The 72,089-nt window shown below is 37.7% G+C and overlaps 1 pseudogene; it reads left to right on the forward strand.

The window, feature by feature from the left end:
• Positions 1-18,002: 18,002 nt before the first annotated feature.
• LOC122754951 lies at positions 18,003-58,541 on the forward strand (annotated as a pseudogene).
• Positions 58,542-72,089: the final 13,548 nt, after the last annotated feature.

A 72,089-nucleotide genomic window follows, 5' to 3' on the forward strand; every position in this document is an offset into this window, starting at 1 on the left:
GGCTTTAATGACATTTTTATCTTTTTTCCTTTTGTATCCTTTCTTAATTCTTTAAAAATATTCTTTGTCATATGCAGTGTCTCTTTGGGTGAGGAAATGGGGAGCAGAAAAATTGAGGTAATATAACAACAAAATATAACATTTAAGGGTCATACAGTCCTACTTCCTCTGGAGAGTCACAAACTAGCTAGGTTTGACTCAAGAGAGGACAAGGATAGGAAACTTCTCTAAGGTATTGTAGAGATGATCAGGGATTCAGAATCAAAAGACCAAAGCCTGATAAAAGGGTGAAGATCCCCATAGAATGGAACACAAGTAAAAGTATAGATGTGGGAAAGATCTGTCATATTATAGAATGACACCTTTCCAGTATCATAATCTAGGAAAACACAAACCCTCCTGGGTTTTTGTCTTAAACTGAGTGAAGTTGGGGGGTTGGTGAGTGCCCAGTGTTCATCGTTATATAGCCTGATTCCCCAGAAACCATTCTCAGGGGACACTATCAGGTTTCCCTTCCTCCTCACATCATCATTACAGACCCCCAGGTCCCAGTCAGGCCTGTTCCCAACTTTTATCTCCCAATAGTATCTTCCTGAAGTGATATTTTCGAGGCCTAGCACACATTTCATGGAGTCAAATCTCTTCTCAGAGTCGGAGACATCCTGGGGTTCCTTTACCACGGTAACACATAGTCTGTCCTCAGATAAAATGAGGGCAGGATGAGCTGTGTCTGGATCCAAAGTTACCTTCACTGCAAACAGAGACATGGAGTCAACTTTGAGCTGGAATAAGGGAAGCCTTAGAAGAAGAGATGTGCAGAAGCTGTGTAAGAGATCACTGATAGATGCTGACATGAAGGGGACTGCAATGACAACTTAGTCTAAGGGTCTTGATCACCACATTGCTCCTAATTGAGCCTCTGGAAACACTCAGGGTTAATAGCCTACATTTGGCCAGCCCCTATATTCTAAGTTTTGTGTCAGGTGCATAAAACTTATGGTCATAGGATAGGGCGCAGATTTTAGGTGGTTTCCAGAGAGACCACTAGGCCTCTGGTTATTCCCTCTTCATTGTTATTCATTTGAAAGTTGGGAAAATTGTTTCAGTTCCTTCCCTTATGCCCAAATACTATACACACTCTTCTGTTGCAAAGCAAAGGATTTCTGGAAAATGATACAGAGCAATGTACTCCTCCCTCCCCTCATGTTCTCCCCTTTTATAGAGCAAAGGTCTCCTTTTGGTTAAAAATAAACAGAGCAATCCTTTTCAACAACCTCACTTGTGATAAATCTGCACATTTATAGGAAGAAAGTGTCATAAATAGGATATTAAGGGGCAGCTAGGTGGCGCAGTGGATAGAGCACCGGCCCTGGAGTCAGGAATACCTGAGTTCAGACACTTAACACTTACTAGCTGTGTGACCCTGGGCAAGTCACTTAACCCCAATGCCTAACTAAAAAAAAAAAAATAGGATATTAAATTGGGAAATTCCCAGAGAAATGACATTTTGTTCTATAAGGACAGGATAAAACAAAAGTATGTATATATGTATATGTATGTGTATGCATATATGTATTTGTGCATATATGTCCATATATACAGGTATACATATAGGTATGTATACAGAGATCATTCTTTTTTGTGTTTGCATATATTTGTACATATATATGCATAAATACATGTACTTACAAAACATATATACACGTAGGCTTATAGTTCATTCATATATGTGCATATATGTATGAGTGTGTGTATACACACACACACACACATATGAATGAGCTAACAGCCTAAGTACTGGGTTTGGGGATCAGGGGAAATACAGATATAGCATGAAAGGACCAGGAGTGTTACACTCATGCTGTGACAACTTTTGGAATTCAGTCAGGGGTTATATGTACAATAATAGATTCCCAGGGAGACTTTGAATCATCTAGTACAACTCCTAACCCTCTGAGAGGAATGTGTTTGGACTATACACTAACACATATCTATTCTTTTAAATCAAAAGGAACTCCAGGGATGGAAAATCCATAAGTCTCTGTCTATCACTCATTATAATATTTTCTTCCCCTTCTGTCAACTTGTTCCTGTCCAATATCAGTTTCTCTTAATTAACCTAAGCTTATTTACTCATGTACCTCTCTCTCTAAATATATATCTTTTTTTTTTTTTTTTTTTTTTTTTTGCTGGGCATTGAGGGTTAAGTGACCTGCCCGGGGTCACACACCTAGTAAGTGTCAAGTGTCTGAGGCCGGATGTGAACTCAGGTACTCCTGAATCCAGGGTCGGTGCTTTATCCACTGTGGCACCTAGCTGCCCCTCTTAATATATATCTTAATCTCCTACATGCCATTCTTTCAGGCTCTTCATATTTGAAGACAGTGTGTAGGGGGGCTGGCTAGAGTGAGAGCATGACCTATGACTCTGCAGAAAAAAAATGTAAACTGTCGAGTAATTGTAAACAGCAGAAGAAGCTCTAGCCATCCCATGGGAAAACTTGCATGTGACCCTGGGCCATGCTAGCACTATTCCTTCTTTGTTCTGTTTCTATATAATACCTAACCTGCCTGGAGTTGGTGTGGGGATCCAGAATGTTACTTTTTCTGGCTGTGGCCCAGGATAACTGGCCTCTTGTGAGTAAACTCCCTTAAACAACACAGTTAATCTAAATAATCCTTATAAAACCTATTAATGACAAAACTAGCATGAGCCCCTCTTTCTTTGGTATCTCAGTATTCTCTCAGAGGGTATTCTACCCTAAAGTTGGCATAATTAGGACAGGATAGTCTACCCCCTTACACAGTGGCATTCTTTAACCTTTACTTCTGTACATTCAAAAAATTCATTTCCGTCATCATATTCTCGTAGGAAGCTGGCAATAGGAAGAAAGGTAGGAGCTAGAGACTTTGGTCCATTTTCAGTGGGAGGAGATTATGTGGCAAAAAGAAAGAAAAAAATTTGAACTGATGAAGAAGAGGAGAAATGCCATATAACTGAAATGTTAGACAACAAGAACTACGAAGAAAAGTTCCAAAAGATGGGATTATACTGGCTAGCAAAGAGAATACAGGAGAGAGAGTTCATGGTCTTAAAATTTAGAGGCCTCAGACACAGAAGAAAATCATAACTAAGGTTTTCACATCCAAATTGAATATTAAACTGAAGGAAACTGACAGTTTACAACAGACTGGATTTCAGTAAAAATATCTTGAGAAGGATGGTGATAGGTTTTGAAATATAAGAACAGCAGAACATTTACTGTTCTCTAGAATAGGGATATTTATAAAGATCAGATGCAATCTTTTCTTTCTGGGTTGGTTGAATTGGGGCAGGAGGAATGTACATCCTGAAGATAAAATCAACATTACTCACATGCTTGAAAATGCTCCTTTCTCCAGTCTGAAAAGAAGAACATCAAGATACACATATGAGACAAGGATTAGAATATGCTGAAAAGGCAGGGAAATGTTCTCATCTTTACTGGGAAGGGGGGAAAGCACTAAAATGTATGATAAAAGATGCATGAGGACATCATGCTCCCATCATTCCATCCTTTACTTCCCCCAGGCTGTCTGTGGGGGAAGGGTCTACGTGTCATGTGTGGGTTCCTCTTGGGGGAGTAGGAAAGCCTGAAATCCCTGGGGGTAAGGCAGTCTAGGATCCCCAAGGAATAAGAGTGATACTTACCAGGATAGATATCGACTGTCATCCAGTCTGAAAGAGAACAGAGCTTTGAAGACATTATCTAGACATCTCTCTTACCTTTCTCAGTCTTACCCCCCACCCCAATCTTAATAGTATTTTTTTTGGTTACATGTAAAGATCGTTTTCAATATTTGTTTTTTATAAGATTTTGAGTTCCAAAATTTTCTCCCTTCCTCCCTTCTTTACCCCCTCCCCAAGACAGAAAGCAATCTGATATAGGTTATGTATGTACAATCACATTAAAGATATTTCTGTATTAGTCATGTTGTGAAAGAAGAATCAGAACAAAAACAGGGAAAAACCTCAAAAAAGAAAAAACAAGAATTAGAAATGGTATGGTTCAATCTGTATTCAGATTCATATTCCACAGTTCTTTTTTTTTGGATGTGGAGCCTTCCCCAGTCATACACTTCATACTGTAAAAAGCTTGTGCTGAAAGACCAAAGGCTACATTATGGGCAGAGGGGTCTACAGAAGAATTTTCTCACTATGACTTTTCTCTTTCACAACAGACATGATACCAAGACTCTAACATCAGGAAGAGAGGTCATTAAGTCCTTATGATATGCCAGTCACTGTGCTAAGTGCTGGAGAATACAAGGACAAAAGGGGAAAAAATGAAGTCCTTACTGTCAGGGAGCTTATGTTTTAATGAGTGAAAGGACCCGAGTGTAACTCACTTGCATTGTAGAGAGCCTTCCTTCTCTCTGAAAGGAAAGAGCAGTAGGTGAAATCCTCTGAAGATAGCTTCAGGAGGACCCAGTTTGCAGAAATAGAGAGGAAAATTGGAACTTACCCAGCTCTGCTTTGTATATATCTGAAAGAGAAAGAAATCAATTAAATCCTAGGCACACAGATCCTGAATTATCCAAATGAAGATGGGCCTTCCACTCCACCCACCTCTAACAAATTCTCCTTAATTTAGAATTGTTGAGACTATGTTCTTCTGGGCCTTGCAAATCTGTCTTCTTGGGAAACAGAGTACTCTGACTGTCTTACCTGAGTCCCCTTCCCTCACTCCTCAGATGCTAGTTTCATAGAATCAGTGCCTGTGAGTCTGCCAGCTCTGTCCTCTTCTCCACTTTACCTGGACTTTCATTTTCTTCTTGAATCCATTCCTCTATGTCATATTGCCTTCGGTACTGTCGTTTCTTTTTTGGACATCCGCAGAAGTAACATGAAATACAGATAACCAGGATGATGAGGATGATGAAGATAAAAAGAGGGATCCCCTTGGTGATAAGGATGCTGGTGACATGATCACATTCGGGAGAGGTGGAATTAAGACTCTGAACCATACCTGATTAGAGAAATGATCACAATGAATCCTTTCCCCCTTATCACATCTATCACATCTTTGACCCTAATCATTACCATCAGAGAGCTCTCAGATTGAACCATGGGATCAGAGGAGGAAATGGATAGATGACATTTTTGACTCGATACACTATCTCTCATTTGAAAAAAAAATTAGTTCTATCATCAGTTCCAAATTCTCAACTTTCCTCTAGCCCCTACTTCACCCATTGAAAGGATAAGAAATGTAATGCTCATTAAACATATGATGTCATACATATTTCCACATTATCCATGTTCCAAAAGAACAAAGGAAGGAAAAAAAGACAATGAAAGAAAAATAAAGATGGGAAAGAATATGCTTCAATCTGGATTGTCTGTCACAATGATAGCTCCTCTTTTGGGGATACAATTGAGAAGTTAACAGTGGCTTGGAATATGGATTTTACTGTCTCTTCTCCCTTTCCTCAGAAATCCAGGCACTTTCCCAAAGGCATTTTCTGCAGATTAAAATCTCTGGACTCAGTTTCTTACTTAAAAAGAGAGTCTTTTTGTCAAGCTAGTATGAAACTGAGAGGAGGAAGTGGACAGTGGACCATGTTGACATGGCGTCAGAACCTCTACCCTACCAAAATCTTTCTTGAACTTTTCCAAATGTATTCAGATTAGAGGGGAGCCATGTGAAATAAGACTTCATCTGCATTCTCAGCACATGTATCTCCATAACTGCCTGTTACTTCCCAACTCCTTTCTTTTCTTCCACTAGATTTCAGTGGCACCACATGTCACTCACCTCTATTCTCTGCCATCAGTGTGAAATAATCCTCGGTCTCCTCATGTAGATTTTTGGTGTGGGTAGGAAAGACTTGTAAAATGAGTGACTTTATTTTCAAATTTCCATAATCTGGGCAAGTTGTGGTTCACTCTTGTTTTTGGTTGTCTGGTATCTTTCTCTTGAAAGGTAGATACTAGATCCTCCAGGGATCCCGTAGATTTCCTACCCAAAGGGAAATGAGTGAGGATCCAAGTGTCTTCTCTGCAAGGTTGGCAGGAACTCAGCAAGGAAAGGCTCTCCACTAGGCAGAAGAATATCTCTCTGATTACTCAAGCTCATTAAGAATATGAAAGGACAAAGTCCAGGATAGGAACTTTGGATAGGATTGTAGATGGTATAAATATTATCTCTAAATAATTGTATCATTTGTTTTTTTAATTCATTTTTTACTCATAAATGTATTTCATTATTTTCTAGGTACATGTAAAGATAGTTTTCAACATTTGTATTTATAAGATTTTGAGCTCTGAATTTTTCTCCCTCCCTCCCTCCTCCCCAAGACAGAAAGCAATCTGATATAGGTTATATATGCACAATCACATTAAACATATTTCCTCATTAGTCATGTTCTGAAATAAGAATCAGAACAAAAGGGAAAACTTCAAAAAAGAAAAAAAAGTAGAAACAATTAGGTTCTATGTGCATTTAGAATCCAAAGTTCTTTTTTTCTGGAAATGGAGAGCATTTTCCTTTGGAATTATCTTGGATCATTGCATGCCTAAGAAGAGCAAAGTCTATCACAATTGATCATCACACAATGTTGCTGTTACCATGTATAGTGTTCTCCTGATTCTGCTCACTTCTCTTAGCATCAGTCCACTTAAGTGTTTCCAGATTTTTCTGAAATCTGCCTGCTCATCATTTCTTTCTTTCTTTCTTTCTTTCTTTCTTTCTTCCTTCCTTCCTTTCTTTCTTTCTTTCTTTCTTTCTTTCTTTCTTTCTTTCTTTCTTTCTTTCTTTCTTTCTTTCTTTCTTTCTTTCTTTCTTTCTTTCTTTCTTTCTTTCTTTCTTTCTTTCTTTCTTTCTTTCTTTCTTTCTTTTGGCAGGGCAATGAGGGTTAAGTGACTTGCCCAGGGTCACACAGCTAATAAATGTCAAGTGTCTAAGGCTGGATTTTAACTCAGGTCCTCCTAAATCCAGGGCAGGTGCTTTATCCACTGCTCCACCTAGCTGTCCCCCTGCTCATCATTTCTTACAGCACAATATGCCACAACTTATTTAGCCATTCCCCAATTGATGGGCATTCTCTTGATATCCAATTCTTTACCACAAAAAAGAGAGCTGCTATAAATATTTTTGTACATGTAGGTCCTTTCCCATTTTTTATGTTCTCCATGGGATACAGACATAGTAGTGGTATTACTGGGTCAAAGGGTATACACTGTCCCATATCCCTTTGGACATAGTTCCAAATTGCTCTTCAGAAATGTTGGATCAGTTTACAACTCCACCAACAATGCATTAGTGTTACAATTTTTTCCCACAGTTTCTCCAACATTTATTATTTTCCATTTTTGTCATATTAGTCAATCTGATAGATTGTGGTGGTACCTTAGAGTTGTTTTAACTTTCTTTTCTCTAATCAATAGTGATTTAGAGCATTTTTTTCATGTGGCAATAGATAGCTTTGATTTCTTCATCTGAAAACTGACTGTTCATATCCTTTGACCATTTTTCTTTTTTTTCCCCTTTTTTCCCCATTTTTTGCATGGGTCAATGAGGGTTAAGTAACTTGCCCAAGGTCACACAGCTGACAAGTGTCAAGTGTCTGAGACCAGATTTGAACTCAGTTCTTCCTGAATCCAGAGCCAGTGCTTTATCCACTGTACGAACTAGCTACCCTCACACCCTTTGATCATTTCTAAATTGGTAAATGACTTACATTCTTATAATTTTGATTTAGTTCCCTATATATTTTAGAAATGAGGACTTTATCAGAAGTACTGGTCATAAAAATTGTTTCCCAGCTTTCTTCCTCCCTTCTAATGTTGACTGCATTGCTAGTGATTGTAGAAAACCTTTTTAATTTAATGTAATACAAATGATTGATTTTGCATTTCATAATATTCTCTTTCTATTGATTGGTCATAAATTCTTCTTCTCTCCATAGATCTGAGAGGTATACTATACTTTCCTAATTTATCTATGATATCGTCCTTTATGTGTGAATCATGTACCTATTTTGACCTTCTTTTTGCATGTGGTATAGGATGTTGGTCTATGCCTAGTTTTTACCATAGTATCTTTCATTTTTCCCAGCAGTTTTTGTCTAATACTGAGTTCATATCCCAAAATCTGTAGTCTTGGGGCAGCTAGATGGCACAGTGGTTAAAGCACCGGCCCTGAATTCAGGAGTACTTGAGTTCAAATCTGACCTCAGACACTTGACACTTAACTAGCTGTGTGACCCTGGGCAAGTCACTTAACGCCCATTGCCTGCAAAAAAAAAAATCTGTAGTCTTTGGGTTTATCAAACAGTAGATTACTATAGTAATTTACTTTATCTGTCTTTTGTGCCTAACCTATTCTACTGACCCATTATTCTCTTTCTCAACCAGTAAGAAATAATTTTGATGAAAGCTGCTTTATAGTATAGCTTCAGATTTTATATGGCTAGCCTATATTCCTTTGCATTTTTTTCATTAGTTAACATGATATTCTTGACCCTTTGTTCTTCCAGATGAATTTTGTTATTATTTTTTCTAGCTTTATAAAATAATTTTTAGGAAGTCTGATTAGTATGGCACAGGATAAGTAAATTAATTTAGGTAGAATTATCATTTTTATTATATTAACTCAGCCAATCCATGATCAATTAACATCTTTCCAATTATTTATATTTGATTTTCTTTATATGAAAAGTGTTTTGTCATTGTATTCGTAGAGTTCCTGGGTTTATCTTGGCAGGTAGATTCTGAAATATTTTACGTTGTCTAAAGTTACTATAAATGAAATTTATCTTTCCGTCTATTGCTGCTGATCTTTGTTGGTCATGTACAAAAATGCTGATGATTTATGTTTATTTATTTTATGTACTGCAACTTTGATAAAGCTGTTAATTTTTTCAAGTAGTTTTTTAGTTGATTCTATGGGATACTTTATAAGTATACAATCGTATCATCTGCAAAGAGTGATAGTTTGATTTACTCCTTGCCTATTCTAATTCCTTTGATTCCTTTTTCTTCTCTGATTGCTAAAATAAAATATTAAATAATAGAGTTGATAATGGACATCCCTGTCTCACCCCTGATCTTTTTGGGAATGCCTCTAACTTATCAACATTGCATATAATGCTTGCTGATGCTTTTAGATGGATACTGGTTATATTTTTAAGCAAAAGCTCCATTTATTCTTCTGCTCTATAGTGTTTATAACAGGAATGAATGCTGAATTTTGTCAAAAGCTTTCTCTGCATCTACTGAGATAATCATATGATTTTTGTTAGTTTTGTTGTTGTTGGCTTCAAGCCAACTTGCTAGTTAACCAGCCAGCAGAGTGGTAAGGTGGTTCTTAACCTTGATAAGCCTAAGCCCCTCCGCCACCTGGGCCTCCAGCCACTCAGGATTTCTTCTGGTTCCCCGCTGGGGTGGGATAGCTGAATTCCTCTCTAGGTCCTGCTGACACCCCTGCACTTTCCCCCCCAGCCAGCCGTTCAGCCCTCTCACCCAACCACAAGCTCAGTTCCATAAGACACTGGTGCTGCAGCTGATTCATAGGCTTGGGGGTTAAGTTCCTCTGGTATGGCATGCCTGGGGTCTCTTTTGGCATGATTGTGGGGTTGGACTTTACTTGCAGTCCAACACGGCCCCCTTTAATCTGTCTATGGCTAGAAAATTATCTCTTCCCACATTTTTGTGTGTTTTTCTGCTAATGGTGTTCTTTTATTGCAATTTTTAAGGTAAGTGTATCAGGAGCACTGTGTGTTTAATGTCTTTCCTCCACCATCTTGGCTCCGCCCCCTTCACAAAACACTTTTCACACGAATAAAGTCAGATCTAAACAACTGGAAAAATATTACTTGCTCGATAATTTCTAATATACTAAAAATTACAATATTACCAAAGTCAATTTATTTAGTGCTATACCAATCAAACTATCAAAAATATTTTATAGAGCTAGAAAAAATAATAAGAACATTTATCTGGAAAAACAGAAGTTCAAGAATATGATGGGAATAAATGAAAAAATACAAAAGAAAGTTGTCTAGCTGTACCAGATCTCAAATGTATTACAAAGTGGTAATTATCAAAACAATCTGGTACTGGCTAAGAAATAGAGAGGTGGATCAGTGGAATAGAAAAGGTACAAATTACACTATAGTAAATGACTATGGTAATCTAGTATATGAGAAACCCAAAGATCCAAGCTTTTGGAACAAAGACACATTATTTCACAAAAACCTCTGGGAAAACTGGAAATTAGTATAGCAGAACCTAGGTATAGACCAACATCTCACACCATATGCTAAAATAAGGTCAAATTGGGTATATGATTTACACATAAAGGATGATACCATAAGCAAATTAAGAAAGTATGTAATCATTTATCTGTCAGATTTATGGGCAGAGTAAGAATTTAGGAAAAAGATGATATAGAGAGTAAAACAAAATGTAAAATATGTCATTTTGATTATATAAAATTAATAAGTTTTTGTACAAACAATACTAATGTAACCAAGATTACAAGGGAAGCAGAAAAGTGGGAAAGAATTTTTGAAACAAATATCTCTGATAAAGACCTCATTTCTCAAATATATGGAGAACTGAGTCAAATTTATAAAACTACAAGTCATTCCCCAAATGATATATGAACAGGCATGTTTGATTGATTCCTAGTATCTCATGGAGTCATTAACTTCCAACTTTCCAATTCTATTTTTTAAGGCATTGGTTTCTTCAGTCAAATTTTGTACCTCCTTTTCCATTTGGCCAAATGAAGTTTTTAAGGAATTGTTTTCTTCAATCAATCTTTGTGCTTCCTTTTCCAAGCTACTGATTCTTTGTGCTTCCTTTTCCAAGCTACTGATTCTTTGTGCTTCCTTTTCCAAGCTACCGATTCTTTGTGCTTCCTTTTCCAAGCTGCTGCTTATTTGTGCTTCCTTTTCCAAGCTGCTGATTCTTTTTTCATAATATTCTTGCATTGTATCATTTTTTTTCTACTTCTCAAAATTGATTTTTAAAATCCTTTTTGAGCTCTTCCAAGAAGGCTTTTTGTTCTTGAGACCAATTCATCTTTCCTCTTGAGGCTTCACATATAGGCAATTTGAGAGTATTGTCCTAATCTGAGTTTGTGTTTGTCTCTTCCCTGTTGATACAGAAGTTTTCAATGGACAGGGATCTTTTTTGTTTCTTGCTCATATTGCAGCTTATTATTATTATTATTTTAAGATTGAGGTCCACTCCTCAGGCACCAGGGTCACTGTTTCAAGCTTCTTGTGCTGGGATATAGGGGCTGTGTTGCTGGCTTTCTGCTCTGAGGCCTCTATGGCTTGTGGATTTTTCACTGCCCTGGGCTTGCTTCTGGTGTGCATGCTGGGATAGACAGGCCTGGTCACACCCGCCCTGTGTGTGGCCCCTTAGCTGGCAGCCTGCCCTCTCAGCTGGTGCTGGTGGACTTCACCACTGGCCCACTGTGCCACTAGCCCACTGAGCCAGGATCTAGGAGCCTCAGTTGCTTCTTGCTGACTTGCCCCAACCCCCTCCATGATGCGCTGCACTGAGGTGTGCTGTGCTCCTTCCCTGCCTGAGTGAGACTGACTTTTCCTGAAGTCTTTTAAATTATATCCATTTGGAAGATTGTGATCCTATTTCTTTGTGTAGGTTCTGTAGTTTCAGAATCTGTTTAGAGGCTTGAATTAATGTTGTTTTTAAGGGAAATTTGGGAGAGCTCAGGCAACTTACTGGCTTCTCTCAGCCATCTTGGCTCCGCCCCTCCATATTTAAATTTTCTAATATTCTATTCACCTCTTTAACATCTTTCTTATTTATTTTGTTGTTAGATTTATCTAATTCTGAGAGGAGAAGATTCAGATCCCCCACTAGTATAGTTTGTCTGTCTATTTCCTCTCATAACTCATTTAACTTCTCCCAAAAAAATTTGGATGCTATAAGACTTGGTGCACACAGTTTAGTATTGATATTACTTCATTATCTATCATACCTTTTAGGAAGATGTAGTGTCTTTCTTTATCTCTTTTAATTATATCTCTTTTTGCTTTTGCTTTGTCTGAGATAAGAATTGCTACCCCTGCTTTTTTGACTTTAGCTGAAGCATAATATATTTTGCTCCAACCTTTTACCTTTACTCTGTGTTTATCTCTATGCTTCAAATGTGTTTCTTGTTAACTACATATTGTAGGATTCTGATTTTTAATCAACTCTGCTATTCCCTTCCATTTTATTGGAGAGTTCATCCCATTCACATTCACAGTTAAAATTATTCACTGTTTATTTCCCTCCATGCTCTTTTCCACTTTGTTTGTACTCTTTTTTCCCTTCTTTCACCCTTGACCAGTGTTTTGCTTCTGACCACTGGCTCCCTCAATAAACCCTCCGTTTTATCAGTTGCCATTCTTTTTCTTGCCCTCTTTTTTCCCCACTTCTGCCCTCCCTTCTATCAATACCACCCCTTTTCCCTTCCCCTTTTGTTTCCTTAAAGAGTAATATAAGTTCCTTTATACAAATGGGAGTGTATTTTCTTCCTTACCTGAAACAAATTTGATGAGAGTAAGGTTGCAATAATGCTCACCCCTTCCTTCTTTCACTCTATTCTAATGGATTCTTTCTGTGCCGCTTCATATGATGTAATTAGCCTCGTTCCACCTCCCCCTTCCCCTCCTCCCCTAGGTCTTCTTTTATTCTGTCCCTTAAGTTTTTTTATATCATCACATCAAAGTTGATTTAATAACAATGCCTTAACAGAGATACAGATACAAAGAGTTAAAAGTATTATCCTCACTCATAGGGATGCAAGCAGTTTAACATAATTGAACAATCTTTTCCCCCAACCTTGTTTGCCTCTTTATATTTCTCTAGATTCTTGTATTTGGAGATCAAATTTTCTGTTCAGTTCTGGTCTTTTTCTCACTAAGCCTCGGAAGTCCCCTATTTCATTGAATGTCCATCTTTTCCTCTGAAAGAGAAGGATCAGTTTTGCTGGGTAGTTGATTATGGCTTGTAATCCAAGCTCCTTTGCCTTCCCGAATATCATATTCCAAGCACTGCAATCCTTTAATGTTGAAGGTGACAGGTCATATGTAATCCTGACTGAGGCTCCATGATATTTAAATGATTTCTTTCTGGCTGCTTGGAGTATTTTCTCCTTCACCTGATAATTCTGGAGTTTGGCTACTATATTCTTTGAAGTTTTCCTTTTGGGATCTCTTTCGGGAGGTGATCGGTGGATTCTTTCATTGATGATTTTATCCTTTGATTCTACAATTTCAGAGCAGTTCTCCTTGATAATTTCCTGGAATATGGTGTCTAGACTCTTTTCCTGATCATGGCTTGCAGGTAGTCCAGTAATTCTCAGATTATCTCTCCTGAATATATTTTCCAAGTCAGTCGTTTTTCCAATGAGGTATTTCACATTTTCTTGTGAATAAAGAGCAGATGCAAAGAGGAATATATGTAAAGACTTTTAGGTAATGCCCCCCCAAACCAAAAAAACAAACAAACAAGCCCTTTGGCAGAAAAGGTGATTATGAATCTTTCCCAAGGTCTAAAGAAGGTGTAAAGGATTGAGAAGACACAGTGTCTCCCTGGGACATCCAGCAGAGGTCTCTACTTTAGATTAAAGGAGACTATAAGCTAAGGTATGTTTCTGGGGTTACAGTTAAGTTGGGTCAGAGTATGGTATTTAAGAGAAAAATACTCTGAAATAGACATTTTGTAGGTGCCCCTGAGCTTCTGAATATATTCTTATTTTTATTTTCTAGTTATAAGGACGAGAATATCAGCAGCTGGACTTCAGCTATGTGTGGTACTTTTCATATGCTTCATCATGAATAAATTGATTTTCAGAAAACAGAGAGAGAAGACACTGGAAATTAGCATGTATGCCAAGGGGCATGTTGTCAAAGAGAGAAATTAACCTGGGAGCAAAACCAAGTGATTAGAGAGTCTTGCCTAAACAGAGAGAATCCTTGCCTTATGAAAGGGAATCTGTGCCTAAAGAGAGGGAATCCTTGAATACAGACAGAGAATCATTGGCTAAAGAAAGGGAATCCTTGAATACAGAGAGAAGGCCATTGAAGAAAGAGACAAAGTCCCTTGGTAAAGAGAGACAATTTTTTACTCCGAAGGTAAAAAACAAAACAAAACCAAAACCTTGTTTGAGTCCATTTAATTTGCAGGGGAAAAAGAAAATCTAAGCGAGAAGGAAAAAGGTAACATGGTGAGGAAGGTTGTTCCACAAGGTTATTTTTGAGACTTATGAATGAAGGACAATAAGTAACATAGGCACCTCAAGGAGAAAAGGATAGTTAGCCCTTCGAAAATCAATGGAATCACTGACCTCCAGGGTAGAGAATCTTCACCAGCTTTCATTCATTTAGCTTACTCCAGGGAGATCTCCCAGAGGCTGGGGGCTATGCTTTGCTTCTCTGCTTTCCAGGCCTGTCTCAAGGTAGGAAAGAAATTCTAGTTACAGGTAGCCACAAACTTAGAACTATCTTCATTTATTGATTTCTTTTTTTCCTCCTCTTCTTTCCCAACACAGGCCAGGCCCTTCAAATTGAGAATAAGTGACCATGAATGAGTGAGAAAGGAAGGGAAGTAAGGAAAGGGTCATGGCTCATTGAATCAATGGATGGCCTACCTTCTCCTTTTTTGGTCCCCTACCCTCATCCCAGGAAACAGAGCTGCATCCTGGGGCCTATTCTCCTGCTTGGGACATGTGGCCTATGAGTAGCAAAGGGAGTCAAGAGTTGAAATACACCCAGTCTTTCTAAGGATCCTGCCTAGAATCTGGGCCACCGTGCATCAAACTGCAGCAGACCCTTGCCCGGGAACACCCAGGTAGTCAGTTGCTCTGTCCCTCTGCAGGTCCCTCCATGAGTATTATAAGCAGGATGGCTCTTATTAGCACTTTGACTGGGACTGTGATGATCATAGATATTGCCTTTTTATAGACCAATTCTAAAATGAGATCCTCACTATTGTAACGATTGGAATGATGCCACCTGCTGGAGCCTTACTGTATCAAAGCAACGCCATGAAGTAAAGGCCCCTGAGGCTCACTGTCTATCAAGGCTACCAGCCAATCAACTTGAGGAGCCTCCCATTTCTGGAAGGAGGACATGAAGTGGGAAGCCGACGCTGATGGAGGGGTTCTTTCTCTTTTTGGTTCCTGACTTCGCCATGGTGGGTCAGACGATGGGGGTCTCTTAGAAATAGTTAGATTTTTACCATTCTCTCTTATCCTAATGCTCTTTAATAAATGCTTAAACATTTAAATACTCTTGCTAAAGCTCATAATTTATTGGCAATCACTCATTAGATTTTAGATAGTTTAGCTAGAATTTTAGCCCTTACACTATTAAAATACAGAATTGTTTCCCTTTTTAATATTTTTTTTTGAAGAATGGTTTGGAGGCATATCAAGGGTCTGGGATACTTCAAGTGGAGATGGAACCCAGTGGACAGATTAAAATCCCATTACTAGGTTAGATTTTTTTTCAAATGTTTGGAAAAAAATTCTTCTACCAATCCCTTTCCTCTATTTTAGATTTCATGTTAGACTTCTTCTTTACCTTGACCCTGACCCTGATGTCAATCCAACAATAGGAAGAGGTCTAGTTAAACTGCCCTGGTCTTCTGGGGGCCAACAGGTGGTTCTGAAAGTCTCCATCTTGTTCCATTCCCTTTCCTGGACCTATGAAAGATCCCAGAGGCTAGGGGCTTTGCCTTTCCTGGTATTGCTGTAGGGAGGAAAATGATTCTTTTCTAGAGAGAGGTAGGGAGAGAAATAGGCCAGGATTTAGGAATTCTTAAACTTGCCTGGTTTTTGTCTCTCCATTCCCTTTCTCAGCACAGGTCAAGCCTCTGAAGCTAAGGGTGAGTGAATAAACTGAAAGAGTATGTGAGTTGATGCATGATGATCCAGGCTACCACATTTCTTGCCTTTATCTCTCTTTTTTTTTCTTCCCCTATCCCTAACATCTCATTTCTTTTATCTTGTCATTTATTTAACTGAATCTTGCCATTTATTTAACTGGAACTGCAAGGATTTTCTAGAATGCAAGAGTCAGTCAGTCAATCAGTAAAAATTTATTAAGCACTTAGTATGTGCCTGGCACTATACAAAGTGCTGGGGAAACAAAAAGAAGAAAAACACAGTCCCTTCCCTCAAGGAGGTCACAATCCAGTGCAGGAAGTAGCAAGTAAACAAATATACATAAACAAAATTATTTTCCCTTTGCTCATTTTCCCTGCCAAGTTCTTATGACTTTTAGATCTTTGTTAAAATAGGGCACTGCTTCCAGGGTAGAAGGTGCACTATCCCAAGCTTCAGGGGCTTGTGCAGCTGTTTTCAGAGATACTTCTAGGGATTTGTAAGTTTTCAGTTTGTCAAAGGTTTTATGATGGAAGGAGAGATATGCTCATTTCTCTCCTGGCCTGTGCTCTGGCCTACAAGCAACCAGATGCCTGCTTTTCTGCCTTGAAACTATGAACAGAATCCAGCTCCACTGTGTGCTAGTGCTCCTCCTCTGCTTGGGACCACCACCAAAGACTGCAACCTGGATCCCGGTATGGGCAAAACAGCAAAGTCTTGCCCCACTCCTAGCAAAAAAAACCCTGCATCCTTCTTCTGGCTAATTATTCAACCCACTTACTCATTGTGGAATTAATTCCAGAAGTAGGTGCTGTTGCTGACCTCAATTTTGTATGCCTGTGAAATCTGGAGAGTATACCAGCCGCATGCTAGGAAACTGAATTGCTTCCATGTGAATTGTCTTAAGAAGATTCTGAAGATCACCTGGCAGCATAAGATAACCAGACACTAAGGTCCTCTCTCAAACTAAATTGACAAACACTCAAAATCTATTGCAGAGAGCCCAATTCCAACAGGCTGGCCACATTGTTCAAAATTTCTGTAAAAAATAAATTAATTTCTCCTGATTGAAAAATTATAGCTATAAGCTATTTGAAAAATTATAGCTGTCTGAAAAATTATAATTGTCCTGCAAGTCCTGCCACAGTCACCATTTAATGTTAAAATTTTATTAACTGGGTCTTAACCTGTGAACTCCTGGCTGGCTTGCTATCTGACTGCTATTAGCTGTCTGAGCCAGTCTGTGAACTATTAGCTACCTCTCTGCCTGGGGTTTTAAAAAATCCCCCACGGGACAGCTAGGTGGCACAGTGGATAAAGCACCAGCCCTGGATTCATTTGTACCTGAGTTCAAACCCGGCCTCAGACCCTTGGCACTTACTAGTTGTGTGACCCTGGGCAAGTCACTTAACCCTTAAGCCTTGCAAAAAAACAAAAAACAAACAAAAAAAAAACATCCCCCAGGTTCGTTAAGCCCCATATGAGGACCCAACCTGTAAGGGCCTGTCCCTTCCCCCACTGCCCCTCAGACTGATAAGCAAAAGCCTTTTTTAAAAAATTTACACAAATACCCGGGTTTATTGAGGTGAATAAACTTAGAGTTAAATACAAAGAAAAGAAATATATGACCTGACTGTGTTTTAACTTTCTCCCTGCATCTCTCTCCTGTGTCTGGCCAGTCTACTGCTGCATCCAGGCTTCACTTCCTTCTCAGCTCCCCAGTGTTTCTTCTTCTATGGAACAACCGTTTTCACTACTGTCTGACCTCTTTTTGTGTCTCTGTAGTGTCCCCCTGTCTCATTAGCCCTGTTCCTGAATATAAAACCCTTCTTTCTCACCAGACCCTCAGCCCCAGCTGCCCAAAACCACCAAGCTAATTGGTTGGCAGCACTAGGGGACTTGAGGGAGCTGTGCGTACCACGCCCAGGGCTCAAGGGGGCCATGCCCCCTGCTGCACACCCGGGGCCTCCGCACAGCCATGTTGTGCCACACCCAGGGTTCAGGGTTTTCATCCACACTGCTTAGCCCACCTCCGAGGCTGCTGCAGCTGAAATGAAGGGGAAAGGGCGGCTCCATTTGGGGTGCCCAAGATTAATTTTAGCTGCCCACAATGCCAAATGTGCACTTACCTAAAAGACTATTTTATGGAGAATTCATAGGAGGTAAGTGCTCACATCATGGTCAGAAAAAGCAATATAAGGACACTCTCAAAGTCTTTCTTAGGAACTTTGGAATTTATTGCATGGCATAGGAGACATTGGCACAGGACCACCCAGCATGGCATGCCCTCAACAGAGAAAGTGTTGTGCTGTATGAGCAAAGTAGAATTGAAATAGGTCAAAAGAAACACGAGAGGTACAAATTTAGAGAATTCACCCCAAATGTTCATGTGGATTATTTGCGCCTGACCTGTGGTAGAGCATTTGGAGCTCACATTGTTCTTATCAGCCAGTCAGACACACTGTAACTTGATTCTAACATGGTGATGTCATTTTGGTCCTATGGGAGAATGAAGGAGAACAGGCAACCAACCAACTTCTTTTCTTTTTTTTTTAGGGCAATGAGGGTTAAGTGACTTGTCCACTGAGCCACCTAGCTGCCCCCAAACCAACTGCTTTTAATCATAAGAGAATAAGAGTCCAGGACTTTGAGGAGAAAGAATATTTAGAGATCATCTAGAATCAGGTCCATTAATCATATTTAAGGAGTAAAGAAGAGAGAGACAAAGAGGTTGCTGGGCCATAAAAGGAAGATTAATGGAAACAGGAGATGAGAAGTTTGATATAGGGAATGTGAAGAAACTATTAAGATAGGAAGATGGGGAAAGCTAGGTGGCACAGTGGATAAAGCCCTGGATTTAGGAGGACCTGAGTTCAAATCCAGGTTCAGACAGTTGATATTAGCTGTGTGACCCTGGGCAAGTCACTTAACCCTTATTGCCCTGCAAAAAAAAAAGTAGGAAGAGAACAAGGATCTCAAAAAAAGTGGATTTGGAGTCCTGGAGTCTTTGAGTCTATTAAAAACTGTTGTGGGGGCAGCTAGGTGGCACAGTGGATAAAGCAGCGGCCCTGGATTCAGGAGGACCTGAGTTCAAATCCGGCCTCAGACACTTTGCACTTACTAGCTTTGTGACCCTGGGCAACTAACTTAACCCTCATTGCCCAGCCAAAATAAAAAATGTAAAACTGTTGTGGTCCTTCTGTTCCCTTGGGGGAGGTATTTGATTTCTCTAGGCTTTGGTTTCCTCATCTGTTTGTGACAATGGGTACAATCAGTATATGTGATTTCCCCAGTTAACCCCCAATGTACTTCACCCAATTCACTGTTCTGCTTTCTGCAAGCCTATAGGAAGATGAATGGCACTTGAATGAATTTGCCAGTGAGATAGATCCTCTCAAATGCTCTTGAACATTACCCAAACCCACTGAGATTTGAGTAGGAATTGTTTTCCTGATTCTGCTCACTTCATTCTCTATCAATTCATAAAAGTTTTTAGAGGGTTTTCAATTTTTACAGCTAGTTTTCTTATAAATGCCTCATTTCTAAAATATATAGAGAACTGAATCAAATGTATAAGAATACAAGTCATTCTCCAATTGAGAAATGGCCAAAGGACATGAACAGCCAGTTTTCAGATGAAGAAATCAAAGCTCTTTCTTGTCATATGAAAAAATGTTCTAAATCACCATTCATTAGAGAAGTACAAATTAAAAAAACTCTGAGGTACCACCTCACATATATCAAATTGGCTAATATGGCAAAAAAGGAAAATAATAAAAGTTGATGAAGATGTGGAAAAATGGGAACACTAATGCATTGTTGGTGGAGTTGTGAACTGATCCAAACATTCTGGAGAGTAATTTGGAACTATGCCCAAAGGGCTATCAGGCTGTGCATACCCTTTGATTCAATAATATCACTACTAGGTTTGTGTCCCAAAAAGATCATAAAAAGGGGAAAAGGACCCACGTGTACAAAAATATTTATAGCAGCTCTCTTTGTGCTGGCAAATTTCCAATTGAGGAGATGTCCAGGAAATTGGGGCATTGATGAATAAGTCGTGGTATATGAATGTAATGGAATACTATAGTGCTATAAGAAATGATGTGAAGGCACATTTTTGAAAAACCTGGAAAGACTCAAGTGGACTGATGCTGAGTGAAGTGACCAGAACCAGGAGAAGAACATTGTATACAGTAACAGCAACATTGTGTGATGATTTGCTGTGATAGACTTGACTCTTCTCAGCAATATAATGATCTAAAACAATTCCCAGGACCTGGTGATGGAAAATGCTCTCCATGTCCAGAAAAAGAACTATGTCATCTGAATGCATATTAGTTTTATTTTTTTGTGTTATTCTTTTTCTTTCTTGAGGTTTTCCACTTTGTGGAAATATGTCTAATTAGACATGTATAACCTACATCAGATTTCCTGTCATCTTGGGAAATGGGGAGGGAAGGGAGAGAAGGAGAAAAATGTGGAACTTAAAGTCATATAAAATGAATGTTGAAAACTAGCTTTACATGTAACTGGAAAAAATAAAATTCTATTAAAATTTTTAAAAAGCAAGCAAAAGTAAATTTTTAAAAATTAAAGGACAAAATCTGGAAAAAGGAACTTTGGACAGAATTTGTAGATGTCATAAAAATTATCTCTGAAGAATTGTATTATTTGTGAAGTGACTGACTAGTAAGCTTGGCTGACTGTCATGCTCAATGTGTGAGGGAGCTAGTTTGTTGGGCTTTCTACGAAGGTTTTTCTCTTAAAGTACTTATAGAACTTCTAGGGCTATAGATTTAGGAATTCTGTGCTTACCTCAATTATGTTTGAAGATGAGGCAAGCATGCAAACTCACATGACTCTAGATTAGAAATCATAGGTGCAGGGGAGTATTTGTACCCCACCTCCAAAAAAGGTTGATTTAGTCACAGAAAGGAAAGAGATGACAGAGGTAAGAGTTTTAAGGTGATAGCAAGGGTTAATATGTGGCTATCCCTTTGCAAAATCTGAACACTCCTCTGAGTTAAAAGGGACCTGTATCATTGAACAGGAGGAAAAATGGACCATATCCTAGAAGAGTTTTAAGTAATTATACCCTGAATACCTTTCAGGAATTGGATAGAGTGGGCAGTACAGGCCAAGAGGAACCTGTGGAGGAGACCCCTGAGGGTTTGGAGAGAAAGGGAATTCTCTCTCTTTTTGTCCCAATCACTGTGGTCCTCTGAAAACAAAGGACCAACAACAACAATAGCAGCAGCAGTAACAACAAAAACAAAGGCATGGTGTTTTGCACTAGAGCTACTCCCCTAGAAGAACACATGTTATCCAGTGTTGGAAAGTCAGGTTGAGAGACATGGAGGCACAGTTCACGGAGCAGAAACATATAGTCCATATTTTCGATATTTTCAGTTGCTTCCTATTCTTCATGACCTCATTTAGAGTTTTCCATTTCCTTCTACAGCTCCTTTTACAGATAAGGAAACTGAGGCAAACATGGTTAAATGACTGCCTAGGTATCACAGCTAGTAAATGTCTGAGGCCAGATTTGTACTCAGAAAGATGGGTCTTCTTGACTCTAGGTATGGCATTCTATCCACTTTGCCGCCTCTTGTTGCCCATATACTCTATACAGATATCTAAAGAATCTGTCAAACCTTGGTGAATCTTGGAGGAAATACATAGATCACTCCTTGTACTCATAAGGGAAAACCTCCTGATGGATTCTTTGTCTGGCATGTAAGTCTGCTCTGAGAAAAACAGTTGCCACGTTAAATATTACCTTACAGGTTCCTTTTGTGAATGACAGGTCTGCCCAGATTGTTAAGAAGCAGTTATTTTTTAACATAATATTTTACTTCCCCCTAAAGACATGAAAAAGCCGTTTTTAAAAAAAACAGTTTTTAAGATTCATTTACAAAATTTTGACTTCCAAATTCTCTTCCTCCCTCTCCCCCTACCTGTCACCTGTTGAGGAGGCAAACAGTTTTGCAGTCAGGCAAAACATATTTCCATGTTAATCATGTTGTGAAAGAAAAGAAAGACCAAAAAAAAAAAACCTAAAGAAAAATACAGAAAAAAGAAAGGTATGCTTTGATCTTATTGATATTTCATTAATTCTTTCTCTGGAGATGGATAGCATTTTTATCTTAAGTCTTCTGAATTGTCTTGGATCACTGTACTGCTGAGAATAGCTAAGGTATTCAGTTGATCATTGTATAATGTTGCTGTTACGGTATATAATATTCTCTTGATTCTGATCATTTTATTGGGCATCAGTTTGTGTAAGTCTTTCTTTTTAAAAATTTTTTCAATGCAACAAACATTTATTTTTCCAGTAATATATAAGGGTACTTTTCAAAATTTATTTTCATAAGATTTAGAGTTCCAAAATTTTCTCCCTCCCTCCCTCTCCTCCCCACTCCATAAGACAGTAACCAATCTGATATAGGTTATATATGGACAATCCACAATTGCTTTTTTTTTTATCAGTTCTTTCTATGGGAGTGGATAGTATGCTTCATCATTAGTCCTTTGGGATTGTCTTGGATCATTGTATTACTGAGAGTAGTTAAGTCATTCACAATTGCTCATCAAACAATACTGCTGTCACTATGCACAATGTCCTCTCAGTTCTGTTTACTTCACTATACATCAGTTCATGAGTCTTTCCAGGTTTTTCTAGGATCATCCTGTTTGTCATTTCCTATAGCACAATACCATTCCACCACAATCATATATCAAAGCTTCTTCACTCATGCCTCAATTGATGGACATTCCCTTGATTCCCAATTCTTAGCCACCACAAAAGGGTGGATATAAATATATTTTGTACAATTTTCCCCCCTCTTCTCTTTTTCATGCTTACTATTTTTAACTGTTTCCCTCCATCCTATTCCCTTCCCCGTGATATTTACTCTATTATCTATCTTCTTTCACCCTATCCTTCTTCAAAATGGATTTTCTTCTGTCTGTACCCTCCCCCAATCTGCCCTCCCTTCCTTTGCCCATCTCTCTTTATCCCCTTCCCTATGTATTTTCCTGCAGGGTTAGTTAGATTACTCCACCCAATTGAGTGTGTATATTACTCCTCCTTGAGCAAATTCTGATGAGATTGAGGTCTTTGAGTCAATTCTGAGGTGTGTTAGGCTCATTTACTGCCCAAATTAAATAGATTACTCCACCCAATTGGGTGTGTGTGTGTCTGTTAGTCCCTCCTTGAGCCAACTCTGATGAGATTAAGGTCTTTGAGCCTATTCTGATGAGTGTAAAGTTCATTTACTGCCCTGCTCCTCCCCCATTTTCCCCCCCACTCCATAAGCCCTTTCCTGTTTCTTTCATGTGGGTTTTTACCCCATGCTATCTCTGCCCTTCCCCCTCCCTCAGTACAATCTATTCACCCCTCAATTTTACCTTAAAGATGTCATCATATGAGTTATATGTGGTCAAAAGATATGAACAGGAAGTTTTCAGATGGAGCAATCAACATTATTAATAATCAAATGAAAAATGCTCTAAATTACTATTATTTAGAGAAACTAATGATTAGAAAAATTAAAACAACTCTGAACTACCACCCCACACCTATCATATTGGTGAATATGACAGAAAAGGAAAATTACAAATGTTGGAAGGGACATTGGAAAATTGAGACACTAATGCACTGATGAAATTGCATACTGATTCAAACCTTCTGCAAAACAATTTGGGACTAGGCCCAAAGGGCTCTACAGCCATGTGTATACTTTAACCAAGTAATATCACTCCTAGGTTTTGTTGTTGTTTGTGCTTCATTCTCAAAAAGGACTAGAACATCAGGGTGATGTCATGACTTGACCTGAATTGGATTTAAGTGAAGAAGGGCTGTGAAAAGTCACCAACCTCTCTCTCCTGAAGGGCCATTTGTGTCCAGTGGCACGATATAGCTCAGCATGACTGGAGATGTCCCCCTCCATCTATATCCCAAACAGGTAAACAAAAAAGGAAAAGGACCCATATGTATAAAAATATTTATATCAATTCTTTTAGTGGTAGCAAAGAATTGGAAATTCAGGGAATGTCCATTAATTGAGGAATGGCTAAACAAGTTGTTGTATAAGACTATCATAAAATAATATTGTACTATAAGAAATGAAAAGCAGGATGTTCTCAGAAAAACCTGGAAAGACTTATACAGCAGCAAAATCCACAAAAGAACGTGCTGAAATCATTTTCCAACCAAGAATGGCTTGGAAAGTCAGAAGGAGGTAGCTGCTGTTCTGAGACAGGAGTGAAACCCAATGCCACAGTCACCCTGACACAAATCCAGGCCCAGAAAGGTCTCACCAGAGAGAGAAACCCCCCAGAGGCTCTGAATCAGCTGAAGCACCAGTGTTGTTTGGAATTAAGCTCACAGTCTGGTGAGAGGGCTGAGCCCTTGGCAGGGGGGACATTACAGAGATCTCTACTGGTGTTTTTCAGCCCTGCTGGGAACCAGAAGGTAAGCTTGAGTAACAGTGGCCCAGGTTGGGGAGAGGCACAGGCTCATCGGTGTTGACAACTGCAGCACACAAAACTGGTTGATTAGCAAGTTGGTCTGGAGTCATCTATGAACCAGGGAACAGGCCAGGTGAGTGAAGAGCCTGCTCCTCCTTAAATCATACCACCTGGGACCTCCTGAAGCTTGGGATAGTGCAACTAAAATGAGGCTTCTTCTCAGGTCAGAAGAGGATGGAATTGGTCCTAGGATGGCCACATGTCTTTTTTTCCTTTTCCTTTTATTTCTTTTTATCACAAAATATTTTATTATTTTCTAGTTACATGTAGAGATAGTTTTCAACATTTGTTTTTATAAGATTTCTAGTTCTAATTTTTTCTCCCTCCGTCCCTTCCCTCCCCCCCCCCCCACTCCAAGACAACAAACAATCTGATATAGGTTATATATGTACAATCACATTAAACATATTTCTGCAATAGTCATGCTGTGAAAGAAGAATCAGAACAAAAGAGAAAAATCTCAAAAAAGTAAAAAGGGGGCAGCTAGATGGCACAGTGGATAAAGCACCAGCCCTGAATTCTGGAGGTCCTGAGTTAAAATCCGGCCTCAGACACTTGACCCTTCCTAGCTGCGTGACCCTGGGCAAGTAATTTAACCCCAATTGCCCTGCAAAAAAAAAGGAAAAAAAAAAGGAGAAACAGTATGGTTCAATCTGCATCTAGATTCCACAGTCCTTTTTTTCTTTCTGGATTTGAAGCACATTTTCTATTATGAGTACTCTGGAACTGTTTTGGACCATTGTATTGCTGAGAAGAATCAAGTCTATCACAGTTGATCAACACACAATATGTTGTTGATACTATGTACAATGTTCTCCTGGTTCTCCTTACTTCACTTAGTTTTCAGTCCACTTAAGTCTTTCCAGGTTTTTCTGACATCTGCCTGCTTATCATTTCTTACAGCACAATAGTATTCCACTACATTCATATACCACAACTTGTTCAGCCATTCCCCAATTGATGGGCATCCCCTCAATTTCCAAGTCCTTGGATAGCCACGTGTCTTCACAGCTTACAGTTGTGATGTTTAAAATCTCATGTTGATTCTAACCTGCCCCCCTCCAGTTTTTTTTTTTGGGGGGGGTGACTGGCTAAGATTACTGATAAATTCAGTAAGAGTTTAGGCTTTTAAGGATTTATTAAAATGTAAAGACAACTCATGGGATCCCATAACACCAGAAAAGTCTATCTACTTTCCTCTCTTTCTCTGTCTCCCACCAAGCTGAAGTCTCAAATGAGAAGAGGCTGTCTCTTTTTCTCTGTCTCTACTGCCATGTGCCAGTTTCTGAAGGAAAAGTGGAAGATCCAGTGAGCCAGCCTCCACTTCCTACTTCCTGTCTCCCTCCCCAAAAGGGGAGGTCCTTCAAGCTGATTGGTTGAGAGTGGTCTCCTATTGATGGCTAGTCCACAGCCTCTGAGAACAAGACCTCACTCACGGTTGGGCAGGCATGGTTGCAATTTAAGCAACCTTAAGTAGGTTCAACTTCTGAGAACAACACCCCACTCAGGGCCAGCCAGGTGTGGTCTCAATTTAATCATTCTTAAGTCAGTTCTCAGTCAGTTTCTCAGTCTCACCCAATTCAATCAATTCTAAATCAATCCTTAGGTGGGGCCCCTGGGCATCTTCCAAATCCCATTTTTTTTTTCACATTTGGGAATGTAGTAATATTAAGTTTTAGATAATGTTTCAATTTTTGTTTTTATTATATGTTTTATGTACAACAACTGGACAATAATTGTAAAATCTCTAAAAGATTCTGAATTTCCTTACACATGTTATTGAGAACTCTCACTGTTTGATTTGATTATTGGCAAAGCTATTTAAAGTTGTGTTAAGCTCAATTTTGTAGGAAACGTTCCCAGCTGATTACCAGTATCTGAAATACCTGAGGGGCTTTACAACCACATCTAAAACTCTACAGCTGAAACTTGTTTGTTGATCTTCAGCATCCACACCTGAAAGACTTTCATTCTACAACTACACCCAGAGGACAGGCCAAGTATCATCTGAAAAAATTCTTTCAAAGGCTTAAGTGGACATTTTCTGTTTTCCATTTCCCTGTTATATACACTGTTTATAATGTCCACTTGGTAAAGGGGAGTGCTCCCTTTAGTTTTTCTCTGTTTGTACTGTCCTCCAGGTAAAAGGGGACTGCCCCATTTAGACTTTGTTAATGCGTTGTTCAATTTCTTTTCTCTCTTTTCATTCCCTTTACTTTGTTAATCATAAGTATCTAATATTATTGCTTCATTAAGGAAACAATTGTTTCCTCAAGATTGATTTGGAATTGATTGAATTGGGTGAGACTGAGAAACTGAGAACTTACTAAAGAATGATTAAATTGAGACCACACCTGGCTGGCCCTGAGTGAGGTCTTGTTCTCAGAGGCTGTGGACTAGCCATCAACAGGAGACCACTCTCAACCAATCAGCTTGAAGGACCTCCCCTTTTGGGGAGGGAGGCAGGAAGTAGGAAGTGGAGGCTGGTTCACTGGATCTTCCACTTTTCATTCAGGAACTGGCATATGGCAGGAGAGACAGAGAAAAAGAGAGGGCCTCTTCTCATTTGTGACTTCAGCTTGGTGGGAGACAGAGAATAGGTGGATAGAGAAAGAGAGGAAAGTAGATAGAAAGTAGATAGACTTTTCTGGTGTTATGGGATCCCATGAGGTGTCTTACACTTTAATGCATCCTTAAAAGCCTAAACTCTTACTGAATTTATCAGTAATCTTAGCCAGTTCCCCCCCAACAACAAAAACAAAACAACAACAACAACAACAACAATGGGGGGGCAGTTAGGACCAACATTAGATTTTTTTTTTAATTTTTTACTTTTTTGGTGAGGCAATTGGGGTTAAGTGACTTGCCCAGGGTCACACAGCACATTAGATTTTAAACATCACACAGTAGAGGAAGAGAATTTCTCCCCCAAAGGCTATCAAGTCTAGCCTGAATTGTCCCTTAAGGTGTTTTCAGAGCATTGAAGTGGGGAATGATTCCCCCAAACCTGACCCATGCAGGGACTAGCCCCAAGGTTCCTTAATCTGCTGGGAGGCACCAAACATTCCCCTTCAACCAGTTTAAAAGCTTTCTCTACTAATGACAAGAATGATTTAATTACTCCTTGTTAAAATTATTCAAAGGCAAAAAAAATCTATTTTAACCCTGCCAACATGAAGTTTTAAAATTAGATAGGTAGCTAGCTGACTGAAAATGAGGAACTGGCAATTCTGCTGCAGAATCTCCCTGGTCTTAACAAAATGAAAATAATAAAAAGAGGAGGAAAAAGCTTGCGTATAAAGCATTAAAATTATGGTCATATAATTTTTGTAAAAATAGAATTGTATGGAAATCAAGGGACTGCCCATCAATTGGGGAATGGCTGAAAAAGTTGCGGTATATGAATGCAGTGGAATACTATTGTGCTGTAAGAAATGATGAGCAGGCAAATTTCAGAAAAACCTGGAAAGACTTAAGTGGACTGATGCTGAGTGAAATGAGTAGAAGCAGGAGAACATTGTACACAGTAACAGCAACATTGTTTGATGATCAACTGTGATAGACTTGGCTCTTCTCAGCATTGCAATGATTCAAGACAATTCCAAAGAACATATAATGGAAAATGTTCTCCACATCAAAAAAAAAAAAAAAAAAGACTGTGGATTCTGAATGCAGATTGAACCATACTGATTCTACTTTTTGGCTGTTTTTTTTTTTAAGGTTTTTCCTTTGTGTTCTGATTCTTCTTTCACAATATGACTAATGCAGAAATATGTTTAATGTGATTGTACATATATAACCTATATCAGATTGCTTTCTGTCTTGGGGCGGGATGAGGAAAGGGAGGGAAGGAGAAAAATTTGGAACCAAAAATCTTATGAAAACAAATGTTGAAAACTATCTTTACATGTAACTGGAAAATAATAAAATACTTTTATGATAAAAATTAAAAAATAGAATTGGAGTCCTCTGGAGCTTATAAATTAGACAAATCAGTCACATATACAAGTAATCCCTCTTAGCTCAATTGGGGACCCTTCTTAAAAAAATCTCACACACAGTGAGGGGAGTCTAACCTCCCATGGCAGGTGTCCATGGGGCAACTATTGTCAAAAAATTTGATCCAGTTTGTACTTCCTTTTTGTGTCCCTTGAAGGGGCCAGCCTAAAGAGGTTGAGGTCTATGCTAAACAGTCCAATTTTGCAGTGTCATTAATGTGGGGATTAAAATTGTTTTACCTACAATAAAAGAGACTGAGACAGAACTCTGAGTGAATGGCACTTTATTTAAGAGTCCAAGGTCCCCTCTTATGCAGTGGACCTCTGATCTTTCTGAGGATCTGAGATGCCCCTTTCTTCCAGGATTTTGTTTTTATAGATTTTGATACCCAAATATAAAAATAGGCATGGTGAAATACAGAATCCCATTGGTTAATAAACCTTGCTTTTGAGGGTCAAAAATGACATCGTCAGAAAGGGTATGTGTCAAAAGTTGGGGGAAGCATGGGGCATCGCCACTGACTAAGTGGTCATGAGATGGTCCCTTGCTCATGCTGAACAAGAGAGAATGGTCTGGAAATACAAAAATAAATTGTAGGACCTTCAATGTAATTGAGTCATGTTTGCCATGCTGTAGTTGGTCACCATAACAAGGGGAAACAAAGGTAGAGAGCTTCTACTTAGCTTCCCATGAATAAGCAAGTGAACCTGCAGCTCAGAGCTCTGGAACCTAATATGCAGAATTTATAATCATTACCCTTATGGAATCATATCAAGTTGATTCATACTGATTGGAATTACTTTTTAAACAATAAAAATTACCCATTTTAAGGTAGTTATCAAAATATTACACTCATTTAAGAGGTTACATAATGCACAAGATAAGAAAATGAAAGTAATCTCAACCTGTCAATAAGACTTTAAAAATTTGTACTTCAAGACTTTGAGCCAAATTATAATTTCTCAGTAATTTACATTTAAAGACAGATCCCTTTTCTGTCTGCAGCACAACCTGTGGAAGTGACCCTCCCAGGAATACTGAGATACAAACAGGGCAGAGAGTGTCTTTCTGCCTTTCTCTACCTGTCATTTTGGCAAGGGGGGGGAGCTTCTGGTGTGGAAACTCTGCCCATTGATGCAAGTATGCAACCTATTTTTAATGCATAGTCCTAGACAGATGCAACAGGCATCTCTAAGGCTTTGTTCAGTGTCACAGAGTCAGGATGTGTCAAAGAATGTGAACTCATCTCTCCCTGGCTTCTAAGCTGGCTACATAGTACTGTCCTTCATCTTCTACAGAAAAGGAAATAGAGAAAGAGTTTCTGAAAAAAAATAAGTGAAGGCACAGTATCAGAATGCTAGTAGGAGTTGCTTTTGCTTTAATATATGAGTATTTGTTACCATTATATTGTTTTGTTGTTAACTAAATGTTTATATTTATGATATAAATGCATTATCATTGTGAGTAGCCGGGGGTGGGAGGTGTTGGAGTTATACTGATAAATGACGTAAATGTATTTCCTAAAAATAGAGTTACTCATAGGATAGGAATTTGATATACCCATATAGTAGTGGTCTGGGAATTTATACCTGCCAGTATCAGGTCAGGTTAGGGTAAGTAAACCAGATCACAGAGTGAGTATGGAGGGAAACCCCATGCAAGGCTTACACATATATGGAACAAAATCAAATCTGGAGGACAATTGCATGGTTTTTGGAGAAATTTCTAGTCTTTTTAATTTTTAATCCACTGGCAATCTACCAAATTCTTGGTTGGCTTTCATAGGCTCTCTACCTTGATGAAGATGTCAGCCAAGCAACCTTGAATCAAGACCTAAGATATATTTTAGTTGTCTTACAAGATTGTATATGGGATGGATGGCATTTTGTCACTCATATACATAGTCGCTTATGGTTTTCCTACCAATTACTTAAATCCAGGATCATCTGAATTGTAATGTATTAGTAATAATAGCATTGAAAATCATATTAAGACTAAAACATCCCTTTACATACACTGTCTTATTTAATAGCCACAATAGCCCTGTGATGTAGGTCTTAGAGATGCAGAAACTGAGAGAGTTTGAGTTACCAGACCAGAAGCAGCATTCTTCTACTTGTAAATCTAGGAATCTTTCCATTATACCATAATGCCTCTCATTGTTTTCTGTGCTTATTTCACTTCTCTACATCCTTGAATATATTTCCATGTGATTTTTTTTTTTTGCACATTACTTGGCATATAGGCACATAAATCCCTCAATTCTTAAGATCTCTTACTGTGATTATTTTAAATCATAACTTTCTGGTTCACATGACAACTTGAGTATTTTACATAAATAAAACGGATAGACATCATTTGAGGTATACTATAGCTTTTTTTTCTAATTTAATTTTTTTATTCAGAGCTTAATCATCAAAATGAGTGTTTATGTATGTACAATAGCAAAACAAATGTTTTTTTCTAAAGGAAAAAGAAAAAGAAGAAAAAAATCAGCACAACAAATCAATCAATAGATTGAAAAAGTCTGAAAATGTATGGAAAAGTCTGAAAATGTTCAATGTCCAACATCTGTGGACCTTCTACATTCATGAAGGGATGTGTTTGGGAATTTCTTCTCATTTATCTTCTAATTTATCTTCATTGTTATGTAATTTCATTAATAAATATAGTTTTGATTTTTCTGTACAGGTTTTTTGTTAATACATGCTATAGTTATGTATATAATTTTATTGAGTCTGCTTACTTCCTTCTGCCTTAGTTCATGTAGATTTTCCCACATTTTTTGTATTCATTAAATTCATAATTTCTTACAGCATAGTAATATTCCATTACATTCCTGTACAACAATTTGTTTCAGCATTCCCCAATCACTGAGAATCTGCTTAGTTTCCAAATTTTTGCTAATGGAAAAATACTGCTATAAATATATTGGGGACTCATATCTTCTTGAAGTACAACCATAATAATGGAATCTCTGGGTTAGAAGGTATGGATATTTTAGCCACTTTATTTGCATATTTCCAAATTACTTTTGAAAATGGCTGAATTTATTCCCAACCCTGCGAACAAGGTACCCACATGCCTCTCTCTCAGCAACAACTCTAACATTGACTAATGCTTTCTTTTGTCATCTTTGCCAGTTTTGGGGTCATGAGGTGAAACCTCAGAATTCTTTTGATTTGGATTTCTTTTATTATTAGTGATATGGAGCATTCTTTTACATGGATCTCAGTACTGTCAGGTTCTGAAATAAATCAAATATGTAAGTGAAAGAAAATTCTTTGAGATAAAGAAGCTTACAAATGGGGTCTTCCAAGAGTTCAGAGCACAATGGATTTCCTAATGAGGAGAACTATGAAAAAGGTTCTTATACATTGAGGAGGAGAGGGGAAGGAGATAATGTAGGAAGGCAACAACTGGTTATGGGATTCCAGCCACCCTTGGCAATCTGAATAAGAAAAACCACTTCATGCTAGATGTTTTGCCAGAATCCCAATGAAAGGGAAAAGGACCTAAGGCATTACTTTGGGGTTGGTCTGGCTCAAGGTGGCTTTGTTTACAAGGAAAGGTTCTACGGTGAAGACATACTATGTGGGTCAGCTCAATCTAATGTAAACTATCTTAAGTGTAGGAATTCAAGGACATTACTAGAATTTTGACATTGTTAACACGATTAAGAGGTAGTAGAAATTTGGATTTCTTCACTGAAAAATTCCCTGTTCACATCCTTTGTCCATTTATCAATTTGGAAATGACTCCTTACATATTTGAAAAAAAGTTCTTGATATGTTTTAGATATGAGACATCTGATAAGCTATTGATAAAAGCATTCCCCTGATTTTCTGCTTTCCTGTTATTTATTTATTTATTTGGAATTTTTCCAACCTTATATGTAAAAACAAATTGTAACAACAGTCTTTAAAGCTTTGTGTTCTAAATTCTCATTCTTCCTCCCTATCCCCCCTCAAGAACTCAAGCAATTCAATACAAGCTACACATGTGCAGTCATGCAAAACATAGCAGACAGAAAACTTCAGAAAAAGTAACGAACAACAACAAAAACATATGTACTTCCATCTGTATTCAGGTACCATAAGTTCTTTTGGGGGGGGCAATGGGGGTTAAGTGACTTGCCCAGGGTCACACAGCTAGTAAGTGTCAAGTGTCTGAACTCATGTCCTCCTGAATCCAGGGCTGGTGCTTTATCCACTGTGCCACCAGCTGCCCCCTACCATCAGTTCTTTCTCTGTAGATGGACTGCACTTCTCATAGGTCCCTCAGAGTTGTCCTGGATCACTATACTGCTGAAAATAACCAAGTCATTTGCAGCAGATCATCCCACAATATTGCTGTTACTCTGCATCAGCCCATGTAAGTCCCTCCAGGTCTCTCTGATAGCATCCCACTCATCCATTCTTTTTTATATTCTAATAGTAAACTGCATTTATTTAGTACATCAAAGGGAGCTCTACCCACAAAACACCCATGGGGTTTATTACTGGAACAACAATAATAGCTAATACTTACATAGTACCTCATACCTGACAAAGAACTCTCCCCAAAATAGCCCAGAAAAGTAAGCACCATCATGATCATCCTCCTCCTCATCTTACGTTACTCTTGCCTCTGCTTCATATTTTCCCCCAGTTACTATTGCTAACAGTGTTTCCCTCCATCTTATTCCCTCCCCATGATATTTGCTCTATTTTCTATCTTCTTTTACTCTACCCCTCCTCAAAAGTGTTTTGCTTCTGACTTCCCCTGCCCCAATCAGCCCTCTCTTCCTTCCCCATTATCCACTTCCCCTCCCACTTCCCACAGGGCAAGACATATTACTATATCCACTTGAATATGTATGTTATTCCCTCTTTGAGCCAATTCTGATGAGAGTAAGGCTCATTAACTCCCCTGCTCCTCCCCCATCTTCCCCTCCACTCCATAAGCTTTTTCTTGCTTCTTTTATGTAGGATACTTTGCCCCATTCTACCTCTATTTTTCCTTTCTCCCAGTGCAATACTCTAATCCCTTAATTTTATTTTAAAGATGTCATCATGAGGCAGCTTGGTTACACAATGGACAAAGTACCCACCTTGGACCCAGGAGGACCCAAACAGAAATCTGGCCTCAGACATAAGGCAATCTCCAAGTGCATGACCATGGGCATGCCCCCAACCCTGAATGCCCCACAAAAACATGATAAACAAACAATAAATGCTTTAGAGATCTCATACCTTCATAATCAATTCCCACTTGTGCCTAAATTTATTCCTTTAAGCTGCCTTAATATTGAGAAAGTTCTTATGGGTTAAAAGTATCATCTTCCCATGTAGGAATATAAAGAGTTTAACCTTTTAACATCCCTCATGATTTTTTCCCCTGTTTATCTTTTTATGCTACTCCAGGGTCTTGTATCTAAAAGTAAAATTTTCTATTCAGTTCAGGTTTTTTCATCAAGAATGCCTGAAAGTCCCCTCTTTCATGGAATTCCCATTTTTGCCCTGAAAGATTATACTCAGTTTTGCTGGATAGGTGATTTTTGGTTGTAGTCCCACTTCCTTTGCTCTCCAGAATATCATATTCCATGCCCTGATCCTTTAATGTAGAAACTGCTAGGTCTTGTGTTATCATGACTGTGGCTCTACAGTAATTGAATTGTTTTTTTTCTGGTTGCTTTCAATATTTTCTCCTTGATCTGGGAGCTCCGGAATTGGGCTATAATATTCCTGGAAGGTTCCATCTTGAGATCTCTTTCAAGAGGTGATTGGTCAGTTCTTTCAATTCCTATTTTAGCTTCTGATTCTAGAATATCAGGGTAATTTTCCCTGAAAATCTCTTGAAAGATGATGTCTAAGCTCTTGTTTTGATCATGGTTTTTGTGTAGTCCAATCATTTTAACATGATCTCTCCTGGATCTATTTTCCAGGTCAGTTGTTTTTCCAGGGAGATATTTCACATTGCCCTCTGTTTATTCATTCATTTGGATTTTCTTTATTGGGTCTTGATTTCTCATAAAGGCCTTAGCTTCCATTTGTTCAATCCAAATTCTTAAACAATTTTTTCTTCAGAGAGCTTTTCCACTTGGCTTTTCAAGCTATTGACTTTTTTTCAAGTCTTTCCTGACTCACTCTCATTTACCTTTCCATTTTTTCCTCTTCCTCTCTTACTTTATCTTTAAAGTCCTTTTTGAGACCTTCCATGGCCTGAGACAAATTCATATTTTTCTTGGAAACTTTGGATGTAGGAGCTTTGACTTTATTATCTTCTTCTGAGGATGTATTTTGATCTTTCTTGTCACCAAAAAATCTTTCAATGGTCCATATTTTCTTCTTTCTGTTCCTTTTTTTCCTAGCCTATTTCTTGACTTTTAACTCCTTCTTAAAATGAGGCACTGCCTCTAGGACACACTGTTCCAAGCTTCAGGGGTTCCCTGGTGGATCAATTTAAGGAGAGGCAGGTTCTTCACTGCCCTGGCCTGTGCTCTGGTCTGTAAATAGTCCCAGGCTTGATTGCTCTTTAGCCCAGAAACAGAATTCTGTCTCACTATGGTTGCTAGCTTTGGGCATGCCTGCTCTCCTCCATGACCTGGGCCCACTACTCAAGACTGCTTCTTTGTTCCCAGCATGGGCAATATAACTGAGTTCCACATCAGTACCAACAGTGACCCCTGTAATCTCTCCCTGGCCAGCTGCTAGACCCTCTTACCAGACTGTGAGCTAAGTTTCAGAAGTAGCTGCAGCTTCAGCCAATTCAGAAGCTCTGGAGGTCTCTTTCTCTGTCAAAGCCTGCCTGGGGATGGATCTGTGTTGGTACTGCTCAGGTCTGGGCTCCACTCCCACTCCCGGTAGAACAGACCTTTTCTGCTGACCTTCTAACTCCCTGCCCTAACTCATGAACAAACAATATCTCTCAAATTATTTAAATTTGATTTCATTTGTAAAATTTTCTTGAAATAAATCTGTTTAGTTTGTCAGTTTGTTTTGGCATATGTACTTTCACATATTTTATACTGTCTAGAGTAATTTTAACTAGGGCATTTATTTATTTATTTTACTATTTCTTTCATTTGTTATATATAGGAATACTGATGATGTATATATTTTTACTTTATATTCTGCTACTTTTCTAAAATTATTGTTCCAAATAACTTTTGAGTTAAATTCATGGGATTTTCCAGAATATCATCCTCTCATCTGCAAAAAGAGATAGTTTTATCAACTTATCCCTTATTCTTATTTCTTCCTTTTTTTTCTCTTATTATCATGGCTATGATTACTAATACAGTACTGAATAAGGTTAGTGATTATTAACATCCTTGTTTCATACCTGATCTTACTGGGAAGGACTTTTCTATTAACAAATGGTCGAAGGTCATTGTAAGGGTCAAATTTATTATGTGAGAGTTAATTGGGTGCCTCACCATAATACTGGGGTTCAGAAAATCCTAAGGGACCTCTAGGTCCAAAATTTCCTCTCTTCCAAACTGCCTTTTTTAGTTATTTCTTCCAGGCTAATAAGAAAGGAGATTAACAGCCTCTTTTCCACCAACAAACCAGGTTTTATTAATGGGGATACAATACACAACAAAGGTGAAGTTAATAAAGCCAGAGACAAGGGAATAGGGGAAGAGAAAAATGGATAAGCTCCCTGGCTCTAGCAAAAACTGACTCAATCCCCAAACTTTCTTCCAGCTCAGCTAATTCAAAGAGCTGGCCTCATTTCTATTAACTCTCCACCTGGGGTCCGTAGTTTCTCTTGGAGTGAGTTATGCAGTCCCCCTCCAGTCCATTCTTGGAAGCTCACCAACAGGAAAGAGAGCTCCTCCCAGCGAGTGTTTCCTTTTTCTACTTTTTCTCTCCCTCCCCCAAAAGGGAGGTTCTTCAAGTTGCATGGCTGACAGTGGTCCCCTAGTGACATCAGTAGTACACTAACACATCACTCAGGGCAGGCCAGGTGTGGCCTATATCTAATCATCCCCAAGTAGATATTTAGTTGGTTTCTTCTTCTAACCCAATTCAAACAATATTAAATCAATCAGGTGGGGCCTCTGGGCATCTGCCAAATTCCATTATTTTATCACATGAACAGGCAGGTTTCCAATGAAGAAATCAACACAATTTACTGTCATATAAAAATGCTCTAAGTCATTATTGATTAGAGAAATGCAGATTAAAACAGCCTTGAGATTTTTTTTTATATTTACAAGATTGATTAAAATGATAGAAAGGGAAAATGACAAATGTTGGAAAGGATGTCAAAAAATTGGTACACTAATTCTTTGTTGTTGGAGTTGTGAAATGATCAAACAATTTTGGAGCCAATCTTGAATTATGCCCAAGGAGTTATTAAAAACTACCTATACCCTTTCATGCAGCAATACCCCTAGTTGGTCTATTTCCAAAGATAACTAGGGAAAAATGAAAATGATCTATCTATTTTAGAATAGTTCTAGCACTTCTCTTTGTGGTTACAAAGAACTGGAAATTTCAAGGATGCCCATCAATTGGGAACTGGCTGAAGAAATTGTGGTACATGACTGTGATGGGATACTACTGTGCTACAGGAAATTATGTGTTCAATGATTTTAGAAAAACATGGAGAGACTTGCATCATATAATTATAAGTGAAATGGCAGAATCAAGTGAACTTTGTATACAGTAACAACAATATTGTTTCAAGATTGAATTTGAATGAATAATTTATGTTGTCTATTATAAATACCCAAATTAACTACAAAGGACTTATAAAAAAAGATGTTTTCTGCATCTAGAGAAAGAATTGATAACTAGAATTATGTATAGAATAACTTTATACAGACATACACAAATATATATACCTATATATGTATATTTTATATATATACAAACATATATATATGCAAATATATATATACACACACACACACACACACACACACACACATACAAATTTGTATAGATATCAGTGACTAATGGTATTTGTGACTAATGGTACTGATCTCTAGGATGGAAGGTGGGGAAGGAAAAAAACAGGAAATTTGCATGAAAATTTTGCTGTGTATTTGAAAAGAAAAGGAAGTTCTGCATAGTAGATTTGCATTTCCATGCGGAATCATTTTCTTAATTGTACTATGTTATGGAAACACTTGTTTTATTCTATAAATTAAAATGAAAATAATAGGTAATAATCATAAAAGAGATGGGAGCACTTAATATTGCATATGGCAATAACAATTTTCTGTCAGTACTTTGCAATTATTTTGAGAACTGTTACTTTATATCCTTTTGACTACTTACATATTGAGTAATAACTATTCCAGCCCCCCACACACCCCCAACACACAAAAAATACCTATTAATTTTTTATTTATCTTGGCTACCAAACCCTTATCAGAGAATAACAATACAAAGATTGTTTTCCCCTTTTGAATCCTTACCTTCTTATTCTAGGTACATTATCAAATCTAGGTAGATAATCAAAGTTTAATTTTATCTTTTGTTATTTGCTCTAATCCTTTTTTTTTTTTTTAAGAATACATCTCCTGGTGGCACCTAGGTGGCGCAGTGGATAGAGCACCAGCCCTGGATTCAGGAGGACCTGAGTTCAAATCCGGCCTCAGACCCTTAACACTTACTAGCTGTGTGACCCTGGGCAAGTCACTTAACCCCAATTGCCTCACTAAAAAAAAAAAAAAAAAAGAATACATCTCCTGGGGCAGCTAGGTGGTACAGTGGATAGAGCACCTGCCCTGGATTCAGGAGGACCTGAATTCAAATCCAGCCTCAGACAGCTGACACTTACTAGCTGTGTGACCCTGGGCACATCATTTAACCCTCATTAGCCTGCAAAAAAAGACAGAAAGGGGCAGCTAGGTGGCACAGTGGATAGAGCACCGGCCCTGGAGTCAGGAGTACCTGAGTTCAAATCTGGCCTCAGACACTTAACACTTACTAGCTGTGTGACCCTGGGCAAGTCACTTAACCCCAATTTCCTCACTAAAAAAAAAAATAAGACAGAAAGAAAGGAAGGAATGAAGGAACAAAGGAACAAAGGAAGGAAGGAAGGAAGGAAGAAAGAAAGAAAGAAAGAAAGAAGAAAGAAAGAAAGAAAGAAAGAAAGAAAGAAAGAAAGAAAGAAAGAAAGAAAGAAAGAAAGAGAAAAAGAGAAAAAGAAAGAGAAAAAGAAAAAAGAAAGAATACATCTCCTATTTATAGGTGTAAGAGATATATGATCTTCTTCTCTCCTGTTATATTAAGGTCATATATCTATTTAGAATGTATTGTGGAACAAGGTTTAAGATGTTTGAATAAGCCTGATTTCTGACAGTCTGCTTTCTGGTTTTTCCAGAAGTCTTTATCAATTAGAGAGTCCTTTCCTAAGTAATTTATTTTTCTGCTTTATTGAACAGAGAGTTATTGATCGCCAAAGGTTCTGATTCACCCTTGTTAGGGTGTTCTATTGATCTACCTCTTTATAATTTAATCCATAGCATCTTTTTGATGACAACATACTTTAGGTCTGAAAATGATATTTCCATTTCATTCCTCCCCCTTTTCACAATTTCCTTGGATATATGTTTTTTATCCAAAAATATCTTTTCTTTATCCAAAGAAGTTATTATTTTATCAAATTCTATCAAGTATTCTTTTGCTAATTTGATTGGAATTCCACTAAAAGTCTAAATAAACTTTGATAGCATTGTCATTTTTATTACATTGATACAGCCAAGACATGAACACTGAATATTTCTCTAGTTATTTTAATTGTTCTTTGTTTCTTTAATGAGCCTTTGTAATTGAATCTATATGGTTTATTTGTGTGTTTGGGAAGATTGATACTCCAGATACTTATGCACTTTGTAGTTATTTGGAAGGGAATTTCTCTTTCTATTATTGCCTCTGAGATTTTGTTATTTATTATTTGAAAAGATTGATTTTTGAGGGTTTATTTTAAAATGCAATTCTTCTGAAGCTGTTAATTTTTTCAGCTAGTATCTTTGCTGATTCCTTAGGATTCTCCAATTATACTATCATATTGTTAGCAAATAGAGATAATTTTGTTTCCTCTTTACCTATCTTCATTCTTTTCTTTTCTTCCCTTGTATTGTTGCTATAATTAGCATTTCAAGAGCTATATCAAATAATAACGACATGGTGGACATGCTAGATTTATTCCTGACTTTAGTTCTACTGTATACATAGTACATATCATTCTCACTCCTGAATACTTTTTATGATATTATAAGAAGTGCCTATACATAAAATGCCTATATTTTGTTGGGCTTTTAACATAAAGAACTATTGTATTTAGTCAAAGGCCTTTTGTATATCTATTGAGATAATTGTGTGATTTTTGGATGTTTTTGTTTTTAATATGATTGATTATGTTAATTGTTTTTCTAATACTGAACCATTCTTGCATCCCTGGTATAAACTTGGTCAAAATGAACAATTTCTTAGATAATTCTCTGTAGTCTGTTTGACAGGATTTTATTTAAAGTTTTTGAATATAAAATAAGAAAATGAATGAATGAAAAAATAAATGAATGAAAAAGTAAATAAATAAATATAGAAAAAATAAAGATGATGTTCTATAGTTCTCCCAAGGAAGCCATTACAAAAAGAAAGTCTCCATACAAAGGAAAGTATTTATAACAGGACCTTTGGTTGGAGTAAAGAACTGGAAATAAAGTAGACCTCTGTCTACTGGGGAATATAAATATATTGTGTTATATGGATATAATGGAATATCACTGTTTCATAAGAAAGAATGATTATGATGGAAATCAAGGAAAACCTTTGGTGAGTAAGCAGACCTAAGAAAACATATAACACAAAATAATTACAACAATGTAAATAGGACAATCACAAAACAATAGAAAGTGAATGTTACAAAATTATAAAAAAATAAACTTCTTCTTAAGGAAGAGATATGAAAATAACTCTTGTCTCATTCCTTTGAAGAGGTAGTCACATGTTTCCCACAGGTGTGGAGCATTGCATAGAATATCAGAATTTTTTGATATGGAAATCAGGTTAAGGGAGTATTATTAACTAAAGAAGGGACAGAATAAATAATAGAATAAAAAAATAACAATTTCAGTTAAAACTTAAATGATTTTGCACAATCAAAATAATTTTAGCTATGATTAGAAGCTAATTACAAAAGAAAATTCTTTTTTTTTTTTTTTAGTGAGGCAATTGGGGTTAAGTGACTTGCCCGGGGTCACACAGCTAGTAAGTGTTAAGTGTCTGAGGCCAGATTTGAACTCAGGTACTCCTGACTCCAGGGCTGGTGCTCTATCCACTGTGCCACCTAGCTGCCCCCAAGAAAATTCTTTATACCAAATATCTTTGAAAAAGGTCTACCAAAATTTGTAGTCAGTAGCCCATCATTCAATCTCTATGCTTTCATCTCATTGGCCTAAATGAAGCTGCTTCTCCTCCTTTACAGGCATAGCTCATTTTATTGTGCTTCACAGATTTTATATACACTTATACACATATTTATCTATCTATGCACACACATGTATATGTATATGTGTGTATATAACAAGTTAAAAGTTTGCGACAGCCCTCTCTTGATCAAGTCTGTTGGTGCCATTTCCCCAATAGCATGTGATCAAATTGTATCCATCACATTTTGGTATTTCTTAAAATATTTCATCCTTTTCTATAGTTATCGTATCTGTTATAGTGATCTGTGATCAGTGATCTTTAATATTACTTTTGTTTTGGAGAGACATGAGTCAAACCCATATAAGAAATGGAACTGAAATGATAAATTTGGTGTGTGTTCTGACTGCTGGTCATTCTCCTGGGGCTTGCCTATTCCCCAAGACACAAGAGTGTTGAAGAATATTATATAAACTTAGTTGATAAAGCAATAATAGTGTTTGAGATGATTCACTCCAGTTTTGAAAGGTGTTCTACTGTGCATAAAATCCTGTCAAATAATAGTGGATGCTGCAGAAAAATCTTTCATTAAAAGAAGAGTCGATCAATATGATGAACTTCATTAATGTTTTTTTTAAAGAAATTGCCACAGACACTCCAGCCTTCAGAAACCACCACCCTGATCCAGTCAGTAGCCAGGAACACTGAGGCAAGGTCCTCAGCCACCAAAAAGATTATATCTCACTGAAGGTTCAGATTAATGGTTAGGATTTTTTAGCAATAAAATATTATTAATGTAAAAACAGTTTTTATACATATTATTGTACACCTAATAAACTATAGTATATTGTGAACATAACTTTTATTGTTGTTCTTCAGTTCTCTTTTCGTCATGTCTGACTCTTTGTGATCCCACTTGGAGTTCTCTTGGCAAAGATATTGAAGTGGCTTGCCATTTCCTTCTCCAGCTTATTTTATAGATGAGGAACTGAGGCAAAGAGGGTCAAATGACTTGCTAAGGGTCACATATCTAGTAAGTGTCTGAGGCCAGATTTGAATTCAGGAAGATAAGTCTTCTGTCTATAGATCCAGCACTCTGTTCACTGTACCACCTAATTGTCCATAACTTTTATATGCACTGGGAAACCAAAAAAAAAAATTGCGTGACTCATTTTATTTTAATATTTGCTTTATCTCAGTTGTCTAGAATCAAACTTGCAATGTCTCTGAGGTATGATTGTATTCGTGATCAAACTCCTTTCCATACCAGTATTTAAATGACAAGATAAAAAGAAAAAAATGTTTCCACTAAAATTTTCTTATGGACAGGTAGATTACTGGGGATGGGTGAGACATCCCTGCAGGGCCATTAGGAGCCCCACAGAACAATTCATCATATGGTAAATGGAAGCTTTAGAGGGACATTCTCTAAATACGGAAAGTGGGAATCACACTCACTCTTTAAGGGTTTGGTGTAGTTAATGTCATCTTTGCTCAGGAAAAAGTTCATAAGCTCATCCTTTCAGAGTGTTTCTCCCTCTCTTTACCATCTCCCAAGATGAATGCTTTTGTCTCTAATGGAATCTGTTTCTCACTCCTTCTGTCTCTTAGCCATAGAGTGATGTACAAGTTCACCGAGGACAAGTACTGTTTCAGTTTCTCATATGCTCCCTCAGCATTGAGCTCAGGGCTAGCATATATGGCAACATGTTAATGCATAATAAAATTATTCATATTGAATTTTCTATATCTAAGTTTCCCCAGCTGTCCAGAGGAGAAGAAACTGACTAGTGGACCCTAGAGCTACAAAGTATTTGTTAGGCATGCCTTAATAGGGAATTTCATCACAATCTGATACTTTTTTGACTTGTAAATGGATTTTCTTTTTATAATAAAAGTGTTTTATTATTTTCTATTTACATGTAGAGATAGTTTTCAACATTTGTTTTTATAAGGTATCTAGTGCCAAGTTTTTCTCCCTCCCTCCTCCCCAAGACAACAAGTAATCTAATACAGGTTATATATGTACAATGACACTAAGCATATTTCTACATTAATCATGTTGTGAAAGAAGAATCAGAACAAAAAGGAAAAACCTCAAAAAAGAAAAAACAAAAACAAAAAAAGTAGAAACCGTATGGTTCAATCTGCATTCAAATTCCACAGGTTGGGTTTTTTTTTTTTTTTTCTGGCTGTGGAGAGCATTTTCCATCATGAGTCCTTTGGAATCATCGTATTGAGAGATAAGTCTATCACAGTTGGTCATCACACAATATTGTTGATACTGTGTACAATGTTCTCCTGGTCCCTGCTCATTTCACTCACCATCAGTTCATGTAAGGCCAGGTTTTTCTGAAGTAAACATGCCTGTCATTTTTTACAGCACAATAGTATTCCATTACATTTATATACCACAACTTGTGTAGTCATTTTCCAATTGATGGGAATCTCTTCAGTTTCCAATTCATTGCTACCACAAAAAGAGCAACTATAAATATTTTCATATCTGTGGGTCCTTTTCCTTTTTATGATCTTTTTGGGATAAAGACCTCATAGTGGTATTGCTGAGTCAAAGGGTATGCACAGTTTTATAGCCCATTGGCCATAGTTCCAAATTGTTCTCCAAAATGTTTGGATCACTTCACAGCTCCACCAACAATAATCTGATACTTTTAAAGAGCCAGATTTCCCTTTCCTTTTGATCCTTATTCTCTAAATAGCCTTGTGCTGAAGAGATTCTAGGAATCCTATGCTATTTCAAGTGTACAAGGGGAAATTGATGAACATATGTGGGTTTGTATTTTATGGCGATTTATCCCTCACAGAAATGAACAAAGTGGTATGAGGTTTATAATGGAGACTTGAGTGAGTTTGGTTACTGTAAGCCTGTTGCCTTTGAACTTTACTATCCCTGAATGAAACCCAATGACATTCTGAAGTACCACACCCTAGATCCTTGGAAATAGCACCATTTCACAACTTTTTGAAAGGCCCAGTAAGAAAGATAGCAGACAATTATTTGAAATGTTTGTTATCTATTTAACAATAATTTTATATGACTATCATAAAGGAATTAACTGTTTAGGCCAAAGGTCCTTGTTCCCACTTTTGGTTTTCATTTTCCTGACTGAGACTTACAGTGAATAGAAAGCTAACCTCAAATCCAGAAGAACCTGCATTCAAATGCTGCTTTTAACACATACTGTTTTTGTGAACTTGAGCAAGTCTTTTAAATTTTCAGAGTAAACTTGGTGTGGGTAGAGTTCCCCTGCCTCTCTCTCTTTCTTTTAAAATACTATTTTATTTTTTCCTAGTTACATTCATCTTCCAAATGAATTTTGCTATTATTTTTCTAGCATTATAAAATATCATTTTGGGTAGTGTGATATGGTACTGAATAAGCAAATTAATTTAGGTAGAATTGGTCATTTTTATTATATTGGCTCAGTTTACACATAAACAATTGATAATTTTCCAGTTGTTTACGTGACTTTATTTGTCTGAAAAGTGTTCTATAATTCTGGTTCATATAGCTCCTCAGTTTGTCTTGGTAGGTAGATTCCCAATTATTTTATATTGTATGAAATTATTTTAAATGGAATTTCTCTTTCTGTCTCTTGCTGCTGGACTTTTTGGTAATATATAGAAATGCTGATGTTTTATGCACATTTATTTTATATCCTGCAATTTGGGTAAAGTTGTTATTTTTTCAGTAGACATTTAATTGATTCTCTAGGATTTTTTAGGTATATTATCATATCATATGTATAGAGTAATACAGTGTTTTCCTCCTTACCTATTCAAATTCCTTCAATTTCTTTTTCCTCCTCTTATTGCTAAAGCTAACATTTCTAGTACAATATTGAATAATAGTGGTGATAATGGATATCTTTGTTTCACTTCTGACCTTCCTGCAAAGAGTTCTGAATTATCCCTATTACAGATAATGCTTGCTGATGGTTTTAGATTGATACTGCTTATTATTTTAAGGAAAGCTCATTTATTCTATGCTCTCAAGTGTTTTGTTTTGTTTTGTTTTGTCTTTATTAGGAATGGGTGCTATATTTTGTCAAAAGCTTTTTCTGCTTTTATTGAGAGAATCATATGATTTTGGTTACTTTTATTATTAATGAGGTCGATTATGTGATAGTTTTCTTAATATTGAACAAGGCCCTGAATTACTGGTATAAATCTCACCTGCTAATATTATATGATCTGGATGAAAAATTGCTGTAATCTCTTTGTTAACATTTTATTTAAAAATTTTGAAACAATATTCATTAGAGAAATTGGTACATAGATTTCTTCCTCTGTTTTGCTCTTCCTGGTTTAGGTAATAAAACAATATTGTCTTATAAAAGGAATTGGGAGGCAGCTAGAATGGTGCAGTGGATAGAGCACCGGCCCTGGAGTCAGGAGGACCTGAGTTCAAATCTGGCCTCAGACACTTGATACTTACTAGCTGTGTGAACCTTGGACAAGTCACTTAACCCCAATTGCCTCACCCCCCTCCCCACAAAAGGAATTTGATAGGATTTCTTCACCTACTTTTCCAAATAATCTATAAAGTATCATAATTAATTGTTTTTTAAAGATTTGGTAGAATTCACGTTGTAAATCAGAGACAATTTCGCAAATTTAGGGAGATAACAATGGCCAAAGTTGTCTCAAAAAAAATAGTAATTAGTATTCTAGTTTGGCTAAAAGATATAGGAGAGGATGGGATAAATGTGAGAAAAAGAAAAACAAGTTAGTAGATACATTGTTGAGGACTGCACTTACCACATAAAATAATTGTATTTTATAGTGTAAGCAATAGAGGTTGATTGAGGGGGTTTCAACGGGAGGGGAGGGTATGAGAGGTGTTGCTCCATATTCTGCTTTGCTGCATATATTTTCAGGCACAAAACATGAAAGAATGAATTCACTTGTAAATCTATCTGGTCATGGAGATTCTTTCTTAGGTAGTTCACTGATCGCTTGTTCCATTTCTTTTTCTAAAATGGGGCCTATTTAAGTATTTTATTCCTCTTCTGTTAACCTGGGCAAATTATGTTTTTGTAAATATTCATCCATTTGATTTAGATTGCCAGATTTATTGGACTATTGTCAGGCAAAATAGCTCCTAATTATTGCTTTAATTTCCTCTTCATTTGTGGTGAATTCATCATTTTTCATTTTTGATACTGTTAATTTAGTTTTCTTCTTTCTTTTTAAATCAAATTAGCCAAAGCTGTATCTATTTCATTGTTTTTTTTAATAAAAGAAGCTTGTAGTTTTATTTATCAATTCAGTATTTTTCTTACTATCAAATCTATTAATATCTCCTTTGATTTTCAGAATTTCCACTTTGGTTTTTAAATGGAAATTTTTAATTTGTTCTTTTTCTGGCTATTTTAGTTGCATGCCCAATTCTTTGATCTTTTCTTTCTCTATTTATTCATGTAAGCATTTAGAGATATACAATTTTCCATAAGAACTGTTTTGGCTGCATACCATAAGTTTGGTATATTGTCTTATTATTGTCATTTTCTTTCATGAAATTATTGTTTCCAAGATTTGTTGTTTGACCTACTCATTGTTTAGGATGAGATTATTTAGCTTTTGATTAATTTTAGTTTATTTTTCCATGGCCCTTTATTACACATAATAAATTAGGGAGAGCTCAGGCAACTTCTTGGCTTCTCTTTGCCATCTTGGCTCTATCTCTCCACGAAAGTTTTGTATATTTTTTGTGTGTTTCAACCACAGGGTAGGAACCTGTCTGCCATGTAAGCAGGCCATAGTTAGGTTAGTTGAAGCAGATAATTTTTAGGCAACCTTTCCTAGCCTCTTCCTCATGCCAGGAGGTGAGCAGTTTATTCCTTTAAAAAAGACTGCTCAGATACCTGGGCACTATTGAATCCCACTGTTGCTCCAGTCCAGTGAGAAAACTTTGACCTAGGTTTCTGTTTGCAAGATAGTGACTAAAACTGCTAAATGATGCTTCATCATTTACCTGTTGCCAGAGGAAATTGTGGTAGGTAAAATGTTATAATGATATAAGTAATGTAAAGACATTATGTCTTGTGCATTAATTGGGTTTAATTGAGGCAGATTTGCAAGAAAGATCAGATTCATAGATATAGCAGTGAGTCATTCCCTAATGAAAAATGTTCAAAAGATTTGAAAAAACCTGTTCTCAAGGGAAGAAATGTAAGCTGTGAATAGCAATGGTGAAAAAAAATGTTCTCGAATCACCATAATTAGAGAAATGTAAGTTTAAGCACCTCTGAGTTTCTACATCACAGCTAACAGATGAGTGGAATTGTGGAAAATGGAAAATGACAATGTTGGGGGGGTATTACAGTTCAACAGGCACATTGCTACATTGTCAGAAAAACTTTGAGTTGGTATAGCTATTGTGCAAAGCAATCTAGAAGTATGTTCAGTGTTGCTAAACTCTCTATAACTCTCAAACCCATGTAGGCCAGTAGTAGACTTATGTCTTAAAGTGATCCAAGAAAGATAAAAGGACCCACATGTACAAAAACTATTCTAGCAACTCATTTTGTAGTGGCAAAGAACTGGGGAATGATGGGTTACCCATCAATTGGAAATGACTAAGGAAGTTATGGTATATAAATATAATAGCACATAGTAGTGCCATAAAAAATCAGGAATGGAATAGTTCCAGAAAAAACTGGGGACAACTCAGTTACAAAGATACGTAGTGAAGTGAGCAGAACCAGGAAAAACATTAATACTATGACTATTCTAAAACTATAACAATAACACTGAAAAGATGAGCAACCTGAAAAAAAAAGTTCCCTCATAACACCAGCCTGAACTGAAATCAATTATTTTAATGGACCTTGCCTTGTGTAGATAATTTTTATATCATCATTCTGAATAGATCTGAGTTGAGGCCAAAGTCTTCTTCCCTATTTTTTCTTTCATTTTCAGAAGGGACACAAGTGGCCTGAGGAAGATTGTATTGCTTTGGAGAAAAATTCACTGCATAGATTTTCTAGGTACCTGATTTTTCTGGATACTCACATAGTCCCAGTAGGACTGATAGATAATTTCCAGATCACAAAAAATAGGATTGAACCACAACTTCACCACATTGGGGAACAGGAGAAGTAGTGAATGTACTCATTTCTCAACCCCACGTGAACAGTCAAACTGAAGAGAAGTTCCAGATTATCTCACTAATTCAAAGGAGAGAAAATGTGAGTATTCTGGTGTGCTTCTGAAGTGTGGGGGTGGGTAAAAGAAGAGATAGGAAGAAGTCATGCACATAAAATGTGACTACAGAGAGAATACACAACTCAGATCCATTTGTTATTACCGTTCTTCCCTGATCCCAACACACATACGTGGATTATGAAGGAAGCTCAAGAGAGCAATGGGTACACTGAAAGTGCTGATGTTATTTTTAAAAATCTATTCCTTTCTTTCTTCAACTTATCACCCCCTTAAATGAATGTCAATAGAGCCTTCAGTATGAAGGACTAGATTTTACCACTGTAGAACCCTCCCTACGGAGCATGGCTTCTGAGGAAGTTATGGGATTTCTTTCCTTCCTTCCTTCCTTCCTTCCTTCCTTCCTTCCTTCCTTCCTTCCTTCCTTCCGTCCTTCCTTCCTTCCTTCCTTCCTTCCTTCCTTCCTTCCTTCCTCCCTGTCTCCCGCCCTTCCTTCCTTTTCTTTTTCTTCCTATATTTTAACATTTGGGTTTTTTTGTTAAGTTTTCAATTCTAAATTCTCTCCCTCCCTCCACTCCCCCCTCCCTGAGACATGAGTTTCTGCATTTCTAAGGAAAGGGAAGAAAGGAAATGATTGCCATGTGTACACTGCCTGCATACTTGCGGTTGTTCCTTCAGAAATCATTGACATTTTGGCCAAGAGCTATAAGGGTTTGTAGGGACTAAGTGAGATACGAATTACGAGTAGTCCCTGATTCCTGTCTTTGACAAGTTAATAAGAACTCACTTCCTTGCCTTTGTTGTATCCTAGCCTATACACACAGGAGGCATTTAATTAATATTTATTATTTATTTGGTTCTCTTTTCTAGTGTCCGTGTTTGTAGCTCTGAACAAGATGCTGGGTTTTCTGAACTCCTTTCTACCTATCTTCCTCATGTTCCACTTTCTACTGCAGATGCCTGTGTGGGGTACTGGTAAGAGTGTTTTCCTCTGTTCTTCTCTGTTTCTTTCTCTCAAAGAGTGAAAGAAAGCTTGGTCACCAATCAGGAAACATAGAATTAGTAGTTTTGGAAGTGACAGATACTGCAATATCTTTCTACACTTCACAAATGGTAGACTCCTTGACCCTTATTGATATACTCTTACCTTTTCTGGTCACCCCAATGAACACCATATATAAGCATCAGTCCACTAGGGAGGATGAACAGTATTAGTTTCATCAAAGTCAGAAAAGTAAGTTACTTAAAGAGTAATTCCTTTGAAGATTCTACATATCCCTTATTATAGAGGTAGTAGAATATAATTTATTTCAAATTCTTTTCCTTCTAAGATGGTCATGGGAACTAGATAGTAGTGCCTATGTCCTTTCAATGGGTTTCTCATCTTATTTCCCCCCTTATATCTCCTGCTTCTCCACCTACAGAAAAATTTGTGGTACTTGGGACCAACTGAACCCATCGTAGCCTTACTGGAACAGACATCACACTACCCTGCCGTCTCTCACCCTTGATGAGTGCAGAAGACATGAAGTCAGGTGGTTTCGTTCCCATATCTCTGAAGCTGTGTTTGTGTTCCAAAACAGTATGGAACAGGGCTGAAGAGCAGCTGGCGGGGAATACATGGGGAGGACAGAACTTATAAGTGATTTCATAACTGAGGGGAGGTTGGCTGTGAAGATCTACAATGTCCAAATATTTGACAATGGAGAGTATCGGTGTTTTTTAAAAAAAGGCAATGAACATCAAAGAAGCAATTCTGGAAGTGAAGGTGGCAAGTAAGTGGTTTGTTTGGAAAGAATGAATGCTTTTTGAAGTGACAACACTACATGTGTCCCTATGTGATTTCATATGATAACTTTATATTCAACATTACATATTTTCATCTTTCAAACAGTCCTAAGTTCCTTTTATTTTCAAGTGTTCTGCATCTGACATCTATAAAGGGTAGATTGACATAGAATAAATATTCCTTGTCTTGGAGTCAGAAGTCCTGTATTCAAACAAGTTTTATCACCTGATAGCTATCTACCCTTGCAACTGAATCTAAATTCCATTATGTTTAAAATGCAAATAACAATCTACATAGCAAGTCCAGTAGCCCAGTAGTCTTATGAGAATCAAATGAGATAATGCCTATCAAAATGCTTTGTAATAATAATATGCTTTGTCCAAATCTGAGCTCTCCCTTTTATTATGAAGGGGCATATGGACATGGTAGGGGTGCTTTTCTTCCAGTATTTCAACTTCTGCTATTGTGGATATATTCCTTAACTTCTCTCCCTGGCACACTTTTATCCATGAATCTATTCACATCTTTCTATGACATTTCAAATAAAAATATATTGAGAAGGATTTGCTATTTAAAGTAGCATATGAATTTTCCCATTCACTCCAATATTGTCCATTCTTCCCCTCTCCCATTGCATACCCCTACAACACCTTGGAAAGCTATGCTGGGGAGTGAAGCATGAAGGGATGCTTCCTCCATCTCCCTATTCTTTTTTTAGAAAAATGTAGCAATCAAAACAATTCATATCTGACATAATCTCCAACACATTATGTCATCTTCCACTCCCATTACTGTTAATCGTGGAGAAAGGAAATATTTAGGGTTCTTGGGGGAAATGAATTTTGTATTCTCTTCAGTCTTTTTTGGGACAGCTATTTGGAAGAGCAGATAGAGTGCGGGACTGGAAGTCAGGAAGACTCATCTTTCTGAGTTCAAATCTGACCTCAGATACTTGCTAGCTGTGAGGCCCAGGCAAGTCATATTAACCATGTTTGCCTTAGCTTCTTTTTCTGTAAAATAAGCTGGACAAGAAAATGGCAAAACACTCCAATATTTGTGACAAGAAAGCCCCAAATGGGGTCACAAAAGTCATAACAATTAAAACAACTGACAACAACAATAATACCTCAGGGAGGTCAGGACTAGAAAGTCTGCATAATAGGTTCAGCTTGTAAGAAGGAATATAAAGAAAACCTGTATCTTAGAAAGTATCAATTTAAGAGTAAACACACACACACACACACACACACACACACACACACACACACGCTCACAAAATGTATCCATAGGTAAGAGTATACTTTGGAAAAATTTCACTGTATCCCTTTCAAAGGATTCCATGGCAATTTGAGTTCCTTGAAGTCTCAAGAGGTGGAGAACATTTAAGGAAAAAGGAATAGTCCTGAGAGTAGCACTGTCTGGGGAAAACCCCTTTTCTGTCACAAGCTTCTGTTTTACTTTCTGTTTTGTTAGGAACATAGTCAGTTAGACAACCAGCCTTTGTGAAGTACCTCCTATTTACCAGGCAGAGTGTTCAATCCTGGGGATATAAAGAAAGGCAAAAGGCCTTCTCTGTTTCACAGTCCTCAGCCCTTCTCTACCTTCTCTAAGTCCCTTCCTTTGATATAGAAAGATTATTAAACCTACAGCCAAGGTGATTTCTGCTCCTGAGGACTCTCAGGTCCATGGCTTCCCTCTCCAGGTCTAGGATCTGCTCCGCAGCTCCACTTGGCAGGGTATGAGGATGGAGGAATACTGCTGGCAATGCACAACCGATGGATGGTTCCCACAGCCCAGGGTGCAGTGCAGAGACAATAAGGGACGAAAGTTACCCGCCCTCTCTGAGACCCAGGCCCAAGATGGAGATGGTTTCTTCCATGTGAAGGCAACAATTGTGGTCCAAGAGAATTCTGTGAGGAATGTATCCTGCTCCATCCGCAATACCCTCCTGGGTCAGGAGAAGATGTCAGTCATTGACATACCAGGTCAGCTCTAAGTCCTTAGGAGAACCATTAGAGTTAGGAAAGGGTGGGGGCAGGGGAAGGAACCATAGTGAAGGGGGAAAGGGCTTATTCTTAGTGTGGTATCTAACCTGGTCCCTGTGGGACTCTCTATCAGAGTCCTTCTTCCCAGGACTTCTCCCTGGAAGAAAGGCCCTGATTGGGATCCTTCCTGTGTTGGGGATTCTCCTTGGTATCAGTATGTTTTTGAAACTGAAAGACAGGAGAATTTAAAGAGATTACAACAGAAAATGGAAGCAGAACATGAAGCCAAAGGTAAAGGAAAAGAAGGGCTAAAACAGGTTGATTAGCAGGGAGCTTGGTATATGAGAGTGTGATGACAAGAAAAGGGGAGGGAAAGGAGACAAAAGTGAAATGGGGTAAGGGGAAAACAGAACTCTGGGCTCCAGAAAGGGGCAGAATCATGTCAGAGTTCTAGAGCAGGGAAGACTGGTAACTTAAGGAAGATTTCTTAGTTCTAGGAAAGGGCCACCTTCATCTGGTATTTCAGGAGGCAAAGACCTATCCTTTTCCTAAAGCTTAGATTTATCTCATTTCTTTCTCTTTCAGAAAAAACTCACAAGGAGCTGGGTAAGTTCAAATTTCTTCCACCTCCTGAATTCAGCCTGTGACCTACCTATTGCCAAGTTCAAGGTGATTCACTTAATGCCATTGCCTTTCAGAAAGGAGGAAAAAGCTCTATGATTCAGGTGAGCAATTTTTGCTTTCTCTTAAAATCACCACTTCCTCTGTTTACTTTTTCCCTGGGAGTTAAATATGTCCACACCAGTACATAATTATCCATTCACATATACACAGATACACAGACACAGACACAGACACAGACACACACACACACACACACACACCACACACACACACACACACACACTGCTTCTAGAATGGTTGGGAAAAGTTTGACACAGAATGGAGCCTGTGAAGAAGGCCATTTTGTTTTACTTTGTATTTCATCAATGCATTTTGGTTTTATGCAAAAATTTCTCCATATATATTTTCTATCCTTTGTGACCAGAAAAAACAGTCAAACAAAATCTCCCAAACTGTGCTGGAAATCACAATGCATGAAATGTGCTTAATAACTTTAACATCCTAGATTTTCACTGAGAGAAGGAATGTTTCCCCATTTGCCCTCTGCACTGAGACTGATTATTGCATTTGATGTGAATTAACACTGACATTGAGTGTTTGCCATTTTCCTTTACATTAGTTGTGGTCATCAAGTATATTGTTTCCTGGATAATTTTACTTCATTCTGCATCATTTCAAAGAAGGTTTCCACTGTGTATTTGATTTGCTCACATTAATGATTTAAGATGAAATAGTTTTTGACACTGGGGATATACCATAAATTGGTTAGATCCTCCCTAAATATTGGTACCCAGAATTTTGGTACCACAAAAGTGATGTTATGAATAGTTAGGCATATAGTTAGGCCATTTCTTTTCATCTTTCATACCTTATGATATGCACAACAGTAGCATTGAAAATTGAAAATTCTGGATGTTAAAAAGTTCGATGATTTTTATCATGTAATTTCCAAATTACTAACCACAATATCTAGACTAATTCATACTTTCCAGAACAGTGTATTCAGTGCCTGTCTTGACACAATCCTCAAGAGCTCCTTTTATCTCAAATGTTTCTTGATGTTTCTCTCTCTAAGTTCTCCTCCTATTTGTCTGACTATTCCTACAAAATTCCTTTTATTAGTTCATCACACATACATATGAGGTGCCCTCATTGTGAGTATTCTGTCCTAGATGTTGTCTCTCTCTCTCTCCTCTCTCTCTCTCCTCTCTCGTCTCTCTCTCTCTCATCTCTCTCTCTCGTCTCTCATCTCTCTCTCTCTCTCCCTCTCATCTCTCTCTCTCTCTCTCTCTCTCTCTCTCTCTCTTCTCTTCTCTTTTTTTTTTTTACAGGGCAATGAGGGTTAAGTGACTTGTCCAAGATCACACAGCTAGTAAGTGTCAAGTGTTTTCAGGATGGATTTTAGCTCAGGTACTCCTGATACAAGGGCTGGTGTTTTATTCATTGTGCCACCTAGCTGCCCCCCCCCTCCTCCTCCCTCTCTCTGCTTCTGTCTCTCTTCCCCCCTTTTATATTATAACTCATCAGCTCACATGGATATAATTACCTTTTCTAAGCAGATAACTCACACAAGTCTATATCTAGTCCCCGTTTTCTTCAGGTGTGCTTTAATTCCAAATTATCTCATACATTAGATATTTCAAACTCAATATGTTCAAAAGTAAAATCATTTTCTGTCCCCAAATACTTTTATCTTCCAAAATTTCCTATTTATGTTGAAAGCATCACAATTTCATCAGTCTAACCAGTCTGTGAACCTCAGAATCCTCAATGGCTCTTTTCTCCCTCACTGCACATATCCAGCAATCTGCCAAACGGATATTTCTACCTCAATGACACCTTTATTTCTAATACCTTTTCTCCATTGGCAGCAGGCAACATCTTAGTATAGGTCCTCATCACCTCTCTGCCAAACTATTGCATTGTTCAAGTCATTCCCCAATTGAGAAATGGTGAAAGGATATGAACTGGCAGTTTTCAGATGAAGAAATCAAGGCTGTCTATTGCCATATATGAAAAAATGCTCTAAATCACTGTTGATTGGCAAGATGCAAACTAAAACAACTCTGGATGTACCAAACCCACACTTATCAGATGGGCTAATAGACAAAAAAGGGAAATAATAAATGTTGGAGAAGCTGTGGAAAAATTGGAACTCTAATGCAGTGTTGGTAGAATTGTAAACTGATCCAACCATTGTGAGAGCAATTTGAACTATGCCTAAAGGGATGTAAAACTATGCATACCTTTTGACTCAGCAATATCAGTATTAGGTATATCCCAAGGAGATCATAAAAAAGGGAAAAGGACCCACATATACAAATCTCTCTCTCTCTCTGTATATAAATGGCTCTTTTTGTGCTGGCAAAGAATTGGAAATTGAGGGGATGCCCATCAGTTGGGGAATGGCTAAACAAGTTGTGATGTATGAATGTATGAAATATTGTTATGGAAAAGAAATGAAAATCAGGCAGATTTCAGGAAAAACCTTGTAAGACTTACATGAATTGATGCTGAGTGAAATGAGCAGAACCAGGAGAAGGATACTGTGTGATGATCAACTTTGATAGAATTGGCTCTTCTCAGCAATACAATGATCCAAGATAATTCCAAAGGACTGGCAATGTAAAAATACTCTCTACCTCAAGAAAAAAAAAAATGAACTGTGGAATCAGGATGCAGATTGAACCACACTGTTTCTACTTTTTTTGAGGTTTCTCCCCTTTTTTTTCCGATTCTTCTTTCACAACATGACTAATGCAGAAATCTGTTTAATGTGATTGTACATATATAACCTATATCTGATTACTTGCTGTCTTGGGGAGGGGTTAAGGAAGGGCAGGAGGGAGGGAGAAAATTTAGAATTAGAAATCTTATAAAAACAAATGTTGAAAACTATCTCAATATGTAAATGCAAATAGTAAAATACTTTATGATAAAAAATTAGGAAAACTTAAAATAAATGATTGCAATGTCCTCCTAATCACTTTTTCTTCCTCATGTTTCAAGCCATTCTACCACTCTCCCCATCCAATATGTAATTGCCAAAGTAATTTTCCTTAAGTGTAGATCTAAACGTGTTTCATGCTACTCAATAAATTCCTTTCAAACTCTATTGCATCTAGAAAAATATAAATTATATATTTAGTGCCCTACACAAGCTGTTCCCACATATCTTTCCAGCCTCCACTTCCAAAAGTCTTTAATGTGGGTCAAATAGCTTTTCTCTGTTCTTCATATGTGACACTCCACCTCTTCTCTCTCTGCCTTTACACAGATCATACAATATTTCTAAAAAGCTTCTGCTCTTCACTTCTACCCCATAGAATGACTTTCTTCTTTCAAGACACAGCTCAAACAATGCTTTCTGCATGACGACTTTCAACAACTGCTAGTGCTCTATTTCTCAAACAGCTTTATATGTACCTACTTTGTATTTATTTATGTGTGCTATCTTTCTGCTTGTACTGTTTATATCTTTATATGTACCTATTGCCCCCCTCCCCCCCCCAGCTCATTAGAATCTAAGTTGCTTCTGAATGGGGATTACTTCATAGTTAGCATTTGTATCCAAACACCTAACAGAGTGCTTGGTATGTAGTATTTATTGTAATAAATGATTGATTGAGAGGGAAACTATAATGAAAAAAAAAGTCCTCTCTGGTACTCCTTTGCACTTAATTTAACCTTTATTGCTCTAGAACTAGATGGTGAAGTATTGACATGACATAGAAAAAAGATGTTTTTCACATCTCATCTCATCTCTGTTTCCTTTCAGAGTGGAGGAAAGGCCCACATATATGCTGGTGAGTGTCTCTTCTCTTCTCCAGGACTCTCATATCTCCTGCCCAAGAAATTTTTGACCTTTTTCCTAGTGGAGGGCTCTGACACAGAAATATCATTAACCGTGAAAAGGAAAGGATTCACTAGGTGGGGGGCGGAGGTTTATGAAGTCAGGAGTGACATAGATGGGGGAATATTTTTCTCGCCCTGATAAGCTGTTCAGAGTCTTAACTCACCTATTTTTGTGTCTGTCTGTATCTCGGTGTGTTTGTAGGTGTGTGTATGTTTGTATTTCTTTCAAGACTGGAGGAAGGAACATTTTCAGGCATGTAAGTGATTTCAGTTTTGTCTTCAGGAATCCCATTAAACTATCCTAGACCAAAGGATCCATTTCATTTTTGTGGACCTGAAGAGAATATTGCATTGTGCATACTTGAAAGTCTGACTTCCTTTCTTAGGAAGGTATTATTTAGAATGTCATCTAAGGTTCTTCAGGTACAAGACATAAGCCAGTCTTCTGAGTTTCCCTCAGTGGGAATGGAGCATTGCTGGTTACTTCCTTATTCAAAGTTGAAAACTTATGTGACTCTTTCTAGATTTTATGCTGCAGGCCTAAATTGCCTCGGTTATACAGCACTTTCCACTCAGCTCTTATTCTTCATTACTTTAGTCAGCTAGGCAGTTTCTTCTTCCCCATCACCCTCAATGTCTACTCGCTGTTCCTCCTCTCACAAAGTTTTCTTTCCTGGGAACACAAAACAAGAGTTGCTAATTCCCACCTATCCCTCAAATATCCAAATTTCCTGGAAATCGGACTGATAGCAATTAGGGTATTTAGCTTGTAGAAGCAAGGCTGAGGAATAAGATTTTTGCATATAAAGAATTCGCAATACGTAGAATGAGCATCAAATTTTTTGTAAAGAGGAATAATATTCACAGAGGCAGCGATTCACGAGAGAAATGGATAAGAGTATTTTTTATTTAAAGAAAGAGATTTGTGGTTAGACAAGGCAGAAGGGGCACTAGAATGATGGTGGAGGGAGGGATTGTAGAGATTCTGTAGAGTCCAGAAGTGGTATCACTATAGGATTGGCTACTAGATCTTTGAATAGCATGTCTCTATCATTAATCTTGCATGATGACTCAAGGCTTCACTCATGGTAGTAAGAACAGAATATGTTCTAACCCAAATCTCTTCCTTCCCCTCCTTCCCCCAGCACAGCTATGGGAAAGGTATTTCAGAAGTATTATAGCAGATGAAGAACAGACAGAATAAGGGTGGTTTCCAATTGACCTGGCCATCCTTCCCTGTGTCTTTTGCCTAAGGCATTGCACATTGGGAATTTTAGCACCCAGATTTCAGCTGCTGAATTCTTTAAATGAAGTGAGGCCAGTTGTACAGAGAAGGATCTGTGCAGTGCCTCATTCAGGAAAGGTTGGGGAGTTAATCAGGTCAAATGACAAGCTCAGTTTCTTCTGAAGGCTCTGTAAAGACGCTATGTATGGGAATCTAGGCCTTTCTCTCTCTCCTTACCAATTCTTATTCTCCTTAATAAATGCTTAAAAGTCTTAAAAAAAAAGACTCTATGTATGGTATTTTCTTTGGTCCTGCCTTTTGTTGCCCTTTAAATCCAGTTGCTTCTCTAGATATCTACTGACCCTGCATCTCTTCTGCAGTGACTGGTGACTCTGGATCCAGCCTCTGCTCATCATGACCTCATTCTCTCAAAGATGGAGAAGAATATGATCCAGATTCAAATGGAAAAAGGACCAGACAGAAGAAAACTGCAGTGTCCTGGGCAAGGAGCCCATCACGTCTGGGAGATATTACTGGGAGGGTGAAGTTAGATACTGGGTAAAAAATCCAGTTGGTATCTTGGTATCTGTAGAGAAATTGCAAACAGGAAAGGGGTGGATCAGAGAATCCCCAGAAAAAGGGTTTCTGGGTGGTGGGATGTCAGGATGGGAAATTTCAGGCAATGACTGAGTCAACCCATGTGGAAGACTCTCCATTCCTTGGGCAGCCCCCAAAATGTGTGGGTATTTTCCTGGATCATGAGGAAAGAGACATTTCATTTTATAACAATGTCAGATGGGTCTCACATCTACAACTTCCCCAAAGCCTCCTTCTCTGGCCCTTGTGTATCCATACTTTAATATTCAGTCTGGCAATACATCTTTCACCATCTGCAATGTGTCAGACAGAATTGAGGGTAACCCTGCCCCTTCCCAGGAGACCCAAGGTGGCCTGTCAGGAGCAGGGAGAGTTTCATGGTCTTGGTGACAAGAATTGGGCTTCAGAGGACAAATCTCCCACAACACAATATCATTCTCCACCTCATTATAAGCCTGTGTCCCAGGATACCCAGTAACTGAGCTCTCCAATCCCTTCTCTAGTAAATCCCTCTGATCAATGAACTTTCCCAAAACTTTCTCAGAATCCCGTCATCCCACCTGGTAGAAAAGAGCCAGGATGTTGAATTCAACATCTGAATTCAATTTTTTCTTGGGTTGTGGGGGAGGTAGGGGTAGGAATATATATCACTTGGTGTCATTCCTGAACTCAAAAAGGGGCAAGTCCTATTTCTTATGTGTTCCAAATACTATTGAGTATGGCCATAATGGTTAGTGTCCTGGGCAAGGAGCCATCATCTCTGGGAGATATTACTCGGCAGGAAACTTACTTTTTCACTACACTGGGACCTGCAGGTTACTGTGCAATTTCAAAGGCTGTGTCAGTGGAATATGGGCTTTGGTGATTCTTACCCTTTTGGAGAGTCTTAGAGTAAAGTCCAGTGTTAACCCAAGTCTCTTGTCTGAGGGCAATCTAGTTAAGTATGGAGTGAAACATATCCAGTAGGTTGAGGCATTAGACCAATGAGTTCTTAGACAATGGCAGCCCACAAAACAAATCAAGATGACATGTACCTTAGGAATCTATAGTCTTCTAGTTTTGTAACTGTAGTGGAGGTTTTGGGAAAGGGGGGAAAGGGTGTTGCATCTAATTTTTAATGTTTTTATTTTATTCTGAACTTGAGAAATAAAACAAGCATTTCCATAACATAGTAAAATAGAAAAAAAGGTGAATACACATGAAACTGCACATCTCTAATGTATAATGTGCTCTTCCATTTAAGTGTATATTAAAGTTATTATGCAATTTTCTTTTTGGCCCTTCTTTTCCTTCACTCCCACTCCCCGATCCTATGGTTGGCTTCCATCAGACACAAATATGTATACACACACATAAACACATATGTACATATATCCATAAGATCATTCTATACATACTTCTATTTATCTGTTCTTTCTGTTTTGGATATGTATAGTGTCTTCCTTCATGGGTACTTTGTAGTTAATTTGTGTAGTTATAATAATCAAATGACTTAGTCACTCAAAGTTCTTAAAAACTATGTTGTTGTTCTACGCATTCCATTCTACATTATTTCATGCAAGTCTATCCATGTTTTCTAACCTGAGGTCATCATTTCTTGTAACACAGTAGTATTCCATCACAATCCTATACCACAACTTGTTCAGCAATTCCCCTATTGATGGGTATCTCTGCAGTTTCTAGTTCTTTACCACGACAATGACAAGCTGTTATAAATATTTTGGAATATACAGGTTCTTTTCCTTTTTCTTAATCATCTTTGGAAACAGACCCTAGTCATGGTATTGCTGGGTCAAAGAGTATAGGCAGTTTAGTAACACTTTGGGCATAATTCTAGATTGCTGTCCAAAATTTTTGGATTAGTTCACAGTTCTAACCAACAGTGAATTAATGTCCCAATTTTCCTTCATATTCCTCAAACATTGTGTCACTTTCCCCTTTGATCATTTATAAAATGATATCTTGAAGTCATTTTAATTTGTTGAGACTCAAGTTTAAGATCATTGTATATATGATAATGGAGATATTTGAAATATGATGTTCTCGTTGAGGATCTAGGGGAAAGCAAGTTTCAGAATCACACAGGATAAGTACATATATATGGATTATGATGGACTTTTTATAAATTTGATGCATTTTCATATATTTATACATATACAATATATATAGAAGTATGTATGTGTATATAGACATACATACACATACATGTATATATACACATACACACACGACACACACAAAATACCTGACAATTTTCAGAAACAAATGCCTTGGGGAAGCTAGGGAGTACAGTGAGTAGAGCACTGGGGCCAAAAGTCAGGAGGATCTGAGTTCAAATCTAGACCCAGATACTTGACACACACTAGCTGTGTTACCCTGGACAAGTTGCTTAACCCTGGTAGTCTAAGGAGGAGGAGGAGGAGGAGGAAGAGTAGTCGTAGGAGGGAGAAACTGCTCAGGTTGACCATAATCTTTCTTTGGGGCCTAATAAGATATAATAATAATAATATAATAAGATTTACTGATAAATTTGGCAAGAGTTTTAGGCTTTTAACATATTTATTAAAGTGTATTAGAAGTTAGTGAAGAGGAGAGAGAGGGTGACAACAGATCTCTTAAAGAATGGAAAAACCTAGCTTAGATCTATGCAGGATAGACAGAGAGAAAACCTTGCCTTCACCTAGAAAATCCTTGCTTCCGAAGAGAAAGAGTCCCAGCCAGTTCTCTAGGGAGCCCTCTGTGGAACAGGGAGCAGGGCAGTCCCCACACAACTCCAAGCTATTTGGCTGGTCCATTGATTGACATGACTTAAACAGGTGATCTATGAATAGAGGTAACTGCCAGATGCTGAGAAGCTTCCGGAGAACAGGCAGCTTCTGGGCAGGGGGTGTCACTCTTATTCTCAGATTACCAGAATGTGACATGGAGACACAATGTGAATACGTACTCTTAGATAAATTACACCAATAGATTTCCTCAATGCAGCATTGCCATAAAACTTCAGTTTGTAAAAACCCCTACGACATTTGCAAAGTACAGTAAAGCAAAGTGAAAAATAGAAGAAAATGTTAGATAGTCTCATCAGAAAAATATCTGGACTGGAAAACAAACACAGTAAGAGATATGTTAATTTAAGAATTATTGAAGTACATAAAAACCATGATTAAAAAAGAGTCTAGACATCATATTTCAAGAAATTATTGAGGGAAAACTTCCCTGATATCCTAGAACCAGAGAGTAAAGTAGAAGTGGAATGAATCATCAGATCACCTTCTGAGAAGTGATCCCAAAATTTAAATCCCCAGTGAATATTATAATTAAATTCCAGAATTCATCAGGTAAAGGAGAAAATAGTGCAAGCAGCTAGAAGGGAAATATTCAAAAATTATGGACTTACAGTTGGGATCATACAAGCTGAATCAGCTTCCACATTAAAAATTCACAGGCTTGGAGTATGACATTTTGCAAAGGCAAAAGAGGTAGGATTACAACCATGATCACCTACACAGTAAAACAGTATAATTCTTGAGGGGGGATATGGATACTTAATGCAATAGAGGAATTTCAAGCATTCCTGATGAAAAGACAGTTAAAAAGAAAATTTTACATTTAAACATAAGACTCAAGAGGATAAAAAATAAACATGAAAGAGAGATCATAAGGGACTCAGTAAGGTTAAACTATTTACATTCCTATAGGGGAAGATGATTCATGTAACTTGTAGGAACTTAATCATTATCAGTGGGCAGTTAGAAGGAATATAGATTGTTGGACTACACGAAAGCCATGATCAAAGAAGTGTTTAGACATTATCTTCCAAGAAATTGTCAGGGAAAATTGCTCTGATATTCTAGAAGAAGGTAAAATAGAAATTGAAAGAATCAACCAATCACCTCCTGAAAGAGATCCCAAAATGAAAACTTCCAGGAATGTTACAACCAAAAATCCAGATCTCCCAGGTTAAAGAGAAAATAGTGTAAGCAGCCAGAAAGAAACAATTCAAGTATTGTGGAGCCACTTTGTGGATAACACAAGATCTAGCCTCTTCTATAGTAAAAGATTGGAGGGCATGGAATATGATATTCCAGAGGGCAAAGCAACTGGGGATTACAACTAAGAATCACTTACCCCAAAAAAACTGAGATTATAATCTTTCAGGGGAAAAAATGGGAAATTCAATGAAAGTGAGGACTTTCAGGCATTCATGATGAAAAGACCTGAGATGAATAGAAAATTTGACTTTCAAATTGTATCATTTAAAATATTGGGGGGGGGGATAGGTGGAGCCAGATGGCAGAGAGGAAGCAGCAAGCTGCCTGAGCTCTCCTTCTGTTCCCTCAAAACGAACAATTAAATCAAGCCACTGGACGGATTCTGAACTACAGAACCTGCAAAGAGACAGAGAGACACAGTCCTCCAACCAGAGATAATTTAGAAGACTTCAGGAAAAGGTCGTCTGACTCGGGCAAAAGGGAGGCCCAGCGCAGGGCAGCAACCCAGCGCCGAGGGGGGTCGGGGCAAATTCAGCAGGAGCTGCGGGCCACAGCCCTAACATACTGAGGCTCCCAGAAAACTGGTTCAAAAATCTGGTGCCCAAGAAGGACAGTGGAAAAAACCTACCTGCACCGGCCAAGAGGGCCACGAAACGGCGGGATCAGACGCCAGGGTCTGGCGCCTGGCTGACCGAGCACAATCGACAGGAAGTGCAGGGCAGGGGATCTCCACACACCATAAAGGCCTCAGCAGTAAAAGCCACGTCACACAGCACCTATACACCTGCACAAGAAGCCCAAAACAGGGACCCTCGTGCCCCCAGAGCAGACCTCAACTTAAAGAATAAATAAATAGGCTGCAATAATGAGTAAGAAGCAAAAAAAGAGCCCTCTCCATTGAGAGCTTCTGTATCAATAGGGAAGAAGCCAACACAAACTCAGATGAGGACAATACCCTCAAATTGCCTACATCTGAAGCCTCACAAGGGGAAGGTGAATTGGTCGCAAGAACAAAAAGCCTTCCTGAAAGAGCTCAAAAAGGATTTAAAAACCAATTGCAAGAGGTAGAAGAAAAAAATGGGGAGAGAAATGAAAGCAAAACAAAAAAACTATGAAAAAAGAATCAGCAGCTTGGAAAAGGAAGCTGAAGAAAACAAAGCCTTAAAAAATTCATTTGGCCAAATGGAAAAAAAGCTGCATAATCTCACTGAAGAAAACAATACCTTAAAAAATTCACTTAACCAAATGGAAAAAAAGGTGCATAATCTCACTGAAGAAAAACAATGCCTTAAAATTAAAGTGGGACAGTTGAAGATAAGGAATCCATGAGACACCAAGAATCAGTCCAAGCAGAATAAAAAAAAATGAAAAAATAGAAGAAAATGTGAAATACCTCATTGGAAAGACAACAGATCTGGAAAACAGATCAAGGAGAGATAATTTGAGAATCATTGGACTGCCTGAAAGCCATGACCAGAAAAAGAATCTAGACACCATATTCCAGGAAATGATTAAGGAGAACTGCCCTGATATCATAGAATCAGAGGATAAAATCATCATTGAAAGAATCCACCGATCACCTCCTGAAAGAGACCCCAAAAGGACAACTCCAAGGAATATTGTAGCCAAATTCCAGAATTATCAGGTGAAGGAGAAAATACTCCAAGCAGCCAGAAAGAAGCAATTTAAATATCATGGAGCCACAGTCAGGATTGCTCAGGACCTGGGCAGCTTCAACATTATAGGACCGCAAGGCTTGGAATATGATATTCCGGAAAGCAAGAGGAGCTTGGATTGCAGCCGAGAATCTATTACCCAGCAAAAATGTGCATTTTCTTTCAGGGGAAAAGATGGACATTTAATGACATTGGGGACTTTCAATCTTTCCTGGTGAAAAGACCAGAACTGAATAGAAAATTTGATCTCAACATACAAGACTCAAGAGAAGTTTAAAAAAGGTAAACAGAGGGGAAAAAAAAAGTTACCCTATTAGGTTAAACTGTTTATATCTCTACACAGGAAGATAATACTCATAACTCTTAAGAACTGTAAATGTATTTGGGCAGAGAGAAGGACTTTATATAGAGGGGTATAAATGTAAATTGTCTTTGGATGTGATGATACAAAAGAATTAAGGGGGATAAAAAGGGGAGTCTATGGGGAGGAGAGGAAAGGGGAGGTGAATGGGATGAATTATATCATATGAAGAGGTTGAAAAAAACCTATTACAATAGAGGGAAAGAAAGGAGGGGGGAACATGGTTTCAACCCTATTCTCATTAGATTTGACTCAAAGAGGGAATAACATATACGTTCATTGGATAAAGAAACGTACTCATGCTTTAGGGAAAACAAAAAGGGGAAGGGAAAGGGGGGGACTGATAGAAGGGAGGACAAAAGCAAGGGAGAAAAGGGTAAAGAAAAGAGAGGGGGGGTGATAAAAAGGGAGGGCAGATCAGGGGAGGCAGGGGGTAAGGGAAGTAAAAACGGTCGTGAGGAGGAATTAGGGTGAAAGAAGGGGGGAAAGTACAGAAGGGGGTAAATAGAATGGAGGGGAATAGACAGTCAGTAATAATAACTTTGAATGTGAATGGGATGAACTCTGCTATAAAACGGAAGCAAATTGCAGAGTGGATTAAAAACCAGAACCCTACAATTTGCTGGTTTAACAATAAACACATTTGAGAGCAGAGAGATACACACAGAGTAAAGGTAAAAGGCTGGGAGCAGAATATATTATGCCTCAGCTAAACTAAAAAAGGCAGGGGTAGCAATCCTTATCTCAGACAAAGTGCAGGCAAAAAATAGATCTCATTAAAAGAGATAAGGAAGGAAATTACATCTTACTTAAAGGTACTATAGATAATGAAGTAATATCAATATTAAATATGTAGTGGCGCCAAGTGGTATAGCATCCAGTTCTTAGGAGGAGAAGAGTTAAATGAGTTACAGAGAGGAATTAGATAGTAATACTATACTAGTGGGGGGATCTGAATCTCCCCCTCTCAGAATTAGATAAATCTAGCCAAAAAATAAATAGAGAAAGAAGTGAAAGAGGTGAATAGATTACTAGAACAGGTTAGACAGGATAGATGTCTGGAGAAAATTGAATGGGGATAGAAAGAAAATATAACCTTTTTCTCAGCAGTACATGGCACATTTTCAAAAACTGACCATGTATTAGGGGCACAAAAACATCATAGTCAAATGTAGAAAGGCAGAAATAGTAAATGCATCCTTCTCAGATCATGATGCAATAAAAATTACATGTAAGAAAGAGCCATGGAAAAGTAGTATGAAAATCAACTGGAAACTAAAGAATTTCATTCTAAAGAATGAATGGTCCAAACAACAAATCATAGAAACCATCAATAACTTTATCCAAGAGAATGACAATAATGAGACAACATATCAAAATCTATGGCATGCAGCCAAAGCAGTGCTTAGTGGGAAATTTATAGATCTAAATGCTTACATGAATAAAAAAGAGAAAGAGGAGATCAATGAATTGGGCATACAACTTAAAAAGCTAGAAAGAGAACAAATTAGGAAAACAATCAACATAATCAACCACATCAATAAGAAAACTAACCAAAATCATATGATTATCTCAATGGATGCAGAGAAAGCTATTGACAAAATACAGCACCCATTCCTAATAAAAACACTAGAGAGCCTAGGAATAGGTGGAGCTTTCCTTAAAATAGTAAACAGGGATGTCCATTATCACCTGTATTATTTAATATTGTACTAGAAATGTTAGCATTAGCAATCAGAGAAGAAAAAGGATAGAGAAATTCCATTTAAAGTAACAGTAGATTATATAAAATACTTGGGAGTCTACTCGCCAAAACAAACCCAGGAACTCTATGAAAACAATTGCCAAACACTTTTCACACAAATCAAATCAGATCTACATAGATTGGAAAGATATCAATTGTTCATAGATTGCATAGGCTAATATAGTAAAAATGATGATTCTACCTAAATTCGTTACTTATTTAGTGCCATACCAATCAGACTACCTAAATGCTTACATGAATAAAAAAGAGAAAGAGGAGATCAATGAATTGGGCATACAACTTAAAAAACTAGAAAGAGAAGAAATTAGAAATCCTCAATTAGATACTAAACTAGAAATCCTGAAAATTAAAGGATAAATTAATAAGATTGAAAGCAAGAAAACTATAGAATTAATCAATAAAACTAATAGCTGGTTCTATAAAAAAACCAATAAAATAGATAAAATATTGGTTATTTTGATTTTAAAAAAAGAAGAAAAGACAAATTACCAGCATCAAAAATGAAAAGGGGGATTGTTCCCAGCCAATGAAATAGGAAATCCTCAATTAGATACTAAACTAGAAATCCTGAAAATTAAAGGATAAATTATTAAGATTGAAAGCAAGAAAACTATAGAGATGATATGATGGTATACTTAGAGAAGTCAACTCAAAAATTACTTCAAAAACCATTAACAAGTTTAGCAAAGAAGCAGGATATAAAATAAATCCACATAAATCATTAGCATTTCTATACATGACCAACAAAGTCCATCACAAGAGATAGAGAAACAGGGGGATGTCCATTATCACCTGTATTATTTAATATTGTACTAGAAATGTTAGCATTAGCAATCAGAGAAGAAAAAGGAATTAAAGGAATCTAGAATAGGCAAGGAGGAAACAAAACTATCACTCTTTGCAGATGATATGATGGTACTTAGAGAATCAACTCAAAAATTACTTTCAAACCATTAACAAGGTTTAGGCAAAGAAGCAGGATATAAAATAAATCCCACATAAATCATCAGCAATTCTATACATGACCAACAAAGTCCATCAGCAAAAGATAGAGAAATTCAAATTAGTTTATAGAGCTAGAAAAAAATAATAACAAAATATCATCTGGAAAAACAAAAAGTCAAGAACATCAAGGGAAATAATGAAAAAAAATGCACAGGAAGGTGGGTAGCTGTACCAAGTCTGGAGTTTTACTATAAAGCAGCAGTCATCAAAACTATCTGTTACTGGCTAAGAAATAGAGTGGAGGATCAATGGAATAGGCTAGGCACAGGGAGACACAATAGCAAATAACATTAGTAATGCAGTGTTTGATAAACCCAAGACTCCAGCTTCTGGGATAGGAACTCAGTATTTGACAAAAACTGCTGGGAAAACTGGAAGATGGTAGGGCAGAAATTAGGTTTATGACCAACAACATGACACCTTATACTAAAGATAAGTTTAAAATAGATTACATGATTGAGATGTAAGAGGTGATACTGTAGGAAAATTAGGAGAGGAACTAATAGTCTACCATTCAGATCTTTGGAAAGGGGAACGGTTTATGACCAAACAAGAGATAGAGAATATTATGAAATGCAATAATGGGATGATTTTGATTACATTAAATTAAAAAGTTTTTGTACAAACAGAAGCAATGCATCCAAAATTAGAAGGGAGGCAGAAAGCTGGGAAACAATTTTTATGGCCAGTACTTCTGATAAAGGCCTCACTTCTAAAATATATTGGGAATTAAATCAGATTTTATAAGAATCCAATCATTCCCCAATTGAAAATGGTCAAAGGATATGAACAGGGCTGTTTTCTGAGGATGACATCAAAGCTTCTCTTCCCATAGAACAAATGCTCTAAATCACTATTGATTAGAGAGATGTAAATGAAAACACTCTGAGTTACCACATGACACCTATCAGATTAGCTAATATGACAAAAAAGGAAAATAATGAATGTTTGAGAAGCTGTGGGAAAATTGGAACACTAATGTTTTGTTGGTGGAGCTTTGAACTGATCCAGCCATTCTGGAGAGCAATCTGGAATTATGCTCAAAGTGCTATAAAGCTGTGCATACCCTTTGACCCTGCAATACCACTTTTGTGTCTTTTCCCCAAAGAGATCATGGAAAAGGGAAAAGGCCCCAAATGTATAAAAATATTTACAGCTACTCTTTTTGAGGTGGCAAAGAATTTGAAATTGAGGGGTTGCCCATCAATTGGGGAATAGCTGAACAAGTTGTGATATATGAATGTAATAGAATTCTATTGTGCTGTAAGAAACAATGAGCAGGAGGAGTTCAGAGCAACCTGGAACTACTTGCATGAACTGATGAGAGGAGCAAAACTAGAAGAACATTGTACACTGTATCATCAACATTGTGTTGATCTACTGTGATGGACTAGATTCTTCTCACCAATGCAATGGTACAGAAGAGCTCCAGGGGACCCATGATGGAAGGGGATCTCCAAATCCAGGAAAAAAAAACTGTGGAGTAGAGATGCTGATTGAACAATACTATTTCTTTTGCTTTTTGTGCTGTTGTTTTTCTATTTTGAGGTTTTTCCTCATTTCTCTGATTCAACTCTTATAGCATGACTAATGCAGAAATATATTTAATATTATATATATATAAAACACCTATATCAGATTACTTGCTGTCTAGGGGAGGGGGGAGAGGGAGGGGAAGTAGGGAGAAAAATCTGAAATTGGAAAGCTTGTATAGTCAAATGTTGAGAAATATTTTACATGTAACTAGAAAAGAATAAAATACTTTTATCAGAAAAAAAATAATTCAAACAATTCAATATGAGTTAAACATGTGTTGGGGGTGGAGCCAAGATCACTGAAAAAAACATGAAATGCACAGAGTTCCTGATACAATTACCGCCCCCTCCCCAGACATCTCTAAAATAAGCCCTGGAGAAGTAAAACCCACAAAAAGACAGGCTGAGATTTTTTTTTTCACTCAAAGACAATTTGGAGGGGGCTGTGCTGGGCTATAAGAAGAGTCTAACCCCACGATCTTGGCAACACCGTCCCCAGGCAGGCTGCACAAGAGAAACTTATCCGCGAGCCTCCAAAATAAGCTACAGCATTAGTGTCTTCTGGAAATAAGCTTAGAGTCAGGTGAGAAGGCTGAACAGCTGTACAGGGGGGTGGAAAATACAGGAATGTCTGTTGAGACCTAAGGATGAGATTCGGCTATCCAAACACAGCAGGGAAACAGGAAGAAATCTCGAGTGCAGTAGACCCAGGTGTGGGAGGGGGCACAGGCTCAACTGAGCTAGGAACCACAGCAAACATAAGTTTTGCTGACTGGTTAATTAGCAAGTTGGCTTGCAGTTATCTTTGGACCAAAGAAGAGACCAGGTGAGAGAAAAACCTGCCCTTCCTAAAACCAAAACACCTTGGACCCTCTGAAGCTTGGGATAGTGTACCTTGGAAGGAGGGGCCCCACTAAAAGAGAGAATTAGAAGTCAAATATAAGATGCAGATGAGCAAGCAAAGAATGTTGAAAATTATATAAAATGTCTTTAGTGTCAAAGGAAGATTGAGGTGCCACCCTCAGAAGAGAGGACCAGCAACCTCAGGGGCCCCGACATCCAAAGCTTCCATAAAAATACGAATTGGTCTCAGGCCATGGGAAGTGATCAAAATGGACTTTGAAGAGACAGTAGGAGAGATAGAAGGAAGATTTTGAGAGGTAGAGGAAAGAATGGCAAGAAAATGAAAGTGATGCAGGAGAGTCATGAGAAAAAAAAAACAATAGCTTGAAAAGACAAATGGAAAAGGAGAAAAAAAACTCTCTGAAGAAAATAATTGCCTATGAATTAGGATTGAATAAATGGAAGCTAGCTGACTTTATGAGAAACCAAGACACAGTAAAGAAAAGTCAAATGAAAAAAAAAATAGAGGTTAACAGGAAATATCTCCTTGCGAAAAAAAAGCTGACCTGGACAATAGATCCAGGAGAAATAATTTGAAAATCATTAAGACTACCTGAAAACCTTGACCAAAATAAGAGCCTAGAAATCATCTTCCAAGAAATTGTATGGGGAAATTGCCCTGATATTCTAGAAGCAGAAGGTCAAATAGAAATTGAAAGAATCCACCAAACACCTGCTGAAAGAGATCCCCAAAAGAAAACTCCCAGGAATATTAGAGCCAAATGCCAGAGATCCCAGGTCAAGGAGAAAATATTGCAAGCAGCTAGAAAAAAAAGAATTCCATTACTCTGGAGCTACAGTAAGGATAACACAAGGTCTAGCAGCATCGACATTAAAGGACCAGAGGGCATGGACCATGATATTCCAGAGGGCAAAGGAACTGGGACTACAGCCAAAATCACCTAACCAGCAAAAACTGACTATGATCTTTCAGGGGAAAAATGGGACTTCAAAGAAAAAGAGTACTTTCTGGCATTTGTGATGAAAAGACCTGAACTGAATAGAAAATTTGACTTTCAAATACAAGACACTAGAGAAGCATAAAAAGGTAAAAAGGAAAAAGGAAATCATGAAGGATATTAGAAGCTTAAACTGTTTAGATTGCTACATGGGAAGACAATACTACTAAACTCATAACTCTCTCAGTATTAGGGCAGCTCTGAATATGAAGGGATGATATCTGTAAAGCATCTATTTTTTATCATTGTTTATTGAGGGGCAGGCACAGTGGGGTGGCTTATGTCTGGGGCCAGATTAGGGCTCAGGGATTGATGGATCCAGGGCTGGTGCTTTATCCACTGTGCCACCTAGCTAACCCATGATGACATCTTTAAAATAAACTTAAGGAGTAAGAGGAATGCCACTGAAGAAAGGGAAAGGGGAGAGATAGACTGGAGAAAAGTAGCTCACACAGAAGAAACAATAAAAAAACTTATGGAGGGGAGGGGAAGAGGTAGAAGGAATGGGGGAGTGAGTGAACCTTACTATCATCAGAATGGGCTGAAAGGGGGAATAACATATATACTCAAGTAGGTATAGTAATATATTTTGCCCCTGATGGAAAGTGGGAGGGGAAGGAGATAAGGGGTGGGAGTAGAGGGGAAGGGAGGAAGAGCAGTTGAGGGACAGAGCAATAAAAAGCAATATTCCTTTGGAGGAGAGGTGAAGATGTGCTGCATAACTGCACATGTATGACTTATATTGAATTGCTTGATTTCATAGGGAGGGTGTGAGGATGGAGGGAGGAAGAAAATTTAGAAGACAGAATTAACTCAAAGTCATTAATCTCATAAGAGGTTGACTCAAGGAGGGAGTTAACATACACACCCAATTGGGAGGAGTAATCTATCTAACCCTGCAGGGAAAGGTAGAAGGGGAAGTGGATCATGAGGGAAGGGTGACAAGAAGGGAGGCAGAGAGGGGAGAGAACAGTCAGAAGCAAAATACTTCTGAGGAGGAAATAGGGTAAAAGAAGATAGAAAATAGAATAAGTATCATGGGAAGGGGAATAGGATGGGAACAAATTGTATGCTGATTGATTATAATGGCAAAATATATGGTACCTACTTGCTGGGCTATTGTGAAGAAAGTTATTTGTTAAATTTAAGGTACTATATAAAGGTTATGATGAACAGGATGCTATCAGAGAAAAACCTGGAAAGTCCTACATGAACTGAAGCAGAGTGAAATGTACTGTATACAAAAGAACAGCAATAGTGTAAGATGATCTGCTGGAATGAGATGGCTATTTTCAGTAATGCAATGATCCAATATAACTGTGAAGGACTTATGAAAATTGCAATACATCTACAGAGAAAGAACTGATGGTACCTGAAAACAGATCAAAGCATAATTTTTTTGATATTTCCTTAATCTGAAGTTTTGATTTGTCTGTTTCTGCTCACAACCTGGCTAATGTGGAGATGATTTCCATGACTATTCATGTATAACTTATGTTGAATTGCTTGAGGTTTGGGGAGTAGGGTGTGGAAAGGGAGGGAGGAAGATAAGTTGGAACATAAAGTTCCAAAAAAATCATGTCAAAATTTGTTTTTCTTCTAATTTGGAAAATAAAATTCTAAACAGAAAAAATAAAGTTATAAATGTGTCATCATGCAAAACATTTCCTCATTGGTTAGGTTGTAAAAGAAAATAGACCAAAAATTTTTAGAAAAAGGAACTAACAAGAAAAGTATGCTTGAATCTGTATTCACATGCCATCAGTTCTTTCTCTGTAGTTGGATTCCATTTTTCATCAGTTCTTCAGTTTTCTTGGATCATTGCATTGC

This window comes from Dromiciops gliroides, chromosome 4 (assembly GCF_019393635.1).
Source record: "Dromiciops gliroides isolate mDroGli1 chromosome 4, mDroGli1.pri, whole genome shotgun sequence".
Taxonomy (NCBI): Eukaryota; Metazoa; Chordata; class Mammalia; order Microbiotheria; family Microbiotheriidae; genus Dromiciops; species Dromiciops gliroides.